Source organism: Rhinoderma darwinii, chromosome 4 (assembly GCF_050947455.1).
Source record: "Rhinoderma darwinii isolate aRhiDar2 chromosome 4, aRhiDar2.hap1, whole genome shotgun sequence".
In the NCBI taxonomy this organism is placed as follows: Eukaryota; Metazoa; Chordata; class Amphibia; order Anura; family Rhinodermatidae; genus Rhinoderma; species Rhinoderma darwinii.
In genome coordinates this window covers 85,172,690-85,244,778 of record NC_134690.1, presented here as the reverse complement: position 1 = coordinate 85,244,778, position 72,089 = coordinate 85,172,690, and the positions used below count along the sequence as shown (strand labels likewise).

General features: G+C 44.8%; 1 protein-coding gene across 1 annotated transcript; it reads right to left on the bottom strand.

Moving 5' to 3' along the window:
- Positions 1–36,554: 36,554 nt before the first annotated feature.
- Positions 36,555–71,868, bottom strand: ADIPOQ (adiponectin, C1Q and collagen domain containing). The gene is made up of 3 exons (XM_075863944.1): positions 71,815–71,868; positions 71,442–71,661; positions 36,555–37,496 (listed from the first exon to the last, which is right to left on the bottom strand). Exons 2-3 carry the CDS (start codon positions 71,641–71,643, stop codon positions 36,982–36,984), a joined length of 717 nt encoding a protein of 238 aa, XP_075720059.1. The 5' UTR covers positions 71,644–71,661; positions 71,815–71,868; the 3' UTR covers positions 36,555–36,981.
- Positions 71,869–72,089: the final 221 nt, after the last annotated feature.

Here is a 72,089-nt window from a genome sequence, read left to right as displayed (position 1 = left end):
TTTTACACTGCTCCCCCATACAATGTACATGTGTTACACTGCTTCTCCATACACCTTACTTGTGTTACACTGCTCCTCCTTACACTGTACATGTATTACACTGCTCCTCCATACACTGTACTTCTGTTACACTGCTCCTCCATACACTGTACATGTGTTACACTGCTCCTCCATGCACTGTACATGTGTTACACTGCTCCTCCATACTCTGTACATGTGTTACACTGCTCCTCCATACACTGTACATGTGTTACACTGCTCCTCCATATACTGTACACGTGTTACACTGCTTCTCCATATACTGTACTTGTGTTACACTGCTCCTCCATACACTGTACATGTGTTACACTGCTCCTCCATACACTGTACTTGTGTTACACTGCTACTCCATACACTGTACATGTGTTACACTGCTTCTCCATACACTGTACTTGTGTTACACTGCTCCTCCATACACTGTACTTGTGTTACACTGCTCCTCCATACACTGTACATGTGGTACACTGCTCCTCCATACACTGTACATGTGTTACACTGCTCCTCCATACACTGTACATGTGTTACACTGCTTCTCCATACACTGTACTGGTGTTAAACTGCTCCTCCATACACTGTACATGTGTTACACTGCTCCACTATACACTGTACTTCTGTTACACTGCTCCTCCATACACTGTACATGTGTTACACTGCTCCTCCATGCACTGTACATGTGTTACACTGCTCCTCCATACTCTGTACATGTGGTACACTGCTCCTCCATACACTGTACATGTGTTACACTGCTCCTCCATATACTGTACACGTGTTACACTGCTTCTCCATATACTGTACTTGTGTTACACTGCTCCTCCATACACTGTACATGTGTTACACTGCTCCTCCATACACTGTACTTGTGTTACACTGCTCCTCCATACACTGTACATGTGTTACACTGCTTCTCCATACACTGTACTTGTGTTACACTGCTCCTCCATACACTGTACTTGTGTTACACTGCTCCTCCATACACTGTACATGTGGTACACTGCTCCTCCATACACTGTACATGTGTTACACTGCTCCTCCATACACTGTACTTGTGTTACACTGCTCCTCCATACACTGTACATGTGGTACACTGCTCCTCCATACACTGTACATGTGTTACACTGCTCCTCCATACACTGTACATGTGTTACACTGCTCCTCCATACACTGTACATGTGTTACACTGCTCCCCCTTACACTGTACTTGTGTTACACTGCTCCTCCATACACTGTACTTGTGTTACACTGCTCCTCCATACACTGTACATGTGTTACACTGCTCCCCCTTACACTGTACTTGTGTTACACTGCTCCTCCATACACTGTACTTGTGTTACACTGCTCCTACATACACTGTACATGTGGTATACTGCTCCCCCATACACTGTACTTGTGTTACACTGCTCCTCCATACACTGTACATGTGTTACACTGCTCCCCCATACACTGTACTTGTGTTACACTGCTCCTCCATACACTGTACTTGTGTTACACTGCTCCTCCATACACTGTACATGTGTTACACTGCTTCTCCATACACTGTACATGTGTTACACTGCTCCCCCATACACTGTACTTGTGTTACACTGCTCCTCCATACACTGTACATGTGTTACACTGCTCCTCCATACACTGTACATGTGTTACACTGCTCCCCCATACACTGTACTTGTTTTACACTGCTCCCCCATACACTGTACATGTGTTACACTGCTTCTCCATACACCTTACTTGTGTTACACTGCTCCTCCATACACTGTGCATGTATTACACTGCTCCTCCATACACTGTACTTCTGTTACACTGCTCCTCCATACACTGTACATGTGTTTCACTGCTCCTCCATGCACTGTACATGTGTTACACTGCTCCTCCATACTCTGTACATGTGTTACACTGCTCCTCCATACACTGTACATGTGTTTCACTGCTCCTCCATGCACTGTACATGTGTTACACTGCTCCTCCATACTCTGTACATGTGTTACACTGCTCCTCCATACACTGTACATGTGTTACACTGCTCCTTCATACACTGTACATGTGTTACACTGCTCCTCCACACACTGTACATGTGTTACACTGCTCCTCCATACACTGTACTTGTGTTACACTGCTCCTCCATACACTGTACATGTGGTACACTGCTCCTCCATACACTGTACATGTGTTACACTGCTCCTCCATACACTGTACATGTGTTACACTGCTTCTCCATACACTGTACTTGTGTTACACTGCTCCTCCATACACTGTACATGTGGTACACTGCTCCTCCATACACTGTACATGTGTTACACTGCTCCTCCATACACTGTACATGTGTTACACTGCTTCTCCATACACTGTACTTGTGTTACACTGCTCCTCCATACACTGTACATGTGTTACACTGCTCCACTATACACTGTACTTCTGTTACACTGCTCCTCCATACACATGTACATGTGTTACACTGCTACTCCATATACTGTACTTGTGTTACACTGCTCCCCCATACACCGTACTTGTGTTACACTGCTCCTCCATACACTGTACATGTGTTACACTGCTCCTCCATATACTGTACTTGTGTTACACTGCTCCCCCATACACCGTACTTGTGTTACACTGCTTCTCCATACACTGTACTTGTGTTACACTGCTCCTCCATACACTGTACATGTGTTACACTGCTCCCCCATACACTGTACTTGTGTTACACTGCTCCTCCATACACTGTACATGTGTTACACTGCTCCTCCATACACTGTACATGTGGTACACTGCTCCCCCATACACTGTACTTGTGTTACACTGCTCCTCCATACACTGTACATGTGGTATACTGCTCCCCCATACACTGTACTTGTGTTACACTGCTCCTCCATACACTGTACATGTGTTACACTGCTCCCCCATACACTGTACTTGAGTTACACTGCTCCTCCATACACTGTACTTGTGTTACACTGCTCCTCCATACACTGTACATGTGTTACACTGCTTCTCCATACACTGTACATGTGTTACACTGCTCCCCCATACACTGTACTTGTGTTACACTGCTCCCCCATACACTGTACTTGTGTTACACTGCTCCTCCATACACTGTACATGTGGTATACTGCTCCCCCATACACTGTACTTGTGTTACACTGCTCCTCCATACACTGTACATGTGTTACACTGCTCCCCCATACACTGTACTTGTGTTACACTGCTCCTCCATACACTGTACTTGTGTTACACTGCTCCTCCATACACTGTACATGTGTTACACTGCTTCTCCATACACTGTACATGTGTTACACTGCTCCTCCATACACTGTACATGTGTTACACTGCTCCTCCATGCACTGTACATGTGTTACACTGCTCCTCCATACTCTGTACTTGTGTTACACTGCTCCTCCATACACTGTACTTGTGTTACACTGCTCCTCCATACACTGTACATGTGTTACACTGCTTCTCCATACACTGTAAATGTGTTACACTGCTCCCCCATACACTGTACTTGTGTTACACTGCTCCTCCATACACTGTACATGTGTTACACTGCTCCTCCATACACTGTACATGTGGTACACTGCTCCCCCATACACTGTACTTGTGTTACACTGCTCCTCCATACACTGTACATGTGGTATACTGCTCCCCCATACTCTGTACTTGTGTTACACTGCTCCTCCATACACTGTACATGTGTTACACTGCTCCCCCATACACTGTACTTGTGTTACACTGCTCCTCCATACACTGTACTTGTGTTACACTGCTCCTCCATACACTGTACATGTGTTACACTGCTTCTCCATACACTGTACATGTGTTACACTGCTCCCCCATACACTGTACTTGTGTTACACTGCTCCTCCATACACTGTACATGTGTTACACTGCTCCTCCATACACTGTACATGTGTTACACTGCTCCCCCATACACTGTACTTGTTTTACACTGCTCCCCCATACAATGTACATGTGTTACACTGCTTCTCCATACACCTTACTTGTGTTACACTGCTCCTCCATACACTGTACATGTATTACACTGCTCCTCCATACACTGTACTTCTGTTACACTGCTCCTCCATACACTGTACATGTGTTACACTGCTCCTCCATGCACTGTACATGTGTTACACTGCTCCTCCATACTCTGTACATGTGTTACACTGCTCCTCCATACACTGTACATGTGTTACACTGCTCCTCCATATACTGTACACGTGTTACACTGCTTCTCCATATACTGTACTTGTGTTACACTGCTCCTCCATACACTGTACATGTGTTACACTGCTCCTCCATACACTGTACTTGTGTTACACTGCTACTCCATACACTGTACATGTGTTACACTGCTTCTCCATACACTGTACATGTGTTACACTGCTCCTCCATACTCTGTACATGTGTTACACTGCTCCTCCATACACTGTACTTGTGTTACACTGCTCCACTATACACTGTACTTCTGTTACACTGCTCCTCCATACACTGTACATGTGTTACACTGCTCCTCCATGCACTGTACATGTGTTACACTGCTCCTCCATACTCTGTACATGTGGTACACTGCTCCTCCATACACTGTACATGTGTTACACTGCTCCTCCATATACTGTACACGTGTTACACTGCTTCTCCATATACTGTACTTGTGTTACACTGCTCCTCCATACACTGTACATGTGTTACACTGCTCCTCCATACACTGTACTTGTGTTACACTGCTCCTCCATACACTGTACATGTGTTACACTGCTTCTCCATACACTGTACTTGTGTTACACTGCTCCTCCATACACTGTACTTGTGTTACACTGCTCCTCCATACACTGTACATGTGGTACACTGCTCCTCCATACACTGTACATGTGTTACACTGCTCCTCCATACACTGTACTTGTGTTACACTGCTCCTCCATACACTGTACATGTGGTACACTGCTCCTCCATACACTGTACATGTGTTACACTGCTCCTCCATACACTGTACATGTGTTACACTGCTCCTCCATACACTGTACATGTGTTACACTGCTCCCCCTTACACTGTACTTGTGTTACACTGCTCCTCCATACACTGTACTTGTGTTACACTGCTCCTCCATACACTGTACTTGTGTTACACTGCTCCTCCATACACTGTACATGTGTTTCACTGCTCCTCCATGCACTGTACATGTGTTACACTGCTCCTCCATACTCTGTACATGTGTTACACTGCTCCTCCATACACTGTACATGTGTTACACTGCTCCTTCATACACTGTACATGTGTTACACTGCTCCTCCACACACTGTACATGTGTTACACTGCTCCTCCATACACTGTACTTGTGTTACACTGCTCCTCCATACACTGTACATGTGGTACACTGCTCCTCCATACACTGTACATGTGTTACACTGCTCCTCCATACACTGTACATGTGTTACACTGCTTCTCCATACACTGTACTTGTGTTACACTGCTCCTCCATACACTGTACATGTGGTACACTGCTCCTCCATACACTGTACATGTGTTACACTGCTCCTCCATACACTGTACATGTGTTACACTGCTTCTCCATACACTGTACTTGTGTTACACTGCTCCTCCATACACTGTACATGTGTTACACTGCTCCACTATACACTGTACTTCTGTTACACTGCTCCTCCATACACATGTACATGTGTTACACTGCTACTCCATATACTGTACTTGTGTTACACTGCTCCCCCATACACCGTACTTGTGTTACACTGCTCCTCCATACACTGTACATGTGTTACACTGCTCCTCCATATACTGTACTTGTGTTACACTGCTCCCCCATACACCGTACTTGTGTTACACTGCTTCTCCATACACTGTACTTGTGTTACACTGCTCCTCCATACACTGTACATGTGTTACACTGCTCCCCCATACACTGTACTTGTGTTACACTGCTCCTCCATACACTGTACATGTGTTACACTGCTCCTCCATACACTGTACATGTGGTACACTGCTCCCCCATACACTGTACTTGTGTTACACTGCTCCTCCATACACTGTACATGTGGTATACTGCTCCCCCATACACTGTACTTGTGTTACACTGCTCCTCCATACACTGTACTTGTGTTACACTGCTCCTCCATACACTGTACATGTGGTATACTGCTCCCCCATACACTGTACTTGTGTTACACTGCTCCTCCATACACTGTACATGTGTTACACTGCTCCCCCATACACTGTACTTGTGTTACACTGCTCCCCCATACACTGTACTTGTGTTACACTGCTCCTCCATACACTGTACATGTGTTACACTGCTCCTCCATACACTGTACATGTGTTACACTGCTCCCCCATACACTGTACTTGTTTTACACTGCTCCCCCATACACTGTACATGTGTTACACTGCTTATCCATACACCTTACTTGTGTTACACTGCTCCTCCATACACTGTGCATGTATTACACTGCTCCTCCATACACTGTACTTCTGTTACACTGCTCCTCCATACACTGTACATGTGTTTCACTGCTCCTCCATGCACTGTACATGTGTTACACTGCTCCTCCATACTCTGTACATGTGTTACACTGCTCCTCCATACACTGTACATGTGTTTCACTGCTCCTCCATGCACTGTACATGTGTTACACTGCTCCTCCATACTCTGTACATGTGTTACACTGCTCCTCCATACACTGTACATGTGTTACACTGCTCCTTCATACACTGTACATGTGTTACACTGCTCCTCCACACACTGTACATGTGTTACACTGCTCCTCCATACACTGTACTTGTGTTACACTGCTCCTCCATACACTGTACATGTGGTACACTGCTCCTCCATACACTGTACATGTGTTACACTGCTCCTCCATACACTGTACATGTGTTACACTGCTTCTCCATACACTGTACTTGTGTTACACTGCTCCTCCATACACTGTACATGTGGTACACTGCTCCTCCATACACTGTACATGTGTTACACTGCTCCTCCATACACTGTACATGTGTTACACTGCTTCTCCATACACTGTACTTGTGTTACACTGCTCCTCCATACACTGTACATGTGTTACACTGCTCCACTATACACTGTACTTCTGTTACACTGCTCCTCCATACACATGTACATGTGTTACACTGCTACTCCATATACTGTACTTGTGTTACACTGCTCCCCCATACACCGTACTTGTGTTACACTGCTCCTCCATACACTGTACATGTGTTACACTGCTCCTCCATATACTGTACTTGTGTTACACTGCTCCCCCATACACCGTACTTGTGTTACACTGCTTCTCCATACACTGTACTTGTGTTACACTGCTCCTCCATACACTGTACATGTGTTACACTGCTCCCCCATACACTGTACTTGTGTTACACTGCTCCTCCATACACTGTACATGTGTTACACTGCTCCTCCATACACTGTACATGTGGTACACTGCTCCCCCATACACTGTACTTGTGTTACACTGCTCCTCCATACACTGTACATGTGGTATACTGCTCCCCCATACACTGTACTTGTGTTACACTGCTCCTCCATACACTGTACATGTGTTACACTGCTCCCCCATACACTGTACTTGAGTTACACTGCTCCTCCATACACTGTACTTGTGTTACACTGCTCCTCCATACACTGTACATGTGTTACACTGCTTCTCCATACACTGTACATGTGTTACACTGCTCCCCCATACACTGTACTTGTGTTACACTGCTCCCCCATACACTGTACTTGTGTTACACTGCTCCTCCATACACTGTACATGTGGTATACTGCTCCCCCATACACTGTACTTGTGTTACACTGCTCCTCCATACACTGTACATGTGTTACACTGCTCCCCCATACACTGTACTTGTGTTACACTGCTCCTCCATACACTGTACTTGTGTTACACTGCTCCTCCATACACTGTACATGTGTTACACTGCTTCTCCATACACTGTACATGTGTTACACTGCTCCTCCATACACTGTACATGTGTTACACTGCTCCTCCATGCACTGTACATGTGTTACACTGCTCCTCCATACTCTGTACTTGTGTTACACTGCTCCTCCATACACTGTACTTGTGTTACACTGCTCCTCCATACACTGTACATGTGTTACACTGCTTCTCCATACACTGTAAATGTGTTACACTGCTCCCCCATACACTGTACTTGTGTTACACTGCTCCTCCATACACTGTACATGTGTTACACTGCTCCTCCATACACTGTACATGTGGTACACTGCTCCCCCATACACTGTACTTGTGTTACACTGCTCCTCCATACACTGTACATGTGGTATACTGCTCCCCCATACTCTGTACTTGTGTTACACTGCTCCTCCATACACTGTACATGTGTTACACTGCTCCCCCATACACTGTACTTGTGTTACACTGCTCCTCCATACACTGTACTTGTGTTACACTGCTCCTCCATACACTGTACATGTGTTACACTGCTTCTCCATACACTGTACATGTGTTACACTGCTCCCCCATACACTGTACTTGTGTTACACTGCTCCTCCATACACTGTACATGTGTTACACTGCTCCTCCATACACTGTACATGTGTTACACTGCTCCCCCATACACTGTACTTGTTTTACACTGCTCCCCCATAGAATGTACATGTGTTACACTGCTTCTCCATACACCTTACTTGTGTTACACTGCTCCTCCATACACTGTACATGTATTACACTGCTCCTCCATACACTGTACTTCTGTTACACTGCTCCTCCATACACTGTACATGTGTTACACTGCTCCTCCATGCACTGTACATGTGTTACACTGCTCCTCCATACTCTGTACATGTGTTACACTGCTCCTCCATACACTGTACATGTGTTACACTGCTCCTCCATATACTGTACACGTGTTACACTGCTTCTCCATATACTGTACTTGTGTTACACTGCTCCTCCATACACTGTACATGTGTTACACTGCTCCTCCATACACTGTACTTGTGTTACACTGCTACTCCATACACTGTACATGTGTTACACTGCTTCTCCATACACTGTACTTGTGTTACACTGCTCCTCCATACACTGTACTTGTGTTACACTGATCCTCCATACACTGTACATGTGGTACACTGCTCCTCCATACACTGTACATGTGTTACACTGCTCCTCCATACACTGTACATGTGTTACACTGCTTCTCCATACACTGTACTGGTGTTACACTGCTCCTCCATACACTGTACATGTGTTACACTGCTCCACTATACACTGTACTTCTGTTACACTGCTCCTCCATACACTGTACATGTGTTACACTGCTCCTCCATGCACTGTACATGTGTTACACTGCTCCTCCATACTCTGTACATGTGGTACACTGCTCCTCCATACACTGTACATGTGTTACACTGCTCCTCCATATACTGTACACGTGTTACACTGCTTCTCCATATACTGTACTTGTGTTACACTGCTCCTCCATACACTGTACATGTGTTACACTGCTCCTCCATACACTGTACTTGTGTTACACTGCTCCTCCATACACTGTACATGTGTTACACTGCTTCTCCATACACTGTACTTGTGTTACACAGCTCCTCCATACACTGTACTTGTGTTACACTGCTCCTCCATACACTGTACATGTGGTACACTGCTCCTCCATACACTGTACATGTGTTACACTGCTCCTCCATACACTGTACTTGTGTTACACTGCTCCTCCATACACTGTACATGTGGTACACTGCTCCTCCATACACTGTACATGTGTTACACTGCTCCTCCATACACTGTACATGTGTTACACTGCTCCTCCATACACTGTACATGTGTTACACTGCTCCCCCTTACACTGTACTTGTGTTACACTGCTCCTCCATACACTGTACTTGTGTTACACTGCTCCTCCATACACTGTACATGTGTTACACTGCTTCTCCATACACTGTAAATGTGTTACACTGCTCCCCCATACACTGTACTTGTGTTACACTGCTCCTCCATACACTGTACATGTGTTACACTGCTCCTCCATACACTGTACATGTGGTACACTGCTCCCCCATACACTGTACTTGTGTTACACTGCTCCTCCATATACTGTACATGTGGTATACTGCTCCCCCATACACTGTACTTGTGTTACACTGCTCCTCCATACACTGTACATGTGTTACACTGCTCCCCCATACACTGTACTTGTGTTACACTGCTCCTCCATACACTGTACTTGTGTTACACTGCTCCTCCATACACTGTACATGTGTTACACTGCTTCTCCATACACTGTACATGTGTTACACTGCTCCCCCATACACTGTACTTGTGTTACACTGCTCCCCCATACACTGTACTTGTTTTACACTGCTCCCCCATACAATGTACATGTGTTACACTGCTTCTCCATACACTGTACTTGTGTTACACTGCTCCTCCATACACTGTACATGTATTACACTGCTCCTCCATACACTGTACTTCTGTTACACTGCTCCTCCATACACTGTACATGTGTTACACTGCTCCTCCATGCACTGTACATGTGTTACACTGCTCCTCCATACTCTGTACATGTGTTACACTGCTCCTCCATACACTGTACATGTGTTACACTGCTCCTCCATATACTGTACACGTGTTACACTGCTTCTCCATATACTGTACTTGTGTTACACTGCTCCTCCATACACTGTACATGTGTTACACTGCTCCTCCATACACTGTACTTGTGTTACACTGCTACTCCATACACTGTACATGTGTTACACTGCTTCTCCATACACTGTACTTGTGTTACACTGCTCCTCCATACACTGTACTTGTGTTACACTGCTCCTCCATACACTGTACATGTGGTACACTGCTCCTCCATACACTGTACATGTGTTACACTGCTCCTCCATACACTGTACATGTGTTACACTGCTTCTCCATACACTGTACTGGTGTTACACTGCTCCTCCATACACTGTACATGTGTTACACTGCTCCACTATACACTGTACTTCTGTTACACTGCTCCTCCATACACTGTACATGTGTTACACTGCTCCTCCATGCACTGTACATGTGTTACACTGCTCCTCCATACTCTGTGCATGTGGTACACTGCTCCTCCATACACTGTACATGTGTTACACTGCTCCTCCATGTACTGTACACGTGTTACACTGCTTCTCCATATACTGTGCTTGTGTTACACTGCTCCTCCATACACTGTACATGTTTTACACTGCTCCTCCATACACTGTACTTGTGTTACACTGCTCCTCCATACACTGTACATGTGTTACACTGCTTCTCCATACACTGTACTTGTGTTACACTGCTCCTCCATACACTGTACTTGTGTTACACTGCTCCTCCATACACTGTACATGTGGTACACTGCTCCTCCATACACTGTACATGTGTTACACTGCTCCTCCATACACTGTACTTGTGTTACACTGCTCCTCCATACACTGTACATGTGGTACACTGCTCCTCCATACACTGTACATGTGTTACACTGCTCCTCCATACACTGTACATGTGTTACACTGCTCCTCCATACACTGTACATGTGTTACACTGCTCCCCCTTACACTGTACTTGTGTTACACTGCTCCTCCATACACTGTACTTGTGTTACACTGCTCCTCCATACACTGTACATGTGTTACACTGCTTCTCCATACACTGTAAATGTGTTACACTGCTCCCCCATACACTGTACTTGTGTTACACTGCTCCTCCATACACTGTACATGTGTTACACTGCTCCTCCATACACTGTACATGTGGTACACTGCTCCCCCATACACTGTACTTGTGTTACACTGCTCCTCCATACACTGTACATGTGGTATACTGCTCCCCCATACACTGTACTTGTGTTACACTGCTCCTCCATACACTGTACATGTGTTACACTGCTCCCCCATACACTGTACTTGTGTTACACTGCTCCTCCATACACTGTACTTGTGTTACACTGCTCCTCAATACACTGTACATGTGTTACACTGCTTCTCCATACACTGTACATGTGTTACACTGCTCCCCCATACACTGTACTTGTGTTACACTGCTCCTCCATACACTGTACATGTGTTACACTGCTCCTCCATACACTGTACATGTGTTACACTGCTCCCCCATACACTGTACTTGTTTTACACTGCTCCCCCATACACTGTACATGTGTTACACTGCTTCTCCATACACCTTACTTGTGTTACACTGCTCCTCCATACACTGTGCATGTATTACACTGCTCCTCCATACACTGTACTTCTGTTACACTGCTCCTCCATACACTGTACATGTGTTTCACTGCTCCTCCATGCACTGTACATGTGTTACACTGCTCCTCCATACTCTGTACATGTGTTACACTGCTCCTCCATACACTGTACATGTGTTTCACTGCTCCTCCATACACTGTACATGTGTTACACTGCTCCTCCATACTCTGTACATGTGTTACACTGCTCCTCCATACACTGTACATGTGTTACACTGCTCCTTCATACACTGTACATGTGTTACACTGCTCCTCCACACACTGTACTTGTGTTACACTGCTCCTCCATACACTGTACATGTGGTACACTGCTCCTCCATACACTGTACATGTGTTACACTGCTCCTCCATACACTGTACATGTGTTACACTGCTTCTCCATACACTGTACTTGTGTTACACTGCTCCTCCATACACTGTACATGTGGTACACTGCTCCTCCATACACTGTACATGTGTTACACTGCTCCTCCATACACTGTACATGTGTTACACTGCTTCTCCATACACTGTACTTGTGTTACACTGCTCCTCCATACACTGTACATGTGTTACACTGCTCCACTATACACTGTACTTCTGTTACACTGCTCCTCCATACACATGTACATGTGTTACACTGCTACTCCATACACTGTACTTGTGTTACACTGCTCCTCCATACACTGTACATGTGTTACACTGCTCCTCCATATACTGTACTTGTGTTACACTGCTCCTCCATACACCGTACTTGTGTTACACTGCTCCTCCATACACTGTACATGTGTTACACTGCTCCTCCATATACTGTACTTGTGTTACACTGCTCCCCCATACACCGTACTTGTGTTACACTGCTTCTCCATACACTGTACTTGTGTTACACTGCTCCTCCATACACTGTACATGTGTTACACTGCTCCCCCATACACTGTACTTGTGTTACACTGCTCCTCCATACACTGTACATGTGTTACACTGCTCCTCCATACACTGTACATGTGGTACACTGCTCCCCCATACACTGTACTTGTGTTACACTGCTCCTCCATACACTGTACATGTGGTATACTGCTCCCCCATACACTGTACTTGTGTTACACTGCTCCTCCATACACTGTACATGTGTTACACTGCTCCCCCATACACTGTACTTGTGTTACACTGCTCCTCCATACACTGTACTTGTGTTACACTGCTCCTCCATACACTGTACATGTGTTACACTGCTTCTCCATACACTGTACATGTGTTACACTGCTCCCCCATACACTGTACTTGTGTTACACTGCTCCCCCATACACTGTACTTGTGTTACACTGCTCCTCCATACACTGTACATGTGGTATACTGCTCCCCCATACACTGTACTTGTGTTACACTGCTCCTCCATACACTGTACATGTGTTACACTGCTCCTCCATACTCTGTACATGTGTTACACTGCTCCTCCATACACTGTACATGTGTTACACTGCTCCTCCTTATACTGGACACGTGTTACACTGCTTCTCCATATACTGTACTTGTGTTACACTGCTCCTCCATACACTGTACATGTGTTACACTGCTCCTCTATACACTGTACTTGTGTTACACTGCTCCTCCATACACTGTACATGTGTTACACTGCTTCTCCATACACTGTACTTGTGTTACACTGCTCCTCCATACACTGTACATGTGGTACACTGCTCCTCGATACACTGTACATGTGTTACACTGCTTCTCCATACACTGTACCTGTGTTACACTGCTCCTCCATACACTGTACATGTGTTACACTGCTCCTCCATACACTGTACTTGTGTTACACTGCTCCTCCATACACTGTACATGTGTTACACTGCTTCTCCATACACTGTACTTGTGTTACACTGCTCCTCCATACACTGTACTTGTGTTACACTGCTCCTCCATACACTGTACATGTGGTACACTGCTCCTCCATACACTGTACATGTGTTACACTGCTCCTCCATACACTGTACATGTGTTACACTGCTTCTCCATACACTGTACTTGTGTTACACTGCTCCTCCATACGCTGTACATGTGTTACACTGCTCTACCATACACTGTACTTCTGTTACACTGCTCCTCCATACACTGTACATGTGTTACACTGCTTCTCCATACACTGTACTTGTGTTACACTGCTCCCCCATACACTGTACTTGTGTTACACTGCTCCTCCATACACTGTACATCTGGTACACTGCTCCTCCATACACTGTACATGTGTTACACTGCTCCTCCATACACTGTACATGTGTTATACTGCTCCTTCATAGACTGTACATGTGTTACACTGCTCCTCCACACACTGTACATGTGTTACACTGCTCCTCCATACACTGTACATGTGTTACACTGCTCCTCCATACACTGTACATGTGTTACACTGCTTCTCCATACACTGTACATGTGTTACACTGCACCTCGAAACACTGTACATGTGTTACACTGCTCTTCCGTACACGTGTTACAGTGCTCCTTCATACACTGTACATGTGTTACACTGCTCCTCCATACACTGTACATGTGGTACACTGCTCCTCCATACACTGTACATGTGATACACGGCTCCTCCATACACTGTACATGTGTTACACTGCTTCTCCATACACTGTACTTGTGTTACACTGCTCCTCCATACACTGTACATGTGTTACACTTCTCCACCATACACTGTACTTCTGTTACACTGCTCCCCATACACTGTACTGGTGTTACACTGCTCCTACATACACTGTACATGTGTTACACTGCTCCCCCATACACTGTACTGGTGTTACACTGCTCCTTCATACACTGTACATGTGTTACACTGCTCCTCCATACACTGTACATGTGTTACACTGCTCCCCCATACACTGTACTTGTTTTACACTGCTCCCCCATACACTGTACATGTGTTACACTGCTTCTCCATACACTGTACATGTGTTACACTGCTCCTCCATACACTGTACTTGTGTTACACTGCTCCTCCATACACTGTACTTGTGTTACACTGCTCCTCCATACACACACTGTACATGTGGTACACTGCTCCTCCATAAACTGTACATGTGTTACACTGCTCCCCCATACACTGTACTTGTTTTACACTGCTCCCCCATACACTGTACATGTGTTACACTGCTTCTCCATACACCTTACTTGTGTTACACTGCTCCTCCATACACTGTACATGTATTACACTGCTCCTCCATACACTGTACTTCTGTTACACTGCTCCTCCATACACTGTACATGTGTTACACTGCTCCTCCATGCACTGTACATGTGTTACACTGCTCCTCCATACTCTGTACATGTGTTACACTGCTTCTCCATACACCTTACTTGTGTTACACTGCTCCTCCATACACTGTACATGTATTACACTGCTCCTCCATACACTGTACTTCTGTTACACTGCTCCTCCATACACTGTACATGTGGTACACTGCTCCTCCATAAACTGTACATGTGTTACACTGCTCCCCCATACACTGTACTTGTTTTACACTGCTCCCCCATACACTGTACATGTGTTACACTGCTTCTCCATACACCTTACTTGTGTTACACTGCTCCTCCATACACTGTACATGTATTACACTGCTCCTCCATACACTGTACTTCTGTTACACTGCTCCTCCATACACTGTACATGTGTTACACTGCTCCTCCATGCACTGTACATGTGTTACACTGCTCCTCCATACTCTGTACATGTGTTACACTGCTTCTCCATACACTGTACTTCTGTTACACTGCTCCTCCATACACTGTACATGTGTTACACTGCTCCTCCATATACTGTACACGTGTTACACTGCTTCTCCATATACTGTACTTGTGTTACACTGCTCCTCCATACACTGTACATGTGTTACACTGCTCCTCCATACACTGTACTTGTGTTACACTGCTCCTCCATACACTGTACATGTGGTACACTGCTCCTCCATACACTGTACATGTGTTACACTGCTCCTCCATACACTGTACATGTGTTACACTGCTTCTCCATACATTGTACTTGTGTTACACTGCTCCTCCATACACTGTACATGTGTTACACTGCTCCTCCATACACTGTACTTGTGTTACACTGCTCCTCCATACACTGTACATGTGTTACACTTCTCCACCATACACTGTACTTCTGTTACACTGCTCCCCCATACACTGTACTGGTGTTACACTGCTCCTCCATACACTGTACATGTGTTACACTGCTCCCCCATACACTGTACTGGTGTTACACTGCTCCTTCATACACTGTACATGTGTTACACTGCTCCTCCATACACTGTACATGTGTTACACTGCTCCCCCATACACTGTACTTGTGTTACACTGCTCCTCCATACACTGTACATCTGGTACACTGCTCCTCCATACACTGTACATGTGTTACACTGCTCCTCCATACACTGTACATGTGTTATACTGCTCCTTCATAGACTGTACATGTGTTACACTGCTCCTCCACACACTGTACATGTGTTACACTGCTCCTCCATACACTGTACATGAGTTACACTGCTCCTCCATACACTGTACATGTGTTACACTGCTTCTCCATACACTGTACATGTGTTACACTGCTCCTCCATACACTGTACATGTGTTACACTGCTCCTCCGTACACGTGTTACACTGCTCCTTCATACACTGTACATGTGTTACACTGCTCCTCCATACACTGTACATGTGGTACACTGCTCCTCCATACACTGTACATGTGATACACTGCTCCTCCATACACTGTACATGTGTTACACTGCTTCTCCATACACTGTACTTGTGTTACACTGCTCCTCCATACACTGTACATGTGTTACACTGCTCCCCCATACACTGTACAGGTGTTACACTGCTCCTCCATACACTGTACATGTGTTACACTGCTCCCCCATACACTGTACTGGTGTTACACTGCTCCTTCATACACTGTACATGTGTTACACTGCTCCTCCATACACTGTACATGTGTTACACTGCTCCCCCATACACTGTACTTGTTTTACACTGCTCCCCCATACACTGTACATGTGTTACACTGCTTCTCCATACACTTTACATGTGTTACACTGCTCCTCCATACACTGTACTTGTGTTACACTGCTCCTCCATACACTGTACTTGTGTTACACTCCTCCTCCATACACTGTACATGTGGTACACTGCTCCTCCATACACTGTACATGTGTTACACTGCTCCTCCATACACTGTACATGTGTTACACTGCTTCTCCATACACTGTACTTGTGTTACACTGCTCCTCCATACACTGTACATGTGGTACACTGCTCCTCCATACACTGTACATGTGTTACACTGCTCCTCCATACACTGTACATGTGTTACACTGCTTCTCCATACACTGTACTTGTGTTACACTGCTCCTCCATACACTGTACATGTGTTACACTGCTCCTCCATATACTGTACTTGTGTTACACTGCTCCCCCATACACTGTACTTGTGTTACACTGATCCTCCATACACTGTACATCTGGTACACTGCTCCTCCATACACTGTACATGTGTTACACTGCTCCTCCATACACTGTACATGTGTTATACTGCTCCTTCATAGACTGTACATGTGTTACACTGCTCCTCCACACACTGTACATGTGTTACACTGCTCTTCCATACACTGTACATGTGTTACACTGCTCCTCCATACACTGTACATGTGTTACACTGCTCCTCCGTACACGTGTTACACTGCTCCTTCATACACTGTACATGTGTTACACTGCTCCTCCATACACTGTACATGTGGTACACTGCTCCTCCATACACTGTACATGTGTTACACTGCTCCTCCATACACTGTACATGTGTTACACTGCTTCTCCATACACTGTACTTGTGTTACACTGCTCCTCCATACACTGTACATGTGTTACACTGCTCCTCCATACACTGTACATGTGGTACACTGCTCCTCCATACACTGTACATGTGATACACTGCTCCTCCATACACTGTACATGTGTTACACTGCTTCTCCATACACTGTACTTGTGTTACACTGCTCCTCCATACACTGTACATGTGTTACACTTCTCCACCATACACTGTACTTCTGTTACACTGCTCCCCCATACACTGTACTGGTGTTACACTGCTCCTCCATACACTGTACATGTGTTACACTGCTCCCCCATACACTGTAATGGTGTTACACTGCTCCTTCATACACTGTACATGTGTTACACTGCTCCTCCATACACTGTACATGTGTTACACTGCTCCCCCATACACTGTACTTGTTTTACACTGCTCCCCCATACACTGTACATGTGTTACACTGCTTCTCCATACACTGTACATGTGTTACACTGCTCCTCCATACACTGTACTTGTGTTACACTGCTCATCCATACACTGTACTTGTGTTACACTGCTCCTCCATACACTGTACATGTGGTACACTGCTCCTCCATACACTGTACATGTGTTACACTGCTCCCCCATACACTGTACATGTGTTACACTGCTCCTCCATACACTGTACATGTGTTACACTGCTTCTCCATACACTGTACTTGTGTTACACTGCTCCTCCATACACTGTACATGTGGTACACTGCTCCTCCATACACTGTACATGTGTTACACTGCTCCTCCATACACTGTACATGTGTTACACTGCTTCTCCATACACTGTACTTGTGTTACACTGCTCCCCCATACACTGTACTTGTGTTACACTGCTCCTCCATACACTGTACATCTGGTACACTGCTCCTCCATACACTGTACATGTGTTACACTGCTCCTCCATACACTGTACATGTGTTATACTGCTCCTTCATAGACTGTACATGTGTTACACTGCTCCTCCACACACTGTACATGTGTTACACTGCTCTTCCATACACTGTACATGTGTTACACTGCTCCTCCATACACTGTACATGTGTTACACTGCTCCTCCGTACACGTGTTACACTGCTCCTTCATACACTGTACATGTGTTACACTGCTCCTCCATACACTGTACATGTGGTACACTGCTCCTCCATACACTGTACATGTGTTACACTGCTCCTCCATACACTGTACATGTGTTACACTGCTTCTCCATACACTGTACTTGTGTTACACTGCTCCTCCATACACTGTACATGTGTTACACTGCTCCTCCATACACTGTACATGTGGTACACTGCTCCTCCATACACTGTACATGTGATACACTGCTCCTCCATACACTGTACATGTGTTACACTGCTTCTCCATACACTGTTCTTGTGTTACACTGCTCCTCCATACACTGTACATGTGTTACACTTCTCCACCATACACTGTACTTCTGTTACACTGCTCCCCCATACACTGTACTGGTGTTACACTGCTCCTCCATACACTGTACATGTGTTACACTGCTCCCCCATACACTGTAATGGTGTTACACTGCTCCTTCATACACTGTACATGTGTTACACTGCTCCTCCATACACTGTACATGTGTTACACTGCTCCCCCATACACTGTACTTGTTTTACACTGCTCCCCCATACACTGTACATGTGTTACACTGCTTCTCCATACACTGTACATGTGTTACACTGCTCCTCCATACACTGTACTTGTGTTACACTGCTCATCCATACACTGTACTTGTGTTACACTGCTCCTCCATACACTGTACATGTGGTACACTGCTCCTCCATACACTGTACATGTGTTACACTGCTCCCCCATACACTGTACTTGTTTTACACTGCTCCCCCATACACTGTACATGTGTTACACTGCTTCTCCATACACCTTACTTGTGTTACACTGCTCCTCCATACACTGTACATGTATTACACTGCTCCTTCATACACTGTACTTCTGTTACACTGCTCCTCCATACACTGTACATGTGTTACACTGCTCCTCCATGCACTGTACATGTGTTACACTGCTCCTCCATACTCTGTACATGTGTTACACTGCTCCTCCATACACTGTACATGTGTTACACTGCTCCTCCATATACTGTACACGTGTTACACTGCTTCTCCATATACTGTACTTGTGTTACACTGCTCCTCCATACACTGTACATGTGTTACACTGCTCCGCCATACACTGTACTTGTGTTACACTGCTCCTCCATACACTGTACATGTGTTACACTGCTTCTCCATACACTGTACATGTGTTACACTGCTCCTCCATACACTGTACATGTGTTACACTGCTCCTCCGTACACGTGTTACACTGCTCCTTCATACACTGTACATGTGTTACACTGCTCCTCCATACACTGTACATGTGGTACACTGCTCCTCCATACACTGTACATGTGATACACGGCTCCTCCATACACTGTACATGTGTTACACTGCTTCTCCATACACTGTACTTGTGTTACACTGCTCCTCCATACACTGTACATGTGTTACACTTCTCCACCATACACTGTACTTCTGTTACACTGCTCCCCCATACACTGTACTGGTGTTACACTGCTCCTACATACACTGTACATGTGTTACACTGCTCCCCCATACACTGTACTGGTGTTACACTGCTCCTTCATACACTGTACATGTGTTACACTGCTCCTCCATACACTGTACATGTGTTACACTGCTCCCCCATACACTGTACTTGTTTTACACTGCTCCCCCATACACTGTACATGTGTTACACTGCTTCTCCATACACTGTACATGTGTTACACTGCTCCTCCATACACTGTACTTGTGTTACACTGCTCCTCCATACACTGTACTTGTGTTACACTGCTCCTCCATACACTGTACATGTGGTACACTGCTCCTCCATAAACTGTACATGTGTTACACTGCTCCCCCATACACTGTACTTGTTTTACACTGCTCCCCCATACACTGTACATGTGTTACACTGCTTCTCCATACACCTTACTTGTGTTACACTGCTCCTCCATACACTGTACATGTATTACACTGCTCCTCCATACACTGTACTTCTGTTACACTGCTCCTCCATACACTGTACATGTGTTACACTGCTCCTCCATGCACTGTACATGTGTTACACTGCTCCTCCATACTCTGTACATGTGTTACACTGCTTCTCCATACACTGTACTTCTGTTACACTGCTCCTCCATACACTGTACATGTGTTACACTGCTCCTCCATATACTGTACACGTGTTACACTGCTTCTCCATATACTGTACTTGTGTTACACTGCTCCTCCATACACTGTACATGTGTTACACTGCTCCTCCATACACTGTACTTGTGTTACACTGCTCCTCCATACACTGTACATGTGTTACACTGCTTCTCCATACACTGTACTTGTGTTACACTGCTCCTCCATACACTGTACTTGTGTTACACTGCTCCTCCATACACTGTACATGTGGTACACTGCTCCTCCATACACTGTACATGTGTTACACTGCTACTCCATACACTGTACTTGTGTTACACTGCTCCTCCATACACTGTACATGTGGTACACTGCTCCTCCATACACTGTACATGTGTTACACTGCTCCTCCATACACTGTACATGTGTTACACTGCTTCTCCATACATTGTACTTGTGTTACACTGCTCCTCCATACACTGTACATGTGTTACACTGCTCCTCCATACACTGTACTGGTGTTACACTGCTCCTTCATACACTGTACATGTGTTACACTGCTCCTCCATACACTGTACATGTGTTACACTGCTCCCCCATACACTGTACTTGTGTTACACTGCTCCTCCATACACTGTACATCTGGTACACTGCTCCTCCATACACTGTACATGTGTTACACTGCTCCTCCATACACTGTACATGTGTTATACTGCTCCTTCATAGACTGTACATGTGTTACACTGCTCCTCCACACACTGTACATGTGTTACACTGCTCCTCCATACACTGTACATGAGTTACACTGCTCCTCCATACACTGTACATGTGTTACACTGCTTCTCCATACACTGTACATGTGTTACACTGCTCCTCCATACACTGTACATGTGTTACACTGCTCCTCCGTACACGTGTTACACTGCTCCTTCATACACTGTACATGTGTTACACTGCTCCTCCATACACTGTACATGTGGTACACTGCTCCTCCATACACTGTACATGTGATACACTGCTCCTCCATACACTGTACATGTGTTACACTGCTTCTCCATACACTGTACTTGTGTTACACTGCTCCTCCATACACTGTACATGTGTTACACTTCTCCACCATACACTGTACTTCTGTTACACTGCTCCCCCATACACTGTACAGGTGTTACACTGCTCCTCCATACAGTGTACATGTGTTACACTGCTCCCCCATACACTGTACTGGTGTTACACTGCTCCTTCATACACTGTACATGTGTTACACTGCTCCTCCATACACTGTACATGTGTTACACTGCTCCCCCATACACTGTACTTGTTTTACACTGCTCCCCCATACACTGTACATGTGTTACACTGCTTCTTCATACACTTTACATGTGTTACACTGATCCTCCATACACTGTACTTGTGTTACACTGCTCCTCCATACACTGTACTTGTGTTACACTCCTCCTCCATACACTGTACATGTGGTACACTGCTCCTCCATACACTGTACATGTGTTACACTGCTCCTCCATACACTGTACATGTGTTACACTGCTTCTCCATACACTGTACTTGTGTTACACTGCTCCTCCATACACTGTACATGTGGTACACTGCTCCTCCATACACTGTACATGTGTTACACTGCTCCTCCATACACTGTACATGTGTTACACTGCTTCTCCATACACTGTACTTGTGTTACACTGCTCCTCCATACACTGTACATGTGTTACACTGCTCCTCCATATACTGTACTTGTGTTACACTGCTCCCCCATACACTGTACTTGTGTTACACTGCTCCTCCATACACTGTACATCTGGTACACTGCTCCTCCATACACTGTACATGTGTTACACTGCTCCTCCATACACTGTACATGTGTTATACTGCTCCTTCATAGACTGTACATGTGTTACACTGCTCCTCCACACACTGTACATGTGTTACACTGCTCTTCCATACACTGTACATGTGTTACACTGCTCCTCCATACACTGTACATGTGTTACACTGCTCCTCCGTACACGTGTTACACTGCTCCTTCATACACTGTACATGTGTTACACTGCTCCTCCATACACTGTACATGTGGTACACTGCTCCTCCATACACTGTACATGTGTTACACTGCTCCTCCATACACTGTACATGTGTTACACTGCTTCTCCATACACTGTACTTGTGTTACACTGCTCCTCCATACACTGTACATGTGTTACACTGCTCCTCCATACACTGTACATGTGGTACACTGCTCCTCCATACACTGTACATGTGATACACTGCTCCTCCATACACTGTACATGTGTTACACTGCTTCTCCATACACTGTACTTGTGTTACACTGCTCCTCCATACACTGTACATGTGTTACACTTCTCCACCATACACTGTACTTCTGTTACACTGCTCCCCCATACACTGTACTGGTGTTACACTGCTCCTCCATACACTGTACATGTGTTACACTGCTCCCCCATACACTGTAATGGTGTTACACTGCTCCTTCATACACTGTACATGTGTTACACTGCTCCTCCATACACTGTACATGTGTTACACTGCTCCCCCATACACTGTACTTGTTTTACACTGCTCCCCCATACACTGTACATGTGTTACACTGCTTCTCCATACACTGTACATGTGTTACACTGCTCCTCCATACACTGTACTTGTGTTACACTGCTCATCCATACACTGTACTTGTGTTACACTGCTCCTCCATACACTGTACATGTGGTACACTGCTCCTCCATACACTGTACATGTGTTACACTGCTCCCCCATACACTGTACTTGTTTTACACTGCTCCCCCATACACTGTAAATGTGTTACACTGCTTCTCTATACACCTTACTTGTGTTACACTGCTCCTCCATACACTGTACATGTATTACACTGCTCCTCCATACACTGTACTTCTGTTACACTGCTCCTCCATACACTGTACATGTGTTACACTGCTCCTCCATGCACTGTACATGTGTTACACTGCTCCTCCATACTCTGTACATGTGTTACACTGCTCCTCCATACACTGTACATGTGTTACACTGCTCCTCCATATACTGTACACGTGTTACACTGCTTCTCCATACATTGTACTTGTGTTACACTGCTCCTCCATACACTGTACATGTGTTACACTGCTCCTCCATACACTGTACTTGTGTTACACTGCTCCTCCATACACTGTACATGTGTTACACTTCTCCACCATACACTGTACTTCTGTTACACTGCTCCCCCATACACTGTACTGGTGTTACACTGCTCCTCCATACACTGTACATGTGTTACACTGCTCCCCCATACACTGTACTGGTGTTACACTGCTCCTTCATACACTGTACATGTGTTACACTGCTCCTCCATACACTGTACATGTGTTACACTGCTCCCCCATACACTGTACTTGTGTTACACTGCTCCTCCATACACTGTACATCTGGTACACTGCTCCTCCATACACTGTACATGTGTTACACTGCTCCTCCATACACTGTACATGTGTTATACTGCTCCTTCATAGACTGTACATGTGTTACACTGCTCCTCCACACACTGTACATGTGTTACACTGCTCCTCCATACACTGTACATGAGTTACACTGCTCCTCCATACACTGTACATGTGTTACACTGCTTCTCCATACACTGTACATGTGTTACACTGCTCCTCCATACACTGTACATGTGTTACACTGCTCCTCCGTACACGTGTTACACTGCTCCTTCATACACTGTACATGTGTTACACTGCTCCTCCATACACTGTACATGTGGTACACTGCTCCTCCATACACTGTACATGTGATACACTGCTCCTCCATACACTGTACATGTGTTACACTGCTTCTCCATACACTGTACTTGTGTTACACTGCTCCTCCATACACTGTACATGTGTTACACTTCTCCACCATACACTGTACTTCTGTTACACTGCTCCCCCATACACTGTACAGGTGTTACACTGCTCCTCCATACACTGTACATGTGTTACACTGCTCCCCCATACACTGTACTGGTGTTACACTGCTCCTTCATACACTGTACATGTGTTACACTGCTCCTCCATACACTGTACATGTGTTACACTGCTCCCCCATACACTGTACTTGTTTTACACTGCTCCCCCATACACTGTACATGTGTTACACTGCTTCTCCATACACTTTACATGTGTTACACTGCTCCTCCATACACTGTACTTGTGTTACACTGCTCCTCCATACACTGTACTTGTGTTACACTCCTACTCCATACACTGTACATGTGGTACACTGCTCCTCCATACACTGTACATGTGTTACACTGCTCCTCCATACACTGTACATGTGTTACACTGCTTCTCCATACACTGTACTTGTGTTACACTGCTCCTCCATACACTGTACATGTGGTACACTGCTCCTCCATACACTGTACATGTGTTACACTGCTCCTCCATACACTGTACATGTGTTACACTGCTTCTCCATACACTGTACTTGTGTTACACTGCTCCTCCATACACTGTACATGTGTTACACTGCTCCTCCATATACTGTACTTGTGTTACACTGCTCCCCCATACACTGTACTTGTGTTACACTGCTCCTCCATACACTGTACATCTGGTACACTGCTCCTCCATACACTGTACATGTGTTACACTGCTCCTCCATACACTGTACATGTGTTATACTGCTCCTTCATAGACTGTACATGTGTTACACTGCTCCTCCACACACTGTACATGTGTTACACTGCTCTTCCATACACTGTACATGTGTTACACTGCTCCTCCATACACTGTACATGTGTTACACTGCTCCTCCGTACACGTGTTACACTGCTCCTTCATACACTGTACATGTGTTACACTGCTCCTCCATACACTGTACATGTGGTACACTGCTCCTCCATACACTGTACATGTGTTACACTGCTCCTCCATACACTGTACATGTGTTACACTGCTTCTCCATACACTGTACTTGTGTTACACTGCTCCTCCATACACTGTACATGTGTTACACTGCTCCTCCATACACTGTACATGTGGTACACTGCTCCTCCATACACTGTACATGTGATACACTGCTCCTCCATACACTGTACATGTGTTACACTGCTTCTCCATACACTGTACTTGTGTTACACTGCTCCTCCATACACTGTACATGTGTTACACTTCTCCACCATACACTGTACTTCTGTTACACTGCTCCCCCATACACTGTACTGGTGTTACACTGCTCCTCCATACACTGTACATGTGTTACACTGCTCCCCCATACACTGTAATGGTGTTACACTGCTCCTTCATACACTGTACATGTGTTACACTGCTCCTCCATACACTGTACATGTGTTACACTGCTCCCCCATACACTGTACTTGTTTTACACTGCTCCCCCATACACTGTACATGTGTTACACTGCTTCTCCATACACTGTACATGTGTTACACTGCTCCTCCATACACTGTACTTGTGTTACACTGCTCATCCATACACTGTACTTGTGTTACACTGCTCCTCCATACACTGTACATGTGGTACACTGCTCCTCCATACACTGTACATGTGTTACACTGCTCCCCCATACACTGTACTTGTTTTACACTGCTCCCCCATACACTGTACATGTGTTACACTGCTTCTCCATACACCTTACTTGTGTTACACTGCTCCTCCATACACTGTACATGTATTACACTGCTCCTCCATACACTGTACTTCTGTTACACTGCTCCTCCATACACTGTACATGTGTTACACTGCTCCTCCATGCACTGTACATGTGTTACACTGCTCCTCCATACTCTGTACATGTGTTACACTGCTCCTCCATACACTGTACATGTGTTACACTGCTCCTCCATATACTGTACACGTGTTACACTGCTTCTCCATATACTGTACTTGTGTTACACTGCTCCTCCATACACTATACATGTGTTACACTGCTCCGCCATACACTGTACTTGTGTTACACTGCTCCTCCATACACTGTACATATGTTACACTGCTTCTCCATACACTGTACTTGTGTTACACTGCTCCTCCATACACTGTACTTGTGTTACACTGCTCCTCCATACACTGTACATGTGGTACACTGCTCCTCCATACACTGTACATGTGTTACACTGCTCCTCCATACACTGTACTTGTGTTACACTGCTCCTCCATACACTGTACATGTGGTACACTGCTCCTCCATACACTGTACATGTGTTACACTGCTCCTCCATACACTGTACATGTGTTACACTGCTTCTCCATACACTGTACTTGTGTTACACTGCTCCTCCATACACTGTACATGTATTACACTGCTCCTCCATACACTGTACTTGTGTTACACTGCTCCTCCATACACTGTACATGTGTTATACTGCTTCTCCATACACTGTACTTGTGTTACACTGCTCCTCCTTACACTGTACTTGTGTTACACTGCTCCTCCATACACTGTACATGTGGTACACTGCTCCTCCATACACTGTACATGTGTTACACTGCTCCTCCATACACTGTACATGTGTTACACTGCTTCTCCATACACTGTACTTGTGTTACACTGCTCATCCATACACTGTACATGTGTTACACTGCTCTACCATACACTGTACTTCTGTTACACTGCTCCTCCATACACATGTACATGTGTTACACTGCTTCTCCATACACTGTACTTGTGTTACACTGCTCCCCCATACACTGTACTTGTGTTACACTGCTCCTCCATACACTGTACATCTGGTACACTGCTCCTCCATACACTGTACATGTGTTACACTGCTCCTCCATACACTGTACATGTGTTACACTGCTTCTCCATACACTGTACCTGTGTTACACTGCTCCTCCATACACTGTACATGTGTTACACTGCTCCTCCATACACTGTACTTGTGTTACACTGCTCCTCCATACACTGTACATGTGTTACACTGCTTCTCAATACACTGTACTTGTGTTACACTGCTCCTCCATACACTGTACTTGTGTTACACTGCTCCTCCATACACTGTACATGTGGTACACTGCTCCTCCATACACTGTACATGTGTTACACTGCTCCTCCATTCACTGTACATGTGTTACACTGCTTCTCCATACACTGTACTTGTGTTACACTGCTCCTCCATACACTGTACATGTGTTACACTGCTCTACCATACACTGTACTTCTGTTACACTGCTCCTCCATACACTGTACATGTGTTACACTGCTTCTCCATACACTGTACTTGTGTTACACTGCTCCCCCATACACTGTACTTGTGTTACACTGCTCCTCCATACACTGTACATCTGGTACACTGCTCCTCCATACACTGTACATGTGTTACACTGCTCCTCCATACACTGTACATGTGTTATACTGCTCCTTCATAGACTGTACATGTGTTACACTGCTCCTCCACACACTGTACATGTGTTACACTGCTCCTCCATACACTGTACATGTGTTACACTGCTCCTCCATACACTGTACATGTGTTACACTGCTCCTCCATACACTGTACATGTGTTACACTGCTCCTCCATACACTGTACATGTGTTATACTGCTCCTCCATACACTGTACATGTGTTACACTGCTCCTCCGTACACGTGTTACACTGCTCCTCCGTACACGTGTTACGCTGCTCCTCCATACACTGTACATGTGTTACACTGCTCCTCCATACACTGTACATGTGGTACACTGCTCCTCCATACACTGTACATGTCTTACACTGCTCCTCCATACACTGTACATGTGTTACACTGCTTCTCCATACACTGTACTTGTGTTACACTGCTCCTCCATACACTGTACATGTGTTACACTTCTCCACCATACACTGTACTTCTGTTACATTGCTCCTCCATACACTTGTACATGTGTTACACTGCTCCTCCATACACTGTACTTGTGTTACACTGCTCCTCCATACACTGTACATGTGTTACACTGCTCCTCCATACACGTGTTACACTGCTCCTCCATACACTGTACATGTGTTACACTGCTCCTCCATACACTGTACATGTGTTACACTGCTCCTCCATTCACTGTACACGTGTTACACTGCTCCTCCATACACTGTACACGTGCTACACTGCTCCTCCATACACTGTACATGTGTTACATTGCTCCTCCATACACTGTACATGTGTTACACTGCATCTCTACACACTGTACATGCATTACACCGCATTTCTATCTGCACACACTCTACATACATTATACTGTATCTGTACACACTATATATGCTTTGCACTGCATTTTTACACACTGCAGCTCCACACACTATACTGCATTACGATACATTTTCACACACTGTGCATGCATTACACTGTATCTGAACACACACACACACACACACACACACACACACACACACACACACACACACACACACATACACACACACACACACACACACACACACACACACACACACACACACACGTCCACATACAGTACATGCATTTAACTGTATCTGTACACAACACAAACACACATTACACTGCATTTGCACACACTGTACATACATTACATGCATCTCCACACTCATCTCCACACACTGCACATGCATTCAACTACTGCATCTCCATGTACATATATTAACCCACATCTCCACCTGCCATACACTAATTATAAAGTATTCTCACACTGTACATGCAATTTAAACTACGCATTGTACTTGAATTAAACCCAACATACACACATGAACAGGCACTGTACCATATCTCTACACATCCATATACGATTATTACACAGCTTCCCGGAATACTGTACATACTAGTATGTTGTACATAGCCCCAAGCACGGTACATGCAAAACCCAATTCACACATTGCAAACATACACTTTCAGTTTATTATGAAGCAACCCACACATTGGTTACATAATGCACAACTTCTGAAGGGAATGAGGGAGAGGAAATTGTAGTTCTCTGTGAGTGACATAGCAAATTATGTTTATTTCCGATGTGCCACTATGAGCCTATACAGTACAGGCTGGACCCGGCAGAATGCCATAGGGGGAGGCCACCATGATCAGGGATGTTAGGAAGGGAAGGAGTTAAGGAGTTAGGGGTGTGGTTAGGAGGGGGCAGATGTGAGGGGGGCGAGGTCAGTTTACTTAAGGGTAGGAGAGGGAAAGGCGTCGCCATCTTTAGTAACAGCACAGGGAAGCTTGTCCAGGACTTGACAATGGATGCACTACTTACCCAGCTCCGGGCAGCAGTAGCAGAACGAGGCATGGCCTGGCTAGCGGAGGGGCTGGGGCTTTCCGGCCCGCTGTCTGGGGCTCCGAGCTCGGCGGTGAGCGGACGAGGAGAGGAAGATGGGGAGCCCCCTGGTTCAGGTGCGAGTACGGAGGACGCGGCCGTGTTTGGATCTGGGGCGCAGGCGGTGCCGTCCTCTCCTCCCCGGCGGCGGTCACGTCGCACGAGGCCTCCGGAGAGGTTGAGCCCGGAAGTGATGCCACGAGCCAGGCGCAGGGTAAGGAGCCCCACGAGGGACCCTCCAGGAGCAGGACGGCCTGGTCTGAGAGGAATCCTGGAAGCCGGCCTGGCTCAGCGGAGGTGGTAGGGCAGGCGCCCATGCATCCGGGACCTCCATCTGCCTCCAGACGACGGGACCCAGGACTTGCGGTGGGCCGTGCTGGCGATGCTCCAGTCGGGCTGCCCACCTGTACCCAGGATGATGCAACCAATTCCAGGCGTGTGCCACGGTCGGTGGTGACACGGCGGGCAGGAGGGCGGCTACCTGCGGGCCGCGGGGTGGTCGAGCCCCCCAACAGACGGGCGGAGAGGCCCAGTTCATCGGCGCAGTTACGGAGCGCTCCATCAGAAGGTCGGGGATGTCATGCATGCGGCGCTTGTCCTGGCCCGTCTGGGCAGGATGAAGTGGACGACCGTGAGTTCGGTGACCAAGAGGGACGTCTGGATGGATCCTTCGCCCCGGCTGGTGGGGACACAGCACCTGCGCAGCCCAGTGAGTCGCTGTCTCCTACTTTTTCATTGCCTGCTGTATTTCGGTCCCCAGGGGTAGGGGGTGGGGGTTCACTTTTGCCTACGTGGAGTGGGGGGGGTGGGGAAGACATGGAGCCCTTTCTAAATAGGTACCCTGATAGGTCCAGGGCAAGTTTGTTGTTGGATGGTTTTCGGGTTGGTTTCCGGATCCCTGCCCCTGCTCACAAGGTGCCGTTTACCTTGCGTAGTTTGCGTTCAGCGTTGCAGTATCCAGGGGTAGTAGGGGATAAGTTGCGGAAGGAGGTGGAGTTGGGGCGCATGGCAGGTCCATTTGAGAGTTGCCCTTTACCAGAGCTGGTGGTGTCACCACTGGGGGTGGTGCCTAAGAAGGAGCCGAATAAGTTTAGGCTCATACATCATTTATCTTACCCGAGGGGGCGATCGGTTAATGATGGGATTTCTCCGGAACTTTGCTCGGTGGCTTACACGTCGTTTGATGCGGCAGTTGCGTGGGTGCGCCGCTATGGTGTGGGTGCATTAATGGCAAAAACGGATATTGAGTCTGCTTTTCGCCTCCTCCCTGTGCATCCTGACAGCATACGGCTGTTAGGATGTTATTGGGACGGGGCTTATTTTGTGGATCTCTGCCTCCCTATGGGGTGTTCTATTTCCTGTGCCTATTTTGAGGCTTTTAGTTCTTTCCTGGAGTGGGTGGTTTGTGAGGTTGCGGGGGTCTCATCGGTCATACATTACTTGGATGATTTCCTGTGTGTTGGTCCAGGCGGGTCTTCGGTTTGTGCTACGTTGTTGAACACGATAGAGTGGGTGGCAAAGAGGTTCGGTGTGCCTTTGGCCCAGGACAAAACGGAAGGAAATAGCTCCTGTCTGGTCTTTTTAGGAATCACCATTGATTCTTTGAGGATGGAGTGTCGGCTCCCGTGAGATAAATTGGTAGCGTTACGGGCGGAGGTGGACCGGGCTAGACATTTGCGTAAGATCACGTTACGTGCTTTACAGTCATTATTGGGTAAGCTTAACTTTGCTTGCAGGATTATGCCCATGGGCCGGATTTTCAGCAGGCGGCTGTTGGGAGCGACGGCTGGGGTGGCAGCCCCTCATCATTTCATTCGTCTGACACAGACGCTGAGGGCAGATTTGGCAGTTTGGTTTGAGTTTTTGCATCGTTATAATGGGAGGTCCTTGATCATGGCCCCGGTGGTTGACAGCATGGATTGGGAGCTGTTTACAGATGCTGCGGGGGGCGTGGGATTTGGGGCTTACTGCAAGGGTCAGTGGTGCGCGGCGCGGTGGCCTGAGGAATGGGCGGAGTTGGGTTTGGTGAAGAACCTGGCATTCCTAGAGCTGTTTCCCATAGTAGTGGCGGTGGAAATTTGGAGTGAGAGGTTTCGGGACAGCAAGGTACGGTTCCATTGTGACAACTTGGGCGTAGTGGGGGCTATTAACAACGTGTCAGCGTCATCCCCCCCGGTCGTCCGGCTTTTGAGGCACCTTGTTTTACGTTGCTTGTCTTTGAACGCTTGGGTTGTGGCGGTTCATGTGCCAGGGATCAAAAATGACATCGCAGATTCTCTTTCTCGCTTGCAGTGGGAGCGGTTCAGGATGGTGGCTCCGGACGCGGAGGAGGACGGGATCGCTTGCCCGGAATGGTTGTGGGGGCTGGGTTACGAGCCGCAGGAGGTTTGATTCAGGCTTCGCTTGCGCAGGGTACTTGGGCTGCTTATGATTCGGCGTGGCGGGAGTGGGAGAGTTGGTTGGCAGTTCTGGAGGGTGTAGTGACGGATGAGGATCGGGTGGTGGCGTTGTTAGTTTTTCTGGGGCAAGTCTCTATCGCGGGCTGGTCAGTGTCCAAGGTGAATCGTTTTGTGGCAGCCCTGGCTTTTGGTTTTAAGGTCCGGGGGTACACGGATGTTACAAAAAGTTTTTTGGTTGGCCAGGCCCTGAGGGGGTACAGGAGAGGGAGGATGTTGCCGGATCGGCGGCGCCCTGTGTCGTTTATGTTGTTGGAACAGTTGTGGGGGGTGTTGTGTGACATTTGTTTTTCCAGCTACGAGGTGACCCTGTATAGGTTGGCATTCTCGTGGGCATTTTTTGGGGCCCTGAGGGTCGGGGAGCTGGTGGCTCCCAGCACAAGGAGACCTGGGGGGTTGAGAATGGAAGATGTGTTGGTAACGGATCGGAGTGTGGAATTCTGGATCCGGCGGTCTAAGACGGATCAAGGGGGTCGGGGTAAGAGAGTGGTGTTGGGGGTGGCCAAGGGGGTCAGGATGTGCCCGGTCGCCTGCTTTGCGGGGTTCAGAGAGGTCTCAACGGTGCATAGGGGACAGTTGTTGTGTCATGAGGATGGGTCCTTTATGTCCCGGTATCAGTTTACGTGGGTTTTTCGTAGGTGTCTGCGGAAGTTGGGACTGGAGGAGGCGTTTTTTTCCCCCCATTCTTTTCGGATTGGGGCAGCGACGGAGGCGGTGGCATGGGGGTTGGGTGAGGAAGTGGTAAAGCAGATAGGTCGATGGGATTCCCGCCGCTTCCAGCTGTATGTGCGCCCTCAGTTTATATGATAGTCCAGTCGTAATCCCTCCTTCTCTACACTCCCTCCGGCTCCCCTCATCGTTTTTCTCTCCTCCTCCATGTTTCGCTTGCATCCTTACTCGTTTTGTTAATCAGTGGTTTTATTTTTCAGGACCCGCGGGCCGATTGGTGTGGATCGTCGGGCATTCCTACGTTCATTGGGGGGCGGAGCGGGCGGATGTTCGTCCAGACGGGCGGCAGTTGGGTTTTCGGCGGGAGGATGTAGTCGTGCGGTGGCTGGGGAGTAGGGGGATGCTGTGGAGTCGGGTGTTGCCGGACGTGCATCGGTTTGCGCTGATGGACAGGGCCCCGGATGTCTTGGTGTTACATGTCGGGGGTAACGATTTGGGTAGTCGTCCTTTTCGGGAATTGATCAGGGATATAAAATACGATCTACTCAGGTTATGGTCCGTTTTCCCGGCTATTAAGGTGGTGTGGTCAGAGATTGTCCCGCGGAAGGTTTGGCGGCATGCTAGATCGGTGCAGCGGTTGAATAAAGCCAGGGTTAAGGTTAATCGGGCAGTTTCGGGTTTCGTGGTGAGAAACGGGGGGGGGTCTTCGTGCGTCATTATGACTTAGAGGATGGCCAGGGTAATTATTGGCTAGGTGATGGTGTGCACCTGACGGCCGTGGGGATCGACCTGTGGACTCTGCGCCTGCAGGAATGTATCGAAAGGGCCCTCTCGTTGGGTGGGGGCTCGCATACTTAAAGGTGTCTAAGTATGTTCGTGTGGCGGATTGGGGGTCCTTGGAGTTGGTGGTAAATTACTGTGGGGGGGGGGGGGATTCATAGGGGGTATGGTCCCTCCCCAATTTATTATGGTTGGTAGTCTGCTCAATTTGGGCTCCTGCTGGGTGGTGTCCCGAGGAGTGGTCAATTAGGGCTCCCGCTGGGTGGTGTCCCGGGGAGTGGTCAATTTGGGCTCCCGCTGGGTGGTGTCCCGGGGAGTGGTTGCGGTTGAGGTCAGCCAACTGCAGGTATAACGGTGCCCCTGAGCCAGTAGGGTGACGGCTAGGAGTAAAATACTATGCAGGTGGGCTGTTTCGTGACAGACTTTTGTAGCTCCAAGGACTCCCCTTCCATTGTTATTATTATTTGTAAATTGTTGTTCTTGATGTTTGTTTGTAAATAAAATGGCTGCTGTGGCCAAATTTATCCAACCCAAGTGTCTGAGTCTTATTAGAGGGACAGTTTGGGAAAAGGTATGGCCATTAATGGGGAAGGTGAGTAGGTGAAGCCACTTCCCCCCCCCCGGTAGGAGTGTACGCACTCTACAGTCCCCTGATCAAGGCTTTTCCACACACAACGGAATTGTTGCAGAAAATTTCTGCAGCAATTCCGTTGAAAGTCAAAGGCTTTCCGCTGCGACAAAAACGCACCATTTCCTGCAGTATTTGCGGCAAAAAATGGTGCGTAAATTGCTGCGTTTTTTCCAATGTTAGGAGTTGGAGACATCTCCTCCGAGAAACGCAACAATCAAGGACACTTTCCGTAGCACCGTCCGAAAAATACGCACCGCAGGTCAATTTCGGCTCAGAAATTTTATGTCGCATTTTTTCCGGCTGAAAAAAATGCGGCAATTCCGCAGCAACTCTTGGGCTGGCATCGATCCCAGTGAGAACACCACCGCAGGACTCCTGCCTTCTTCTGATCACTGCTGCAGTCAGCAGCGATCAGCTGTTTTGATGCAGCGCCCAGCGGGACATTTTGAAGACCGCCCGGGACGGCGGGACAGCGGTGAGAAACCGGGACTGTCCCGCCGGATCCGGGACAGTTGGGAGGTATGCCCATACTAATACAATATAGATGATGTTAACATTATGCAACTAAGAGCAGCTTCAGAAGATTGGGGGAGAGAGTAAGACAGAGAGGGAGCTCATACTTTTCTTAGCAGAGTTCTTGCATGCAGCTCTGAGGACAAAGCTCTTTACATAGCAATAAAACAAGTTTTTAAAGAAGAAAATTGTCACACGTCAAAAAACTGAATGACCGTGGAGGACACTGCATATTCTCAGTGACACATTCTATTCTACAATACAATCTCTATAAACATTACTATCATTTGTGCAATGTAAAGAGTGAAATCCGCGGGAAAATCTATAACAAAATCCACATTTAACACGGATATTTCAGATTTTGCGATGGATTTGCTGCAACATCCACGGCAGAAAATCTGTGTTATGTCTGGACTTACCCTAATGTTTTAGTGAAGGTGTACATTACTTTGTATATGCTAAAAGAACATTTCACCATAAAATAAGAACAGGTCAGTAATTGATTTATCTGTAAATAGTTTATCTGTTTCTGGAAAAGCTGAGCGACCACCAGTATAGACACCAGTGCAGGTTCTAGGTGGCAGGCACTAAGTTTAACCAGAATTCTTAAAAAATGTCTCACTGCTTTATAGGCAGGGTCTTTTTGTGTGTTTCGGCTGGGTGACAAACCTTTGGCAGTCGGAATGACAGCCTTGTCGGTATTTACCCACCTATTCCAAAAAATTTATGTAACCGTGAATTGTTAAATAATATTTATAACAACTTGACATTAGAGGACCATGCTAGGACTTTGTATTTTTTTTTTAAATTTAATTGTAGGGTAAATGCTCTTGAAGTTTCTCCCATGGATAAATACCCTTCCACAGGAACATATATAGTTTTAGGCTAGAAATGGAAACACAGTATATGAATAATTAATATGTAAGTAACGGCAAACTAAGCAATGGTTTGGGAGAAAACCAAAAACATTTCATTCAATGCAAGAACCAAAACAAGATCAAAACTTTGAGGTAACATTTTTCCCTTTCCAGCTTTTTTTTTTACATCATTTTCAATCTGACCTCAATATCACCAACGTAGACATTGGGATTTACAAGATCAACATTTGATACTGTGATGTCAGGGTACTCTTGCGGATGACCAAAGCAAGCACTGGGATACATTTGCCATTTTTAATAGGGCACCTGCTTACATGGCCTTTATTGTCTATTGGACAGACTGTAGGACATTTTATATTGGATATGAGCAGAGTTACATGGTTTTGTAGCTTGGATACAACAAAATTCCTGAGAACGTTGAGTCATTGAGATTATCTCCATAAATGCCTCCAAAGTCCTCCCCATATATCTGCAGCCAAACTTCATCGCCAACATCTAAGGCCAGAAGGATGGAGCCTGAGGCCTGATCCACATTATTTGTCTGAAACTGGTCAAAGGTAAACATAATGGGTTTGTTATTCTTGTACAATCCGATTTTGACATCCTTCATATAGACGGTGAGATGGTAGGTGAATAAATAAAGGCCCTTAATATGGCAGGTGAACTTTCCAGTTGTGTCGTCATAGTGGCGTTGCTCATTGTAAAAGACTTTAGTGAAGCGTATAGGTACATTTGGAGTGGAAACTTTGGTGCTAAGTCCCACACTAAAGGCTGAATGTTGTAAAAAAGGACTCTCCCCTGTTTGGCCCTTGGGACCCAGAAAACCACGTGGCCCTTCAAGTCCTGGATGTCCTTGTTCGCCAACTTCTCCTTTCTGCCCATTAGCACCTGTGAATATTGATAGAACTCATATGAATATTTCACATCATGCAATACATCAACCATATATTTAGGGCAGTTCTAACTGTTTAAAAAATATTAAAAAGGATTTTCACCCGAAACATAATAGATTACTTATAAAATAGTAAATCAGAATTTACAGCAGTTTGGAAATTGCTTTTTTACTTTCATAGATATTGACATTTTTCCTTTCTGGTTTGGCAGCCATTTTTGCAAAAGTAAGAACAGGAAATGCAGGTGTATTGGTTGCCACTTTTGAATCAGGGTATATTCACATGTGTAGGTTTTACTCAGGTTTTGTATGCAGTTTTTGAAGCCCAAACCAGGTGTGGATCACACAGAGAGAAAAAGTATAAAGGAGAGTTACCACTTCTCTTAATTGAATCAACTCCTGGTTTTGGCTTAAAAAACTGCATTAAAGAACCTGAACGTAACCTGATCAAAACCTGCACATGTGAATACCCCCTCCTCAGAAACGGACAATCGGCTGTTCTTTTGTCAGAATGTTCTAATCATAACTTGAACATCAGTTGCTGAGAAGCTAATTCAAAGGTGACAACCAATATGGCTGCACTTCCTGTTGTAACTTTTTTAAAAATGTCTGCCACAACAAACCAAAACACGACAATATTTTAGAAAATTAACCCCTTCCCGACATACGCCGTATATATACGGCGCTGCCGGGAAGAAGTTCCCGCAAACTGCAGTACAGTTACGTCGCAGTGATGGTGCGTGCTCAGAAGCAGAGCCGGCACCATCACCGCGGGGTGACATCTATATTATACAGCTGGCACCCTCCTGTAACTGCCAGGACTGGAGCTATTTTACGATCTGGCTGATTAACCCCTCAGATGCTGCGCTCAATCGCTGGGTTGCTGTGGCAATCGGAGGCCAAATAATAGCATCCGAGTCTGCCTTGTACGGGAGACTCGGCGTGTCCTCATAGGCTTGGTGTCAGTGAATAACTGACAGCGCTAATACACTGTGCTACGTACACACTGCAAACTTTCCCAGCAAAATTTCCCAAACTACAAAGGAGAAAAAGTCCCCAAAAGGTGCAGATTGTTACAAAAGTGGGATAAGAAAGAAAACCGTTTATTAGTGCGACACCGGCCTGCGCATAACGGATCGCTTCACATCGTAACACACATCTATGGATAATTGTATTATTTACCCCATTATTATACCCTCTTATTATGCCCTGATGTTCTCCGCACAGATTACATATACCCCTGATATACTCCACACAAATTACATATGCCACCACATTATAAACTGAAATACCAGCAAAACTCAAACAAAACTACCAAGCAAAATCCATGCTCAAAATGGCGGTTTTCCCTTCTTAGCCCTACAGTGTGCCCAAACAGCAATTTATGTCCACAAGTAAGGCATTACCATACCCAGGATAACCTGCTTAACAATTTATGGGGTAAGATTCTCTAGGGGCACAACATATTGTGCGATGAATAGGCATATCATTGGAAAAATTGCAATTTTCACTTTGCACCATCCACTGCGTATTCATTTCTGAAAAACACCTGTGGAGTCTAAATTCTCACTACACCCCTTGATAAATGCCTTTAGGGGTGTAGTTTCTAAAACGGGGTCACTTCTGTTTGGTACATTAGTGGTTTTGCAAATGCAACATGCATTCCGCAAACCATTCAAGCAAAATCTACACTCCAAAAGATAAATACCGCTCCTTTTCTGCTGAATGCTCCCATATATGTAAACAGCTGATTATAACCACATATGTTACCGTACTCGGGAGAATTTTTTACAAATGTTGGGGTGCTTTTTCTTCTCTATTCCTTGTAAAAATGAAAAATGTTGATCTAAAACTACATCTTGTTGTAAAAAAAAAAATATTTTTCATTTCCATGGCTTAATTCAAATTAATTCAGCAAAAAACCTTTGGGATCAAAATTTTCACTATACCCCTAGATGATTCCTCAGGGGTGCAGTTTCTCAAATGGAGTCACTTTTGGGGTGTTTCCACTGTACTAGTACTACAGGGGCTCAGCAAATGTGACATGGCGCCCAGAAACCATTCCAAAATCCAAATGGTGCTCCTTCCATTCTGAGCCCTACCGTGTGTCCAAACAGATGTTTATGACCACATGTGGGGTATTGTTTTACTCGGGAGAAATTGCTTTACAAATTTTGTGGTGCATTTTCTCCTTCAGTCCTTGTGGAAATGAAAACAATTAGCTAAACCTACATTTTCTTTGAAAAAATGTAGATTTTCATTTTTACGGCCTACTTCCAATAAGTTCTGTAAAACACCTGTGGGGTCAAAATGCTCACTGTACCCCTAGATAATTTCCTCAATGGGTGTAGTTTCCAAAATGGGGTCACTTGTTGGGGGTTTCCACTGTTTTGTCCCCTCAGGGGCTTTGCAAATGCGACATGGCCACCGCAAACCATTTCTGCTAAATTTGAGTTCCAAAAGCCAAATGGCGCTCTTTCCTTTCTCAGCCTCGCCATGTGTCCAAACAGCCGTTTATTACCACATGTGGGGTACTGTTTTACTCAGGAGAAATTTCTTTACAAATTTTATGGTGCTTTTTCTCCTTTAGTCCTTGTGGAAATGAAAACAAATTAGCAAAACCTACATTTTATTTGAAAAAAATCTAGATTTTCATTTTCATGGCTTAGTTCCAAAAGTTTTTGTAAAAAAACTGGCATGTCAAAATGCTTACTACACCCCTATATAAATTCTTTGAGGGGTGTAGTTTCCCAAATGGCGTCACTTTTGGGGGGTTTCCACTGTTTTAGTTCCACAAGACCTCTTCAAAGCTGACATGGTGCCTAAAATATATTCTAATAAAAAGGAGGCCCAAAATCCACTAGGTGCTACTTTGCTTCGGAGGCCGGTGCTTCAGTCCAGTAGCACGCTACGGCCACATGTGAGATATTTACTAAAACTGCAGAACCTGGGCAATAAATATTGAGTTGCATTTCCCTGATAAAACCGTCTGTGGTACAAAAAAAATGGATTCAAAATGAATTTCTGCAAAAAAATAATGAACTTTGTAAATATCACCTCTACGTTGCCTTAATTCCTGCAAAATGTCTAAAGCGTTAAGAAACTTTCTAAATGCTGTTTTTAATACTTTGAGGGGTGAAGTTTTTAAAATGGGGTGACTTATTGGGGGTTTCTAATATCTAAGGACCTCAAACCCACTTCGGAACTGAAATGGCCCCTGTGAAAATAGCCTTTTGAAATTTTCTTGAAAATGTGATAAATTGCTGCTAAAGTTCTAAGCCTTGTAATACCCTAGAAAAATAAAAGGATGTTCAAAAAACAATGCCACACTAAAGTAGACATATGGGGGATGTTAATTAGCAACATTTTTGTGTGGTATAACTGACTGTCTTACAAGCAGATACATTTAAACTGAGAAAAATGCAAATTTTTGCAATTTTTTTGCTACATTTTTCTGTTTTTCACAATTAAATACTGAATGTATCGGGTAAATTTTGCCAGTAACATAAAGTCCAATGTGTCACGAGAAAACATTCTCAGAATCGCTTGTATAGGTAAAAGCATTCCGAAGTTCTTACCACATAAAGTGAAACATGTCAGATTTGAAAAATGAGGCTCTGTCAGGAAGGTCAAAAGTGGCCAAAGAGGGAAGGGGTTAAACATGTTTACAAAACTTTGACTCTAACTTTTACGTTTTGGTTGGAAATTAATTTCAATATTCAAAGTTTTTTTGTAGATTGTAAGTGTGTCATTTAGTAAGATCATAATTTTTGTTCTTGTTTTTATTGTCTCATGTTGTGTACTTAACTCCTTAGTGACCAGCATAATTAAGACCTTAATGACCAAGCTATTTTTAAAGTTTTTCCATTGTAGCATTCAAAGAGCTATAGCTTATTATTTTTGCGTTGACATAGTTGTATAAAGACTTGTCTTTTTGCGGGACAAGTTGTATTTTTTAATAGCACTATTTTGTGGTACATATAATTTATCTATTAAGTTTTATTAACTTTTTTTTGGGTGTAATAGAAAAAACCCCAGCAATTTTCACACTCTTTTTGTTCTGTCCTTAATTTACGCTGTTTACCGTGTGGTATAAATAAAATAATAATTTTATTCAGCGGGTTGTTACGATTGCAACGATACCAAATTTATATCGTTTTCATTTTCTGCTACTTTTACACAGTAAAAACAGTTTTTTCAAAATTATTTGTTTTTGTGTCTCCATATTTCAAGAGCCATAACTTTTTTATTTTTCCTCCGATGGAGCTGTATGAGGGCTTTTTTTTTTTGTGGGACAACTTGTAGTTTTTATTTCTACCATTTTGGAGTACATGCGGCTTTTTGATCACTTTTTATCACATTTTTTTAAGGCGGGATGAACAGAAAACTGCAATTCTGGCATTGTTTTTTATTTTATTTTTTTACGGCGTTAACTAAGCGGGTTAAATAACAATAGCTTTAATGTTGGGGTTGTTACGGATGTGCCAATTCCAAATATGTGTAACTTTTTTAGTTTTTTCATAATAAAGCATTTTGTAAAAGGGGGTTTTTCATTTTTTTTACATGGGGTTTTTATTTATTTATTATTAACTTTATTAAAAAATGTTTAAACTTTTTTATTAGTCCCACTAGGGGACTTCACTATGCGATTGTTTGATAGTTTTTGTAATACGCTTCAATACTTCTGTATTGCAGTGTATTACTGCTTGCCATTACTGCCTAAGAGGCGTTAACTAGAGGCAGACCTGGAGTCCTTTGTTAGGCTGCAGGCTGCCATAGATGTCATCGCCACACTGCAATCGATCACATTGCAGGGTGCCGATGGGATGAGAGAGGGAGCTCCCTCCCTCCAAAGCCACTCAGATGCGGCGCTCGCTTTTCGATCCACCAGCTCTAGCAGCTCTTCCGGCAGCTGAGAGCAGGGAGCTTTTACTGCTCCTGGCGGCGCTGCTTTATTCTGATGAATGGAATATGCGAACAGGTTCTGGAACCTTCCACCTTACGCTCGTGAAGCCCTGCTGCCTCAGCGTGACGGAGCTGCCGCCGGAAAACAAGAAGGAAGATTGTTGCAGGATGTGACGGAACAGCAGGAGGCGGAGCCGGCAGAGAAAGAGTTGGGGCTAATGGAGAGAGACAGGACGCCGGGAAAAAGAGCAAGGCAGAGCCAAGTTATTTATTCGCCGCCTCCTCCCAGCAGCCGGAGCAGAAGCAGCGGACGAACAGCTGGATAAGGGGCGGAGACAGTCCAGTCAGCTGAGCGGAGGCAGTGTTGGCGGTTGGCATCAGGAGACCGATTGGGAACACCTACAAGGCAGCAGTTCCAGGATTGTCTTTCTAAGTCAGAAGCGCTGGCAAGCGCTCCACAACAGCGGCGTCATACAGCTGCCGCCGCAGGTCGAGCTGCGCATTCAGGAGCGGGGTCGCAGCGAGAGCAGCAGGGCTTAGCTCCATATGTGGTACTAGGGCCAGAAGAGGACCATGGTACAACGAAGTCGTTGATGGGTGAGATGAATGCAATCCCCAATAATGTCCTTCTTGCTAACTTTATGAAATTAGTTTTTGATTTTATTGTTAAAGCGTCAGCTCCTAGATCAGCAGCTGGAGTATGGGTTGAACCAAACCGTTCAGCTAGCAACATGACAGAGAGTAGCTCTAATACTTCTGTTGTGTTACCACATGATTTAAATCCTGATCCTTTAGGGTAAGGCCACACGGTGCAGTCACGGTGCGTTTATGTTGCGTTTTTAAACAGCAGCAAGTCATTTTTCAATAGAAGTCAACGGTGAAATTTGTGTTATGGACAGACTGCTGCTATTATATTACAATGTGTTTTCTGTGTAGTTGACCGCATCTTCATAATGTCCAACCGCATGCGGTTAATGACCGCGCTGCCAATGTTGTTGCTGAACTGCTTGCGTTTTTGCTGACAGTTCTGCAATGCCGTGTAATGAACTATATACAGGAAGCACCTAACAAACTTCAACCCGGGGGAAAACTATGTCCATAAACTATGTGCGTAAAAAAACGCATGCAGTTGACCGCATGCGGTTTTCAAATGCAACAAAACCGCATCAACAAAGCACCTTGTGGCCTTACCCTTAGTTAACGTCCCTTTATTAAATAATGGTACAGGTGTAGTGGAGACATGTGAAGTAAATTCGTGTGTAGAATTGGAAAATTTGGCGTAATGAATTTATTGAGGTTTTAGTATTAGCCTCCAGCTAAAGAACACATTGTTTGTACTGATAATAAAGATGATAAGAATGATTATGAGAGGAAATGTAGTATGCCTAGGTCTTTTAATAACTGGTTACAGTAGTTTTACACTTAGGGTCAGTTCACACAGAGTGTTTTGTCACCTTTTTTGATGGGGAAACTGCGTCGGAAAACGCGCCAAAAAACGTCCGAAAATGCCTCCCATTGAGGTGTTTTTTTTCCTGCGAGCGGGAAAACCATCTCGCGGGAAAAAGAAGCGACATGCCCTATCTTCGGGTGTTTACGTCTCTGACCTCCCATTGACATCAATGGGAGGCAGAGAAAGCGTATTTTGAGGCGTTTTTGCCCATGGCGCTGAATGGACGCGAGCAAAAAACGCAGCAGAAAATGCGACAAACGGCGTGAAAGCAGATCAAAATCTGCCTGCAAAAAACTCTGTGTGAACATAGCCGTAGGGCAGATTCAGACGAACGTTGCGTTTTTGCGCGCGCAAACCACGCTGCGTTTTGCGCACGCAAAAACCATTTTACAGCTGCGTGTGTCATCCGTGTATGATGTGCGGCTGCGTGATTTTCACGCAGCCGCCATCATAGAGATGAGGCTAGTCGACGCCCGTCACTGTCCAAGGTGCTGAAAGAGCTAACTGATCGGCAGTAACTCTTTCAGCACCCTCGACAGTGAATGCCGAACACAATATACAGCAACCTGTTAAAAAAAAAGAAAAAGTTCGTACTTACCGAGAACTTCCCTCCCGGCCGTTGCCTTGGTGACGCGTCCTTGGTGACGCGCCTCTCTTGACATCGGGCCCCACCTCCTTGGATGACGCGGCAGTCCATGTGACCGCTGCAGCCTGTGCTTGGCCTGTGATTGGCTGGAGCTGTCACTTGGACTGAATTGTCATCCCGGGAGGTCAGACTGGAGGAAGAAGCCGGGAGTTATCGGTAAGTGAGAACTTCGTTTTTTTTTTTTTTACAGGTTCATGTATATTGGGATCGGAAGTCACTGTCCATGGTGCTGAAACAGTTTAACTCTTTCAGCACCCTGGACAGTGACTATCTCCTGACGTCGCGCACCGGAAATATTTTTGCCGGGTTCGGCCAAAACTAGTTCGGCCGAACCCGGTGAAGTTTGGTTCGGTTGTCCGGGTTCGCTCATCTAAAAAGACACTCCGTTTGGATGTTTGGAAACAGAAAAGCACGTGGTGCTTTTCTGTTTACATTCATCCTTTTGACAGCTGGTGCGCTGTTTCAGTCGGTTCGCACGGAAGTGCTTCCGTGCGACCTGCGTGGTTTTCACGCACCCATTGACTTCAATGGGTGCGTGATGCGCGAAATACGCGGAGATATTGAACATGTCGCGTTTTTTGCGCAGCTGACAAACGCTGCGCAAAAAGCACGGACTGTCTGTACTGCCCCATAGACTTGTATTGGTCTGTGCGTGGCGCGTGAAAACCACGCGGCCCGCACGGACCGAATACACGTTCGTGTGAATCCCCCCTTATTCTGCAGTTTTAGGTGAGAAATTTCCAAAAAAAATGTGGTGGTTTATGTCAACATATTGACATTGTACTTGAGGCATATTGCAATTTCGGCGGTATGGCTTGTAACAACTATGAAGAAATGTTCAGACAGAAGTTAGCAATTTACCTGTCCTTTAAATATAGGATGTGGGTCTTTGACTTAATCTAATGTTGCCACAAAGATCTACTCCAGTTAAACAGCAAAATGCTGTTCAAGGTAACCTTAGGAAAGGAGTTTGTTTCGCTTTTAACCCCTTCCCGACATTTGACGTATCCATAGGTCAAAGTCGGGTAGAGGAAGTATGGAGCCGGCGCACGGAGTGAACCCGCTCCATACGATGCCGGTGTCGGCTGTATGTTATAGCCGACACTTTAGAGTAATGAGTGGCATCGCGCTCGAGCGCGATCCCACTTGTTTAACTCGGTAAATGCCGCGTTCAATAGCGACCGCAGCATTTAAATAGTTAGAAAGAGGGGGGCGATACCCTCTAAAAGCTCATCGCGCCCCCCACAACACAATCGCGCGGGGGGGTGATGATTGCTATGGCTGCTTGGGGGCCTCTCGCAGGGCTTAATAGAAGCCTGTCAGAATCACGATATACTGCAATACATTAGTATTGCAGTATATCGTGCAAGCGATCTAACGATCGCTGGTTGAAGTCCCCTAGGGGGACTAATAAAAAAAGTAAAAATTAGTAAAATAAAGTTATTTTTTATGTCAAAAAAATTTAAAGTTCGAAAAACCCCCTTTTCCCATTTTCCCCCTAGAGCATAGTAAAATAAATAAACATAATTGGTATTGCCGCGTCCGTAAAAGTCTGAACTATTACAATATATCATTATTTAACCCGCACGGTGAACGCTGTAAAAAAAAAAAATTTAAACGCCAGAATCTCTATTTTTGGTCACCTCATCTCCCACAAAAAAATGAAATAAAAAGTGATCAAAACATTGCATGCACCCCAAAATGGTATCATTAAAACTTACAGCTTATCCCACAAAAAGTAAGCCCTCATACCCCTTAATCGATGGAAAAATAAAAAAGTTATGGCTGTCTGAATTTGGCAACACAAAATACATTTTATTTTTTACACTTAGGATTTTACTTGTAAATGTAGTAAAATATAGAAAAAACTATATATATATATTTGGTATCGCCGTAATCGTATTAACCCACAGAAAAAAGTTAACATGTTGTTTTAATTGCACAGTGAATTACGTAAAAACGACGCGCAAAAAACAATGTAGGAATCGCTGTTTTTTTCATTTTCTACCCCACAAATATTTTTTTCCCTTTTCCTAGTACATTCTATGGCACAATAAATGATGCTACAAAAAACTACAACTCGTCCCGCAAAAATCAAGCCCTCATAGTACTATATCGATGGAAAAATAAAGACGTTATGGCTTTTGGAAGGGTTAAAGAAACGACTTGGAAATGGTTTAATAACTGTCGGTATAAACACGAGTGTTCCTTTTGTGGGGGCGCTCACCCCATGTGTAGATGTTTTAAGAAAGCAAGTCAGTCAACTCAGCAGCAGCCCAGCACTTAGGCCCCATGCACACGACCGTGCCCGCAATCACGGCCCGTGATTGCGGGCACGGCCGGCCACTGACTGACAGCCGCATTTTCGGGCCGTGCTCCCATACAAAGTATGGGAGCACGGCTCGCAAAATGCGAAAGAATGGACATGTTCCATAATTCCTGGAACATTTCCACGGCACTGACACCCTTCCGTAGTGCTACGGAAAGGTGTCAGTGTTCAATGAAAGTGAATAGCTCCGTTTTTGCGGACCGCAATTGCGGTCCGCAAAAACGGAGGTTTTTTGCTGTCGTGTGCATGGGGCCTAAGGAGTTGTTATCAAAAAGCATGGATGCCAGTGATTCTGGTAAAAATGTTACCATGGCTCGCGCGTTACCCAGACAAGGTGAAAGCTGAGCTTATTTTTAATGCTTTTAATGAGGATTTTGAAATTCCAATATTTAATGGCCAAGGCTGCTGCTGGGTTGATAATTTAAAATCAGTTGCTCTCCATAAATTAATTGTTTATGATAAATTATTATTTTGCCACAGGGCTTTATTAGCCAAGGCAGACATAAAATCAGCTTTTAGATTACTGCCGGTTATGCCTAGTGGATTTAATTCTTTAGGCTTTCAACTTGAAGATTAATTTTATTTTGATAAGTGCCTCCCTATGGGATTTTTGTTATCGTGCTATTATTTTGAGGCTATTTCTACCTTTCATCATTGGGTAGTAGAGGATCAGATGCCAAATGGAGGTCTATTAGATTATTTGGATGACTTTTTATTTAGATAGTAATACCACACAAAATAGTGACTAGTTCACATTTCCAATATGTCTACTTTATGTTTGCATCATTTTTTGAACGTCCTTTTATTTTTCTTGGACGTTACAAGGCAAGGAACTTTAGCAGCACTTTCTCACATTTTCAAGAAAATTTCAAAAGGCTATTTTTTTCATCTCTTAAGTGGCTTTGAGCGCCTTACATATTAGATAGACCCCATAAATCACCAGATTTTAAAAACTACACCCCTCAAAGTATTCAAAACAGCATTCAGAAAGTTTCTTAACCATTTAGGCGATTCACAAGAATTAATGCAAAGTAGAGGGGAAATTGACATAAAATTTCTTTATTGCCCAGATTCTGCAGTTTTTAGAAATATCCCACATGTGGCCCTAGTGTGGTAATGGACTGAAACACCGGCCTCAGAAGCAGAGAAGCAACTAGTGGATTTTGGGGCTTCCCTCTTTTAGAATATATTTTAGGCACCATGTCAGGTTTGAAGAGGTCTTGTTGTGCCAAAACAGTGGAAATCCCCCAAACGTGACCCCGTTTTGGAAACTACACACCTCAAGGAATTTGTCTAGGTATAGTTAGAATCTTGACTCCACTGGTCTTTTGCTATATTTCTTGGAGTTAGTCTGTGAAAATGAAAATCAACTTTTTTTCTGAAAAAACTTTGAATTTTTCTATTTTTACAAGAAATAAAGAATAAAAAACGCCCCAAAATTTGTAAAGCAGTTTCTCCTGATTAGGGCAATACCCCATATTTGGTAATAAACTGCTGTTTGGACCCATGGCAGGAATCAGTAGGGAGACAGCGCCATTTGGGGTTTGGAGCCCAGATTGGAATGGTTTTTGGGTGCCATGTCGTGTTTGCAATGCCCTGGAGGGACCAAAACAGTGCAAACCCCCCCAAAAGTGACCCCATTTTGGAAAATACACCCCTCAAGGAATTTTTTTAGGGGTATAGTTAGCATTTTGTCCCCACAGGTTTTTTGCTGAATTTAGTGGAATTAGGCCATGAAAATTAAAATCTACTTTTTTTCTGAAAAACATAGAAATGTTAAATGTTTACAAGGAATAAAGGAGAAAAGATCCCCATTCACATTTGTAAGGCAATTTCTCCCGATTACGGCAATACCCCATATGTAGTAATAAACTACTGTTTGGACCCACAGCGGGGCTTAGAAGGGAAGGAGCGCCATTTGGGTTTTTGAACTCAAATTTAGCTGGAACGGTTTTCGGGTGTCATGTCACATTTGCAAAGCCCTGAGAGATCGAAACCGTGGAAACAACCCAAAGGTGAACCCATTTGGGAAACTACACCCCTTAAGGAATCTATCTAGGGGTATAGTGAGCATTTAAACCCCACAGGTCTTTTGCATAATTTATTATAATTAGGCTTTGGAAATGATTATCAACATTTTTTTCCACTAAAATGTTGCATTTTTTCATTTTCACATAGGATAAAGAAGGAAAAAGCCGCCCAACATTTGTAAAGCAATTTTTCCCGAGTACGGCAATACCCCACATGTGGTCATAAATGTTTTTTCATTAGCAAGTAATTAACCTTTTCACGACTGATCCATGTTTTGCTCTTTCATTTTAGTTTTTCCCTTCCCGCTTTTCAAGAGCCATATTTTTTTATTATTTTTGGTACATACAACTTGAAGATTAATTTTATTTTGATAAGTGCCTCCCTATGGGATTTTTGTTATCGTGCTATTATTTTGAGGCTATTTCTACCTTTCATCATTGGGTAGTAGAGGATCAGATGCCAAATGGAGGTCTATTAGATTATTTGGATGACTTTTTATTTAGATAGTAATACCACACAAAATAGTGACTAGTTCACATTTCCAATATGTCTACTTTATGTTTGCATCATTTTTTGAACGTCCTTTTATTTTTCTTGGACGTTACAAGGCAAGGAACTTTAGCAGCACTTTCTCACATTTTCAAGAAAATTTCAAAAGGCTATTTTTTTCATCTCTTAAGTGGCTTTGAGCGCCTTACATATTAGATAGACCCCATAAATCACCAGATTTTAAAAACTACACCCCTCAAAGTATTCAAAACAGCATTCAGAAAGTTTCTTAACCATTTAGGCGATTCACAAGAATTAATGCAAAGTAGAGGGGAAATTGACATAAAATTTCTTTATTGCCCAGATTCTGCAGTTTTTAGAAATATCCCACATGTGGCCCTAGTGTGGTAATGGACTGAAACACCGGCCTCAGAAGCAGAGAAGCAACTAGTGGATTTTGGGGCTTCCCTCTTTTAGAATATATTTTAGGCACCATGTCAGGTTTGAAGAGGTCTTGTTGTGCCAAAACAGTGGAAATCCCCCAAACGTGACCCCGTTTTGGAAACTACACACCTCAAGGAATTTGTCTAGGTATAGTTAGAATCTTGACTCCACTGGTCTTTTGCTATATTTCTTGGAGTTAGTCTGTGAAAATGAAAATCAACTTTTTTTCTGAAAAAACTTTGAATTTTTCTATTTTTACAAGAAATAAAGAATAAAAAACGCCCCAAAATTTGTAAAGCAGTTTCTCCTGATTAGGGCAATACCCCATATTTGGTAATAAACTGCTGTTTGGACCCATGGCAGGAATCAGTAGGGAGACAGCGCCATTTGGGGTTTGGAGCCCAGATTGGAATGGTTTTTGGGTGCCATGTCGTGTTTGCAATGCCCTGGAGGGACCAAAACAGTGCAAACCCCCCCAAAAGTGACCCCATTTTGGAAAATACACCCCTCAAGGAATTTTTTTAGGGGTATAGTTAGCATTTTGTCCCCACAGGTTTTTTGCTGAATTTAGTGGAATTAGGCCATGAAAATTAAAATCTACTTTTTTTCTGAAAAACATAGAAATGTTAAATGTTTACAAGGAATAAAGGAGAAAAGATCCCCATTCACATTTGTAAGGCAATTTCTCCCGATTACGGCAATACCCCATATGTAGTAATAAACTACTGTTTGGACCCACAGCGGGGCTTAGAAGGGAAGGAGCGCCATTTGGGTTTTTGAACTCAAATTTAGCTGGAACGGTTTTCGGGTGTCATGTCACATTTGCAAAGCCCTGAGAGATCGAAACCGTGGAAACAACCCAAAGGTGAACCCATTTGGGAAACTACACCCCTTAAGGAATCTATCTAGGGGTATAGTGAGCATTTAAACCCCACAGGTCTTTTGCATAATTTATTATAATTAGGCTTTGGAAATGATTATCAACATTTTTTTCCACTAAAATGTTGCATTTTTTCATTTTCACATAGGATAAAGAAGGAAAAAGCCGCCCAACATTTGTAAAGCAATTTTTCCCGAGTACGGCAATACCCCACATGTGGTCATAAATGTTTTTTCATTAGCAAGTAATTAACCTTTTCACGACTGATCCATGTTTTGCTCTTTCATTTTAGTTTTTCCCTTCCCGCTTTTCAAGAGCCATATTTTTTTATTATTTTTGGTACATACAACTTCTTGATCACTTATTATGAAATTTTTTTTTTTTTAGAGCTAAGGTGACCAAAAACAGCCATTATGGCGGTTGAAATATTTTCTTTTTTACGGCATTAATCGTGCGAGTTAAGTAATGGTATATTGTAATAGTTTGGACTTTTATGGACGTAGCGTAATCATTACTTTAGAGGAAAAATGGGGAAAGGTCTTTTTCTTTTGGACTTTAAATATTTCTTTAATTTTTTTCACTAATAATAACTTTACTTTTTTTTACACATTTTATTAGTCCCCCTAGGAGACTTGAACCAACGATCATTAGATCGTTGGTACAATACACTGCAATACTAATGTATTGCAGTATATTACCATTTTTACAGGCGTCTTTAACAGCGCAATCGCTGTTCTGATCCGTTAGTCCCGAGTGTCAGCTGTAATACACCGCTAACGCATGCAGCGTATGGCTACCTACAGGGGGACTGTGTGTGGAGCTATCTACAGGGGGGCTGTTTGTGGCGCTATGTACAGGGGGGCTGTGTGTGGTGCTATCTACAGGGGACTGTGTCTGGAGCTATCTACAGGGGGGCTATGTGTGGAGCTATCTACAGGGGGGCTGTATCTGGCGCTATGTACAGGGGGCTGTGTCTGGAGCTATCTACAGGGGGGCTGTGTGTGGAGCAATCTACAGGGGGGCTGTGTGTGGAGCTATCTACAGGGGGGCTGTATCTGGCTCTATCTACAGGTGGGGCTGTGTCTGGCGCTATGTACAGGGAGGCTGTATCTAGCGCTATCTACAGGGGGGCTGTGTGTGGCGCTATGTACAGGGGGCTGTGTCTGAAGCTATCTACAGGGGGGCTGTGTGTGGAGCTATCTACAGGGGGGCTGTATCTGGCGCTATGTACAGGGGGACTGTATCTGGCGCTATGTACAGGGGGGCTGTGTGTGGTGATATGTACAGGGGGGCTGTATCTGGCGCTATGTACAGGGGGCTGTGTGTGGCGCTATGTACAGGGGGGGCTGTATCTGGCGCTATGTACAGGGGGCTGTGTGTGGCGCTATCTACAGGGGGGCTGTGTGTGGTGCTATCTACAGGCGGCTGTATCTGACGCTATGTACAGGGGGGCTGTGTGTGGCACTATCTACAGGGGGCTGTATCTGGGGCTATCTATAGGGGGGCTGTATCTGGAGCTATCTACAGGGGGGCTGTGGTGGATGATTTTTCCATTGACCGGTAGCAGAGTTACACAACTGGAAAAAAAAAATCCCTCTTGACTTTCATTGTTCTCAGCCTTTTAGTTTGTCCTGCAGCTGCTGCCGTGATGAGCAAATGTTATACCCAAGATAGGAAAAGTAACACAAAGACGATATAACCTGAAATATAATATCTGTGATATCCAGACAGTCTAGAGATCCCTAGTGAGAATGTGCGCTTGTTATTTGCAGAAGGATCTGGCCGTGATTTGATGTGTTTATGCGGGATATTGGGAGTGGTCAAGGGGGTGGCTTAAAATGTCCCTCTTTTCCGAATTTAAAAGTTGGGAGGTATGGTTTTACTGGTATTTCAGTTCATAATGTGGGGGCATATGTAAGCTGTGTGGAGTACATCAGGATATATGTAAGCTGTGCAGAGTACATCAGGGTATATGTAAACTGGGCAGAGTACATCAGGGTATATGTAAACTGTGCGGAGTACATCAGGGTATATGTAAGTTGGGCGAAGTACATCAGGGTATATGTAAGCTGTGCGGAGTACATCAGGATATATGTAATCTGTGCAGAGTACATCAGGGTATATGTAAGCTGTTGTGGAGTACATCAGGTTATATGTAAGCTGTGCAGAGTACATCAGGGTATATGTAAGCTGTGCGGAGTACATCAGGGTATATGTAAGCTGTGAGGAGTACATCAGGGTATATGTAAGTTGGGCGAAGTACATCAGGGTATATGTAAGCTGTGCAGAGTACATCAGGGTATATGTAAGCTGTGCGGAGTACATCAGGATATATGTAAGCTGTGTGGAGTACATCAGGGTATATGTAAGCTGTGCAGAGTACCTCAGGGTATATGTAAGCTGTGCAGAGTACATCAGGGTATATGTAAGCTGTGCAGAGTACATCAGGGTATATGTAAACTGGGCAGAGTACATCAGGGTATATGTAAGCTGTGCGGAGTACATCAGGATATATGTAATCTGTGCAGAGTACATCAGGGTATATGTAAGCTGTGCAGAGTACATCAGGGTATATGTAAGCTGTGAGGAGTACATCAGGGTATATGTAAGTTGGGCGAAGTACATCAGGGTATATGTAAGCTGTGCAGAGTACATCAGGGTATATGTAAACTGGGCAGAGTACATCAGGGTATATGTAAGCTGTGCGGAGTACATCAGGATATATGTAATCTGTGCAGAGTACATCAGGGTATATGTAAGCTGTGCGGAGTACATCAGGGTATATGTAAGCTGTGAGGAGTACATCAGGGTATATGTAAGTTGGGCGAAGTACATCAGGGTATATGTAAGCTGTGCAGAGTACATCAGGGTATATGTAAGCTGTGCGGAGTACATCAGGGTATATGTAAGCTGGGCGGAGTACATCAGGGTATATGTAAGCTGTGCGGAGTACATCAGGGTATATGTAAGCTGTGAGGAGTACATCAGGGTATATGTAAGTTGGGCGAGGTACATCAGGGTATATGTAAGCTGTGCAGAGTACATCAGGGTATATGTAAGCTGTGCGGAGTACATCAGGGTATATGTAAGCTGGGCGGAGTACATTAGGGTATATGTGAGCTGTGCGGAGTGCATCAGGGTATAATAAGAGGGTATAATAATGTGGTAAATAAATAATAATCCGCAGATATGGGGCCAGTGTCACACTGATAAATGGTACCCAATCTTATCCGCTTTTGGAACACTCTGCACCATATTCTGAGAGACAGAACGTTTTTATTTTTTCTCCACCGGAGCTGTGTGAGGGCTTATTTGTTGTGGGACAATCTGTAATTTTCATTGGTACCATTTTGGGGTACATGTGATTTTTTTTATCACTTTTTATTCCATTTTTTGACAAGCAACGTGACCAAAAACTATCATTTCTGACAATGTTTTTTTATTCTTTTTTTTTTTATGCCGTTCACCGTTGGCTATAAATTGCAATTTTACTTTATGCTGCGGGTCGGTTCGATTACGGCGATACCATATGTGTATACTTTTTTTTATGTTTTGCAGCGTTTGCACAATAAAATCACTTTTTTATAAAATAATAAATTTTTTGTGTCACCATATTCTGAGAGCCATAACTTTTTTATTTTTTAGACAAAAAAGCTGTGTAAGGGCTTGTTTTTTCGGGACGAGTTGTAGTTTTTATTGCCACTATTTTGCGGTACATGTGACTTTTTGACCACTTTTTATTCTACTGTATATTTTGGGAGGGGTGGTGACCAAATAATAGTGATTCTGGCAATGTTTTTTACTTATTTTTTTGGTGGTGTTCACCGTGTGGCAAAAATAATATTATAGTTTTATAGTTTGGGTTGTTACGAATGCGGTGATATCAAATATGTGTACTTTTTTTTAAAGTTGTTATTTTTTTCCTATAATAAAAGTCTTATTATAGTAAAAAAACACTTTGTTTTTGTAATTTATAACTTTTACTTTTACACTTTTATAGAATATTTTTATTAACTTTTTTAAACTTTTTTTATTGTCCCACTAGGGGACTTGAAGACTTGCAGCTCTGATTGCTGCTAGAATACATTACACTACCTACATAGTGTAATGTATTCTAACTGTCAGTTTGACACTGACAGTGACGTAATAGAAGCCTATCAGAACTAACCGGAGGCTGGTCCTTATAGGCTTACGTACATGGCAGACCTGGAGGCTATTGTCTGGTCTCCGGTTGCCATGCCAACCATCGGCAGCCCCCTGAATTTGCATTACAAACCTCCTAAATACGGCGATCACAATCAGTCACCGCATCTAAGGGGTTAATTGCCGAAATAAGTGGTGATGGGCTGCTGATCGGCAAGTGGGAGTGCAGGGCAGACACCCTGCACAGTTAACCGCCCTTGCAGTGTAGCGCCGCGCAGCGGTTACCTGTTAAATTCCAGACGTAACTGCACGTCAAGGTGCGCAAACTAACTTCTCACCTTGACGTGCAGTTACGTCAAGTTGCAGGAAGGGGTTAAAGGATAACTTAGGTATTTGGTTGGAATTTTTGGGCAAATTCAATGGCCATTGTTGCTGGCAGAAAGAATATCAAGATTCAGATTCCCTTTGTTTCTTTACGGATGCAGCAGGGAGTATTGGCTATGGGGCATATTGGAGTGGTAGTTAGTACGCAGAGGTTTGGCTGGACTCTTGGTTGATGAATAAGGTTAACAAGAATATAGTATTACTTGAACTTTTCCCTGTAGTTGTTGCAATTATAATTTGGGGGCATGAATTCAGAAATAAAAGAATTTGTTTGCGTACTGACAACAAGGGAGTTGTCTTTGCTATAAATACGTTATCATCAAAATGTGATCTTACCACTAAATTATTAAGACATTTGGTACTATGTTGTTTATCTTTTCATACATGTTGAAGGCAAATTATGTTGAGGGCAGTGTTAATTTAGCCAATTCTCTGTCTCGTTGTCAGTGGCGGAGATTTCGGGAGCTGGCTTTGGAGGCACAGAAGGAAGGGATCTCTTGTCCAGCTCATTTATGGGACTTGATTTGGGATTAATATCATCTAACACAAAAAATTATTTAGCACCAAGAACATGGGCTGATTACTCGCTGCATGGAGGGACTGGGTTTTCTTTTGTACAAATCTTGACGTTGATTATTTGCATAATGATATTAGTTTGGTTTTGTTGTTTATTCTTAAATTAATTTAGAGCTTTTTGCGTTTTACAATTCAAAAATTTTGTCAGGAATCAAATTTTTTATGAAATTAATGGGAATACAGCCGGTAATCAATTATTTTCCAGTCAAGCAGTTGTTAAAAGGTTATCGGAAGAAATGTTCTTGTTTAGATGATAGGAGACCTATTTCCGTTGAGCTTTTAGGTAAATTATGGTTTGTTTTAGTTCAAGTTTGTGTTGATAGCTTTGATTTATGCTTGTTTCGCACAGCGTTTGTGGTTGCCTTTTTTTGCGGAGTTGAGAATAGGTGAATTGATATCTATTAATGAGATAGTTAGTTCTGGTTTGGATTTTACTGATGTTATGTTGAGAGTTTCTTTTGTATTTATTTTCTTCAGAAAGTCAAAAACAGATCTGGTCAAGGTTTCTGGATAAATTTAAATACTTTTGTAGGTTCCGAAATTTGCCCCGTTTTTAATGTTCAAGAATGGTTGAAAATAGAACTCCAGTTGAGGGTGCCTTTTTGTTGCATAGAAACATGTCACATTTAACTAAGTTCCAATTGATTTACATTTTCAAGACGTTCTTAGTTTTATTCGATTTAGGAAATTATAGATTTTCATCTCACTCTTTTAGAATAGGTGCTGCCACTGAGGCAGCTGGATTAGGTTTAGATGATGCAATAATTAAACGCATAGGTAGATGGGAATCTAATAGATTTAGACTCTATGTTAGGCCTGATTTGTTGATTATGGATTAATTATTATTTTCTTTAACCCCTTCAGGACTGAGCCTGTTCTGGCCTTGTGGACGCAGCCGATTTTTTCAAATCTGACATGTGTCACTTTATGTTGTAATAACTTGGGAATGCTTTTACCTATCAAAGCGATTCTGAGATTGTTTTCTCATGAAATACTGTACTTTATGTTAGTGGAAAAATTTGATCAATAAGTTCAGTGTTTGTTTGTGAAAAACACCTTAATTTAGAGAAAATGTGCATTTTTCTAAATTTAGATGTATCTGCTTCTAAAACAGATAGCAAAACCACACAAAATAGTTACTAATTAACATTTCCCATATGTCTAATTAATGTTGGTCGTTTTTTGAACATCCTTTTTTTTTTCAAGGACGTTACAAGGCTTAGAACTTTAACAGTAATTTCTCACATTTTCAAGAAAATTTCCAAAACCTATCTTTATAGGGACCAGTTCAGTTCTGAAGTGCCTTAGAGTGCCTTATATATTAGAAACCCCCACAAGTCACCCAATTTTAAAAACTGCACCCCTTAAAGTTTTCAAAACAGCATTTTGAAAGTTTCTTAACCCTTTAGGTGTTTCACAGGAATTAAAGCAAGGTAGAGGGGAAATTTACAAATTTCTTTTTTTTGTCAGAAAATCCATTTTAATCCATTTTTTTCCTGTAACACAGAAGGTTTTACCAGAGGAACGCCACACCAGCAGTGACTAGCAAGGAGGGAGGTTGTGTGTTTGAGAGCTGCTGTGTGTGTGTGTTGAGTGGACCACACACGAGATCCAGGTAGTTTCCTTTCTTTCACCAGCCCAGGTTCCTATCACCTGCCTGGGCTAAGGAAGCTTCCCTGAAGGAGGCTCCATTCATACATGGAGCCTCAGACCTCTACCCCCTGGAGCATGCAGGCGGGGGGTAGAGGGTCTTCCCAACCTGCTGGGAACGTGCAGCCAGCATCAGGGGTGAGAAGGTCATCCCGGAAAGATCTGTGCGGCCCCCCCTGATGCTGGGGCTCTGGAAGGAGCCAGGAGGAGAGACATGGAGGATCATCCAGGTGGAGGACCAGAAGGCCCAGCAAGGCAAGACACCCGACCTGAGGACCAGAGCACGGTAGAGGAATGGGGGCTACTGCGGTCGGGAGAGTCGGTGGAAACCTTCAGCTCCCGCATAGCTGCCCGGCTGGAAGAATACCGGGACCTCGGTAAGTCCCTGCAGCGGCTGCGGGAAGATCTGGCGGTCGCCAGGGGACGAGCCGCGAAAACGTCAGGCGCCAAGAGGTCCCGGTATAATCTACAGGTAAAGGAAATCCTGGAAGAAATTAAGATGGTGGAGGAGAGGAGGATGGAGATTGTGGTCGGTGGGGGAGCCTTCGGGGAGAAATTGGAGAATGATGAAAGGTTTTCCCTGATGGCGTCCCCCACGCAAAGTAATGAAATCCCCTGCAAAAGGGGAGTAAAAGCATTTGCTGCTAAAAGTGCAGAGGCAGTGGAGGCCGCAAAAATGGAGGCCGCAAAAATGGAGGCCGCAAAAATGGAGGCCGCAAAATTGGAGGCCGCAAAATTGGAGGCCGATGAAATGGACGAAAGTGTGGAGAGGACGCCAACCCGGGAGGAGATGGAGACGGGCTCGGAGGACCCCTGGGAAGGCAGTAACGGAGGGGCAAGTGGGGAACTTTCCTGCAGCCAAGGTGTGCAAGACATTGAATCGGGCAGTGGGCACCCCCCGGGGTTGCTCACGCAAATACGGCTGCAGGAGTCCCCAGTGTCCCTCCAGAACTTTACTTTTGGAGCTGAGTTGCCACCGGAGGAGGACAAAGTGCAGAAGAAGAAGTTATGGAAGTTAAGGCGGAAGAAAACAAAGGCGAAGACAGGTGGGGTATCCTATAAATATTCCTACCTGTCTTCCTTGCGTTCCGGACCGGGTGAGAGCTCGGTTCGGGATGCAAACCCCGCAAATCCCCCAGCTCCGGCCTCTGCAGTGGGGTCGTGGCGGGTATGTGGGCAGAAAGATATGGTGCTGGTTTTGAGCAATGTGGCCAAGATGGCGCCAGACGCCGTCTCCTGTAAAGGAGGTGGTGTCGATGGCCACGTGGTGCTAGGGGGCGTGTCCCCGTGTCTGGCGGATGGGGAACCTCAGAAGCCGGCCTCTGGCACAAGCCGGAGACCGGGGGACGGGGGGAACCGGAAACCGGATGTGGCGCCGGAAAACCGGAAGTACGCTGGTCATGTGACTCGGCCGGCGGACGCACCAAATAGTGTTGTGGCAGCGAGTTGTGGCGGTAGAAGAGGCTCCGGCACTGCTGGCCACCCCCCGGCGGGAGGGGGGGGGGTGGTTTGGTGCCGGGAGCGGCTCTAGCTGTGCCTGCGGCCCCTCCATCTGCATCGCCGCAAGGCGGTGGGAGGGGTTTAGCGGGCACGGGGGGTGACGGCACCCCTCATCCCGAACATTGCATTGGTGGCGCAGCAGAAATGGAGGTCGGTGAAGCGGAGGGTGCTGAGGGATTGCCGCCTGAGATATCCGGCTGCGCCCCAGAAGTAGCGGCACCTGATGATGTGGAGACCCCAAAAACGACAAAAACATAAAAAGCCTATGGACAAAAGGAAGAACTCCGTAACCAGCCTGGCCGGTATGAAAGTTGTGGAGAGGAATGTAAGTGGAAATGTAAATATTGATGGTAATGTTAGTAGTGTTAGTAATATTGTTGGTGGTGGTAATGTTGTGGATATTAATGTTATGGATGTTAATGTGGGTTGTAATATTGTGGGGGGAGTGTCAACCAGTGGCGGGCTGGTTGCTCCTTCTGCCAGAGCGCCCGGCAGGTCTTATGCGGGCGTTGTGGTGGGGGGACCGTCGGCCCACCCATCCTCATCTTCTGGGCCCGGGGATGGCAGTTTGCAACAGCGCCTCCTAGAAGCCTTAAGGGAGGGGAAGCAGACAATAACAGTAGGGGGAGTGCAGAAGGACCTATCCTTTTGGATAAATAGGTATGGTCTGGATGCCTTCCGAGAGAGACGGGGAGATCAGTGGTCGCTCCCAACAACCGGGCCGGCCGTGGCCAGGAGGAATGTGGTCCGTCTCCGGTGGCGTGGCAATGATGCGTGCCCTCCTCGTAAGAGGGTGGTGGAGCTGCTGCTGGAGATGGGCTTCAAGGCGAGTGACATCTACGCCTTGATACATCCTCATGGTACGGCTGAGTTTGACATCAGCTTTGTTCAGCCGGGGGGCCTTGAGGTCTTCTGGGGGAACTATGAGCTGGTGAAAAGCGAGCCCGGCTGGCGAGGGTTTGCTGCGCAAGCAATCTCTCGCCAGAATGGTCTCAGGAAAGTGACCGTTCTTACCCGTAACGAGTCGCTTTCCTGTGTGGACATCATGACCTGATTGGGAAGATACGGTGAGGTAGCAGAGATGCCACGGAAGAACTGCGATGAGTTTGGCATCTGGTCGGGAGCCTGGACGGTTATGGTTAAACTTAAGCGTCTGGGGCAGACGGTGTCCCACATACCATCATCTTCTTTCTTGGGAAGAGATCGAATCCTTGTCTTCTACCAGGGGCAGCCGAAGCTGTGTCACCAGTGTGGCGACCCCTCACACTTGAGCGCAAGCTGCACTGTGCAGAAGTGCGCTCATTGTGGAGGGGTAGGCCATCTGGCTGCATCGTGTGAGCAGATTAGGTGTAACCTGTGTGGTGACCTAGGTCACCCTTTCAGTCGGTGTCCGCGCTCAGTCGTCAATGTCTGTTCCAACCCTATGGAGAATGTAAGGAGGGAGGTCTCCGTGGTCGAGGGGGTGGACAGAGACGATAGAGCCCAAGAGCAAAGGACGAACGCCAGGAGGGGACCCCCTTCTCGTCAGAGAAGGGCAGAAAAACGCAGAAGGGAACGAGAGCTGAGGAGGACCCAGGAAACTGGGGACTCCTCTGGCTCGGACCTGGATGCCCCCCAGGATACTGATGCTCTTGGGGAGGCCGTACTGGACGAGGAGATAAGGAGGATAGAGAGAGAGCAGAGGGCTGAGGACTCCCAGTCCTCCCACTATGAAAGTGTGGAAGAGGAAGGGAGGTCACAGCCTAAAACAAAACAGGGGACACCGGGTAACATCAAAACAGGGCTAAAAACATCTGGCCCTGCCCCGGCCAAGGAAGGCAAAACCTGCACCCCCCTGGTGTGCTCCCCCAACCGATACCGCGTTCTCATGGATATTCCAGACCCCCAGGCCGGGGGGGGGGGAGAGCACGGTAGGGAGTCTAGGAGTCGTTGAGCCTCCTCTTCTGCGGGGGCCACTGTCCCCGGGGGAGTGGGTCGGCCTGGACCCAGGAGATGAGAATGGGAGGGGGGTGGTGGAGGTTATGGACTCCTCAACAACAAAAAAAAGAGGTAAAGAGGGTGAGGGGTACTCCTCAGAGGAGAAAGCAAGGGGTGGGAAGAAGAAAACCGTCTAACTCAATCATTTATGATGGCGGCACCCACTCCGTTGACGCTGGCATCGATTAACGTTGCCAGCATTAAGTCGAATATGGCTAGATTTGCAGCCTTTGATTTTCTCGGCCGGGTTGAAGCTGACATTTTGTTTTTGCAGGAGACCAGACTGTCACTTTTGGCAGAGGTCGTGAAAGCTAGGAGGGAGTGGCGACGTGGGCCCTCCTACTGGTCTCTTGCGGCTGAGCCATATAGCGGGGTGGCGGTACTTTTTACCGCACCGGTCACATGCCGGCGGATGATCGAGTTAGAAATGGGGCGGTGCTTGATCTTAGATGTTCTCATGAGGGGACAAGAACTAAGACTCATTAACATCTACGGTCCCCAGACAAAGTGGGACCGGAAAAGTCTCTTCATGAGGATTAAGCCCTTCCTTTTTACAGGCCGACAAGTCATTTTTGGAGGGGACTTTAACACTGTCGTTAGGCCCCAAGAAAGAGGAGGTTCCAGAAAGGTACTGGCCTATGATAGTGTCGAGTTGAATAGAATAGCTAGTGATGCTCGCCTGGAGGACATCCACATTCGGTATACCCCAGGCCACTCGGGGTTCACCTATCATAGTGGTAGTCGTAGGTCCAGGATAGACAGGTTTTTTTTAAAGGAGGACGCCATCTCTTCGGCAGTGTCCGTCGTTGAGGTGGAGTTCTCCGATCACTGTATGATTATGTTTTCTTTGAATGTTGCAGAGTCCCTCCAGATGGGAAGAGGTATATGGAGGCTGAATTCTACTCTCCTGGAAGAAGCAGAGATAAGACAGGCCTTCGAGGATTTTCTTCAGAGCCAGGTACCTTTATTGGATCTAGGTGGTACTAAGTCTGAGTGGTGGGAGGTGTTCAAAGAACGGGTGGCTGAGTTTTTCCGTCAGATCTCGTGCCTCAGGTCTATGAGCAGGTATCGCCTGTATCAAGACATGAGGAGGAAACTCGAACATCTAGTCTCAACCGGAGGTAGCCGTGAGGAAATCTCCGTGGTGAAAGCTCTGCTCAAAAGATGCCAATATGATAGGCACACGTCTTTGGTTCTTGAACGGGATTTCGGGAGGTACCGCTCGCCCGACCCTTACAAGAACTGCAAGATGTCAGTGAGTCGTAAGGTGGTGACAGGACTGGTAGATAGTACAGGCTCCCTGATGAGATCCAAATCAGGGATCCTGGAGGTCATCAGATCCTTTTATTCGCAGCTTTTGGGTGAGCAGGATCTAAACCGAGACGAAATGTCGGCTTTCCTGGCTGAAACCATCCCTGAGCCAGGAGCAGACCCCTCGCTTGGTGTTTTGACAGAGTCGATCAAGGAAGAGGAAGTGATGCTGGTGATTAATGGGTTGGCCATCAAAAAGTCGCCAGGCCCAGATGGCTTAACATCTGAGTTTTATAAGGCTTTTAAGGGAACCTTAGTTCCTCTCCTCGGGCGCTCTGCCAAAGTCAATGGGCAAGTCGGCCTTGATCATTCTGTCAAAGGGTAAGAATTCGACCCGTATTGAGAACTGGCGTCCCATAGCGCTCCTCAATACGGACAGAAAGGTTCTCGCAAAAGTACTGTTTAATCGGCTGGTGAAGTTTGCACCCCAGCTCCTTTCGTCGGCCCAGCATTGCTCTGTTCCAGGCCGCAGCACCTTTAGTGCTGTCCTCAGTGTCAGAGAGGCAGTGGAGCAGGGACATTCTGGCCGATGGGAGGAGTACATGCTGTCCTTGGATCAGGTCAAAGCTTTTGACCGGGTGAATCACAAGTACCTTTGGTCAGTCCTTCTGAGGTATGGCCTACCGGGTGAGTTTGTTAATTGGCTCCAGACCCTATACGCTGGGGCTGAGTCTTTTGCACTGGTGAACGGTTGGACTGGAACCCCCTTTAAGGTTGGGTCTGGTGTCCGCCAGGGTTGTCCCTTAAGCCCCTTGCTGTATGCTTTCGCGATCGACCCCTTTCTTAGGCGGCTCGATCGTGGGCCATTGGCGGGGGTGGGGATGGACTTGGAGGGGCTGGAAGCCACTCAGGGGGTGGTTGCGTACGCGGATGACATCACTATCTTTGTCTCCTCGAGAGGGGAGGCAGAGTGGGTGATGTCAGAAGTTGAGCGCTACTCACGGACATCTGGGTCCAGGATCAACCGGGACAAGTGTGAAAGTCTCTGGCTGGGCGGGGGGGATCCCAGTTTTGATCTCCCGGACACCCTCCCAGAGCCCAAAGGGTCTGCTAAAATCTTAGGTGTTGAATTTGGCCCGGGTGATTACCCCATGAAAAACTGGGAAGGTAGGCTATCAATAGCTGCCCAGAAGGTTGACCAATGGAAGGGATGGTCTTTGTCCCTTAGGGAAAGGGTTCACCTGGCCAAGGCTTACCTGATGCCCATGTTGCTTTACCTTGGCAGCGTGTGCATGTTGCCAGAACCTCTCTGGACTCGGGTCTATAGCCTGTTCTTCCAACTGTTATGGGGAAACAGGCTTAACCTAATCAAGAGGGAGGTTACTTACCTACCGAGGAAACTAGGTGGGTTAGGTATGGTTAACCCAGTGGTGTTTCTAGTAAACACCTTCATTAAAATTAATTTGGCAATCCTCTTTGAAAGAGAAAGGGCTCCTCTGTGGATATCCTCCTGCAGGGGATGGTTTCGGCCTTTCTTCCAGGAATGGGAGACAGGAGGCCAAGCGAAAGACCTGCGTGCACCCCATGGGCACCTCCCGGCTTATGCCGCCCCGGTTCTGAAGGTTGTTCGTCGGTGGGGTCTGGAGGCGAGGGAGATCAAGACCATGTTGAGAAAATTTCTTGACAGAAAGGTCTTGTTGACCTGCTTCCAGAAGCCCCTGGCGCTCAGGGACTGCCCAAGTAGCGACCTCGGGGTGGGATTCAAACTTTTAAACTCTGTGAGGATTCCCCAGAAGTTTTGGGATCTGGCTTGGCGCTGCTTCCATGGGAGGCTGTATGTAAGGGGCAATCTGAAGTTCAGAAACTCCGATGAAAGAGGTTGTCCTCGGGAGGAGTGCGATGACACGCTGGAAAGCATGGACCATTTCTTGCTTCAGTGTCCCTTCAATGCAGAGGTTTACAAATGGGTGGGTGCCTCCATCGGTTGGCCCGGTCTGACCAACCTCTCCTACGCTGGTTGGGCCTATGGGGCATTCGGAGACCTGGGTGGAAGGGATCATTGCACTTCTTTTTTAGTTAGTTTAGTGATCAGGTATTTCACGTGGAACGCACAGTGTTTAGTATCGACTCAGTGTGAAATCCTCCTGGAGGACGAGGTGTGTAGGAATATCATGGGTGACCTGGTGAAGGTCCGGTCTCTGGAGGTTGAGAAACTGGGTGCATCCAAGGCCTCTCGACTTTGGAGGGGCTTTAATTTTAGGGTGCCCTAGGTGGAACCAACCTTCAGGGGGAGGGGAGGGGGTGCCCCTGGGTATTAGACTGGAGGTGGGGGTCTACACCTGGCCATGACACCGGGAAATATCGATAGGGACAGAATGAGAGACAGCAGGAGGGACCGATTAGTTTATAAAGTAATAAGGGATAGAGATAGGGCAAGCAGGATAGGTTTAGCGATAGGGACCGGGGTGGTGGTTGGGGGTGGCTTTGGCCTCTGGGCTGGTGCTCTAGGGGGGCTTTCCTCTCTCTCTCCTCTGGTGATGGGCTGAGTAAGCACAAGTAGGTTTTTGTTTTGAGCTTTTTGGAGACAGAAAAAGGGCTTACAAGCAGCCAAACTTAGGTTTTCGGGTTTATGTATACAGTATGATATTTTGTTATAGTTATGTGTCGGTATGATTATATGGTGTATAGGTGTATGCATGGGTTTGTGTGAATGTTTAGGTAAGATGGGCAGTAGATAGGTGGGGTGGGGGGCCTGGGGGTGTGCCCAGCCCGATTCTGGACTACGTGGACGTGAGGAGGACATGAGATGTGGGATCGGGCTGGGTGGGTGATGTGTTGGGTGGTGGGGGCCAGCATCTGAACTTTACGGACATGGAAGGACATGAGGCGTGATGCTGGTTGGGGGAGGTGATGGGTGGTGATGGATAAGTTAGTGTGTACAGGGTTAGGTATGAATGTGGATAAGTTAATAAAATAAAATAAAAAAATGTAAAAAAATATATTAAAAAAAAAAAAAAATGTAAACAAAAATTAGAAAAAAAAAAAACAATTTGAAAAAATCATTAAAAAAAAATAAAAATATTTTGGCTTTGTTTTGAATTTTTTGTGTTTTGTTCTTTTCTTTTCATTTACATGGTGCACTGAAGTAAGTGCACCATGTGATGGTAACTTTTATTTTCAGAGTTTATTATTATTATTATTTTGTTTATATTATTATTATGATTATTATTTATTTTGTTTTATATATGTGGTAATTTTTTTAGGGGGCCATTGGTTGGCACATGGTTTTTAAGAGTATGTTCTATAAAAAAATAAAATAAAATAAGTATGTTGTATATAATGTTATAGTTATGTTTTCTTGGGGTTAGGGGGTATAGGTGTGTGTATGAATGAGTATGGGATTATAGTTATGTATGCATGGGGATTTATGTAAAAAGGGCCAGGCTGGGTAAAACGTGATGCACAGAAATGTACATAAGTTTTGTTTTGTTTGTTTTGTATGTACCTTTTATTTTGTAATGTTTTATATTTTTCTATTAAAAGAGTACCAGAGAAACACAACTCAATATTTATTGCCCAGATTTTGCAGTTTTTAGAAATATCACACATGTGGCCCTAGTGCAGTAATGGACTGAAACACAGGCCTCACAAGCAAAGAAGCACCTAGAGGATTTTGGGGCCTCCTTTTTATTAGAATATATTTTAGGCACCATGTCAGGTTTGAAGAGCTCGTGTGGGGCCAAAATAGTGGAAAGACCCCCAAAAAAGACAACATTTGGCAAACTCCACCCTCAAGGAATTTATCAAGTGTTATAGAGCATTTTAACCCCAAAGGTTTTTTGCTGAATTTAGCGGAATTCGTCCGTAAAAATGAAATTTTTTTCCAATACAACTTAGAAATGATCCATTTTTACAAGGAATAAAGAAGAAAAAGCACCCCAGGATTCGTAAAGCAATTTCTCCTGATTACGGCAATACCCCATATTTGGTAATAAACGGCTGTTTGGACACACGGCGGGGCTCAGAAGGGAAAGAGCGCCATTTGGCTTTTGGAGCTCAAGTTTACTGGATTGTTTTTCGGGTGTCATGTCGCATTTGCAAAGCCCCTGCGGGACCAAATCAGTGGACACCCCCCAGAAGTGACCCCATTTGGGAAACTACAGCCCTAAAAAGAATTTATCTAGGGGCATAGTGAGCATTTTGATCCCATAGGTTTTTTTGCTGAATTTATTGTAAAAACTTCTATTGTGCTTTATTCTCTTTTTTTTCCGGCGTTCATCGTGCGCTATAAATGACATATTTTATTTATTCCGTGGGTCGATGTGATTACGGCGATACATATTTATATAGGTTTTCTATTTTTTACGGTGTTTGCACGATAAACTCACGGTTTTAAAATACATATTTAGTTTTTGTGTCGCCATATTCTAAGAGCCATAACGTTTTTCATTTTCCATCAAGAAAGTTGTGTGAGGGCTTGTTTTTTTTTCGGAACAAACTGTCGTTTTTATTGGTACCATTTTTGAGTACATGCGACTTTTTGATCCCTATTTATTCAATTTTTTGGGAGCTGAAGTGACTATATTGGTATCGTTTTTTAATTATTTTTTTATGCCGGTTACCGTGCGGGATAAATTACATTATATTTTTATAGTTCAGGCCGTTATGTATAGTTTATTTTTATTTTTATTTTTTTTTCTAATAATAAAGGACTTTATAAAGGGAAAAAGGGCGATTTTTAATTTTATTATATTGAAATGTTACATTTTTACACTTTTACATTTTTTTTGAACTTTTTTTGTACTTTTTTTTTTTTTTAGTCCCACTAGGGACTTGAAGATCCAATTGTTGGATCGTTGTTATAATGCCCTGCATTACTTATGTATTGCAGGGTATTATACCTGTCAGATTCACACTGACAGGGGGCATATTAGGTCCTGCCTTCCATAGATGGCACGCCAGAAACCTTTGTTAGGCTTCCGGTTGCCATAGCAACAATAAGACCCCCGCAAACGAGTAGCGGGGTGCCGATATTGTTGTAACAACTTAAATGCGGTAGTCGCTATTGACTGCTGCATTTAAGGGGTTAATCGGTTCCGATCATCGCTGTGATCCGACCCGATGTTTTCCCCCAGTACTAAGGCTGCTAGTAGCAGCCTGTACTGGGAGATGCCGGGTTGCGGGGAGCACCTGTGTGCTCTGTTAGGAGCACATGTAGATTAACGGGCTGCAGGCACAAGGACCAGTGCTGCACCCCGTTAATCTACGTGGGGTGGTCGGGAAGTGGTTAAGTAAAAAGTTAATGGTCTGGATAGTTGGCCACTTTTTTATCTTTTAGGCTCAGAAGAGAGCAGCCAAACAACGTTATTCCGAAGACCTATCATATGATCTAAATGTTTTTAATATTTTTTGGTGGCGTATAAGGGTAATGCAGTGGAAAAGAATTATGGCTGAATTGAAGAAACTGAATTAGTCTTGGCCATGTCTGGACGTGTTAATAATTCATAGCGGTGGGAATGACATTGAAAAAGTCAAGACATTAGATTTACTATGGGAGATGAGAAGGGATTTCGTTTTGATAAAATGCATGTTTCCCAGTTCTGTTCTAATTTTTTCTGAACTGGCTCCTAGATTAGTCTGGTCAGGCAATGTATGTTCATTTATGGAGAAAATAAGGAAGAGGGTTAATAGAGCAAAGGAAAAATTCCTACCCTCTAAGTGGATTTTCATATCATATAGACATATTGATTTGGAGGGTTTTAGCTCTGGCCTTTATAGATCAGATGGTGTGCATCCATCTGAGGTTGACATTTTCAATCTCGGATTGCAAAATATTTTTGAAAAATAGCTGCGATCTTTTGGGGGGCCATGGCTTGTGGAGTTTAGTCTCCAAGCTAATGCTGTGGGGACTTGGTACAATATTTTTATGATGATTAAGTAATGAATTTTTAATAATTTTATGGTTATGTTGTATTTAATTATTTCTTTTTTGGTAACCCTTAATAAACATCGCGCCCTATATTTTCCAAATTTAAGATTGTCTCGTGTTCATTATTTACGTTATTGTTTTTTCTATGTTGGGGTTTGTGTTATCATATCGGGGCCCCCCAAAGCAATTAGCTTGGCGGACACATGGTAACACAACCCCACATAAATTGTAATTTAACCCCTTAACGACCGGCGTATAGAGTTTTTACATCGGCCGTTTGGGGTAGTTCTTCTGAAGCACCGCCTTTTCACGTCGGCACTTCAGAAGAAGTTTTCCCGCATCGTGTGGGCTGCTGCTGAAGCCCGAGCTGTTGCTAACTTTGGTGCAGTGGTCTCCGATCATATTTAACCCCTCAGATGCGGCGCTCAATAGCGTGCTCCGCATCTGAGGGATTTTAGAGGGAGGGAGCTCCCTCTCTCACTCCACTGGCAACCCGCGTGCATCGCGGGGTGCCAGTGGTTTCTATAGCAGCCTGGAGGCCTAACAAAGGCCCCCAGGTCTGCCTTTAGTGATTGCCTGTTAGGCCATGCCAGGCCTACTGTGTAATAGTAGGAAAACATAAAAAAAACTGTTATCAATTTGGTATCTCAGCAATTGTAACGACCCGCTGAATAAAGTTATTATGTTATTTTTCCACACGGTAAAAGGCGTAAAATTAAGACGCAAAGAAAATGGCGAAATTTCTTTTTTTGCCAGTACCCCCCTAAAAAAGTTAATCAATATATTATTTGTACCCCAAAATAGCGCTACTATAAAATACAACTTGTCCCACAAACAAAAAGTCCTTATACAGCTATGTTAACGGAAAAATGAAAGTTATAGCTCTTTGAATGCGACGATGGAAAAACCTAAAAAAAAAATTGCTTGGTTATTAAGGTTTAAATCATCTTTGGTATTAAGGGGTTAAAAGTACTTTGTTTTTGTTTTGATTTCTCCCCCTCCCCTTTTGAATCGTACTGTATTGGTGGGGGAGCGCACTGTGCCTGAATTGATACTGTATTTGGGGGCACTGTGGCTAAATGATCATGTATTGTGGGGGCTGTGGCTGGATGATCCTGTATGGGGGCTCTGGATGGATGTTAGTGTATTGGGGCACTGTGTCGGGATGCCAGTGTATTGGGGCACTTTTGCTGAATTATAATCTATTGGGATTACTGAGGCTGGATGCTAGTGTTTTGTTGGCACTGTGTCTGAGTTCTACTATATTGGCGACACTGTGGCTGAATGCTACAATATTATGCATTCTTAGGATTTAGTACTCATACACCATTCCAAAAAATGTATTATCTACTGAGATGTAAGAGTAAATAATAATGACGTTTCATGAATAATATTTTATGGGTATGTTAGAGATGCTGCTCCTCTTTGCACTGGTTGGTGAGGGAGTACTCTGCAGCCTGTGGCCCTCCAGATGCTGTCAAACTACTAACGCCAGAACATCCTGGCAGAACTTCTATTACTCCACATGTTCTGGGACTATCACTCCCAGCATGTCCTGGCCAGTAGTAGTTTTAACGCATCTGGTGAGCCACAGGCTGCAGAGTACTATAGCCGTCATCATTTCCATGCTTCAAACTATTATCTTATATCTTAATTTTCCATGTACTTAAAGAGAACCTTTCACCTGCCAATACAGGTTGCCAATGTGCAGCGGAGTGCAGCATGTAATAGGCAGGGCTGCACAAACACTGTCTCACTTTACATTTTTTTCCTATCTTCCTCCGTTATTTACATATCGGGGCCGTTATATTCGGCGCCCGATATGTAAATAAGCCCCTGAACTGTCAATGGGGCATTTCTATTTAACTAAATGGCAAGGGGGCGTCATCTCTTCGCTCTGACACTGTCCAATCAGCTACGGACAGTGTCAGGGCGGCTTGCGCTGTGTTCCCTCCCTCGAGAACACACACAGACTGAGAGAGAGCGCTCTCAGCAGAACCACCAGTCTGTTTTTGTTCTCGCTGGAGGGAACACAGCGCAAGCCACCCTGACACTGTCCGTAGCTGATTGGGACTAACAACTCAAGGATGTTTCTCAGTTATATACATTTCTGGAAAAGAGCGGGGTGACATTCAATATGGATTCCATCACAGCTAATACAAATGTTGTCACTCAGCTGAGACTCAGGTTGTGTCACTGCTAACTCAAGGACTGTTATTCAGTGTAGGACTCCTTGGGTCTACCAGAGGAAATGATTTTGAAGGCTCATCCTCCATCTACAGAACATATAAGCGTCCACTTTTAATTGCATCATATAATTTGCTAATATTATTGCACAAACAGGAAATATTATCAATAAAGTCTAATAGGTTTTGTGTGAATCTACCCGTAAGAAATAGGATTGGCTCCTAAGTCAGCTCAAAATTGGGTTCTCCTCTGCTGGACCTTTGCGGCCCATTATTGTGTCAAAGCTTGGACCCAATGGCAAGTCGGACCCTGCCAATATTTACTAGTGAATGTTTGATTTTAGGGGTAAAGGCTCTTTAAAGGAGTGTTATCACTTCAGCAAATAATGTTATTCTTTGTACAATGAAAATGTACACAATTTTCCAATATATATTTTTTAATAATTTCTCAGTTTTCACAATCTCATTCAGTAGGAACATTTATTGTTTACTGCCAGTGGATAAAAATCTGTCCTGGTTATGTGATGGACACATAGGTGCTGGGCTCATTAGAAGATAACTGTACGGCAAGCAGCGATCTTGAATTGAGAAACAGATAGAATGAAAAGCCTTTGCTTCTTAAATAATGACTGTCTAGCAAGTGATGTAGGAGTAATAAGAGAAGATGTCAAAGATTTGACACCGGTCCGGGCCAATCACCTGCATGCATAATGGTAACATATACATTTTTATGAATTCAAATGCTGTTAGTATATACTAGTATATACTGTACACATAACACTAGGGCTATATGGTGACTTTGGATGCGACACCGGTCACACAGCCAAAGATCGCTATATCGCCCCCTGCTTGCATTGCAGGAAATAAAAGTCAAAATGTGGCCACATTACCTGCGAAGCACGCAGATCTATGGCCGCGCAAACTGTGCCATGACCAAAGTCGATGTGTAGCTCTAGCCTAGATGTTACATGGCTTATTCTAGGTGCAAACTTATCTGGCTGTGAAGATTTTCTGTGGCTAATTTCACCTCAAGTAAAATACAGCAGCTATGCATGGTGTGCATGGTCATTCACTTTAACACATTCAATAATGTTTAGGTTATGCTGGATCCCATACAAAAACCCATAAATATACCCTGGCCAGATCTCTCCTCCAATAACCAAACACTCACCTGGTTCGCCTCTTTCTCCTTTCACTCCTTCCTTCCCTTCTTTGCCATCCCTTCCCGGTAGTCCATTGTGTCCAGGATATCCCGGTGCTCCCCCCATCCAGTTTGCACAAGGATTTCGTTGGGGTTGTGTTGGGTCATCTTCAGCCAAGATGCACAGAGGCACCAGTATAAGCAAAGTGTACACTGAATGTAGAACCAGCATTGTCCTGATTCAGGGTCTCTAGAATTAAAATGATTTCTAATGCAATAAGATATCATGACAAACAGTTCATACATCGCTATGTAAAAAAAAAATCATCTTTATGTTAAAATCATGCCAAGCCTTTACATAAAATACAAATAATACAAGTCTAGTGCTATGCAAAAGTCTTACCCAGAGGAAAGTTAGTGGCCAGTGATCTGTCTCCCGTGCAGCTGCCTACAAACATATGACACTGTCAATTAAAACTCAGTCCAGCATTGCTGCAGATGGAGATTATTTAAAGGTCAGAATTTGGATCAGAAATTCCTTGCTCCTATTGGGAGCTCTAGTCATGATACTATGATATATAGTAGAGGAATTGATAGGACGTGAAGACCGAATTATAACTTGATGTATATTTGATATCTAATATTAATATTTATGTAATATTTCATATCTCACACATT

Coding starts and splice junctions, on each gene's coding strand:
- ADIPOQ (XM_075863944.1), bottom strand. CDS start 71,643: ATGCTGGTTCTACATTCAGTGTACACTTTGCTTATACTGGTGCCTCTG. Junction 37,497..71,441: donor AGGAGAAAGAGGCGAACCAG/GTGAGTGTTTGG, acceptor CAATATTCACAG/GTGCTAATGGGCAGAAAGGA.